Source organism: Camellia sinensis, chromosome 11 (assembly GCF_055761805.1).
Source record: "Camellia sinensis isolate YWXY chromosome 11, ASM5576180v1, whole genome shotgun sequence".
NCBI classification, from domain to species: domain Eukaryota; kingdom Viridiplantae; phylum Streptophyta; class Magnoliopsida; order Ericales; family Theaceae; genus Camellia; species Camellia sinensis.
The window spans coordinates 22,252,798-22,324,886 of record NC_138971.1 but is presented as its reverse complement, the minus strand read 5'-3'; the positions used below and the strand labels follow the sequence as shown (position 1 = coordinate 22,324,886).

General features: G+C 40.3%; 2 protein-coding genes across 3 annotated transcripts; both read left to right on the top strand.

Moving 5' to 3' along the window:
- Nucleotides 1-10,979: 10,979 nt before the first annotated feature.
- On the top strand, nt 10,980-11,723 carry LOC114273912 (uncharacterized). Its single transcript, XM_028215739.2, has one exon. It carries the CDS (start codon nt 10,980-10,982, stop codon nt 11,721-11,723), a length of 744 nt encoding a protein of 247 aa, XP_028071540.2.
- A 40,715-nt stretch (nt 11,724-52,438) lies between these two features.
- LOC145801878 (uncharacterized) lies at nt 52,439-64,406 on the top strand. Of its 2 annotated transcripts, none has more exons than XM_082893665.1 (4): nt 52,439-52,885; nt 53,047-53,178; nt 53,287-53,483; nt 64,156-64,406. In XM_082893665.1, exons 1-3 carry the CDS (start codon nt 52,607-52,609, stop codon nt 53,476-53,478), a joined length of 603 nt encoding a protein of 200 aa, XP_082749791.1. In that variant the 5' UTR covers nt 52,439-52,606; the 3' UTR covers nt 53,479-53,483; nt 64,156-64,406. The 2 variants fall into 2 exon arrangements, with proteins under 2 accessions (XP_082749791.1, XP_082749790.1); XM_082893664.1 differs by having other exon boundaries at nt 52,475-52,885; nt 61,857-64,406.
- The last annotated feature ends 7,683 nt before the right edge of the window (nt 64,407-72,089 follow it).

Here is a 72,089-nt window from a genome sequence, read left to right as displayed (position 1 = left end):
TCGCGCATCGCACTGTTTTGTGCACTTCACTTGCATCGGCATGCGTGCCTTATTCTTGCATTATTCTGCATATCACCCGGTCTGGCGAGACCTTAAACACGCACGGTCTGGCGAGACCTTAAACACGTACAGTCTAGGAGACCTTAAATCCTCTGAAGGTGCAATTCCTTCGGTGTTTGTCCTGCCTGAACGACTTTCGGTGGTCTGGTAAAGCCATCCGCCTATGTTTGCGATGAGTTCCTAGAAGACCAACTGGGACGGTGGAAACTAGAGTTCGAACGGCTTATGCCTAGAACGTAAAGGTTCGGGAGTTCCGAGACTAAAGTCTGGTTTAAATACCCAGGGGTTTACCCTCGGCTTGAAATCTGTATGGAAGTCCCATAGATTGAGGTAGCGTGTCGGCGCCTCAGTTCTGGATACTGAACTAACCTAGTATATCGCCCTGTTGGTAAGATAGGGAAAGTTGCAATCATAGCCGTTGCATCATAGTGCATTGTCATGCATTTCCATTGTAGCTTGCATTCATTGCATTTTCCCCAATAGATCGCATCATACTGCATTCTCATGCATTTTGTAAATATCCATTCCATTGCATATTTGTAAATATTGCATTGTAGATCGCATGCATTCATTGCATCGCCTTCCATCTATGGCTTGCGCCTTTCTATGTTGAGCTTGGTCTGGTATGTGCCCTTACTTTTCACGTAAAACACAGTTCTGCATGTGTATCGCGCCGATTCCACGCTGGTATGTTGGTTGAGGGTTGCGGCACCATTTCTGTGTTAGACATGGCTTGTATGTGCACATGCCTTTCCTAGGCAAGATTTGGTTTGGCCCACGTGCCATATCCGTTGCATTGTAGATTACATGCATTGCATCACCTTTCTATCTATGGTTTGCGCCTTTCCATGTTGAGCTTGGTCTGGTATGTGCCCTTACTTTTCACGTAAAACACAGTTCTGCATGTGTATCGCGCCGATGCCACGCTGGTATGTTGGTTGAGGGTTGCGGCACCTTTTCTGTGTTAGACATGGCTTGTATGTGTACATGCCTTTCCTAGGCAAGATTTGGTTTGGCCCGCGTGCCATATCCATTGCATTCTAGATTGCATGCATTGCATCATCTTTCATCTATGGCTTGCGCCTTTCCATGTTGAGCTTGGTCTGGTATGTGCCCATACTTTTCGTGTCAAAACATAGTTCAGTAGACCGTTCTATGTTAGACGTGGCTCGTATGCGTACATGCCCTACCTAGGCAAGATTTGGTTTGGCCCGCGTGCCATATTCATTTCCATTACATTGTAGTGTAATTTTTGCATCCGGCATTAGGATCATTCTCCTTTCTCCAGCGGGTTGTTTCCCCACTTATGTCATTCCACCCAATACTTGTTCTTGTGTCTGTCTACAATGCTCACAGTTCAGTTGGTCGTTCTGTGGTAGACAGACTTGTTACCTCCATCAATCTATTTGACATAGGTGTGGTTTCGAACCACTCGTGATTGGATCGTGATTCAATTGCTTTGCATTTAGTTTGCATTGTTTCAATCGCATTGCATCTTCATTTGCATTATTTATACATTGTTTTGTATATATTGCATATCATTTTGCATCCATTCTTGCATTGTCATGCATGTTGCTAACAATATTGTACCTGTTAAGTTTGTTTTCTTTTCAGGCACGATATTGTATGTACGGTTCATTTGAGGCTGGTGCAACCAGACGAGCCGCACAGGTATTGTATCCTCCGAGTGAGACGTATTGAGAATTGCATAATTCTCTTACATCCTTTCTGCATTGTAGTGTAGTTCGGTGTATACTAGCTTAAAACTGTCGCATGTGTGCTTCGTTACAGCTTTCTTTGCATGATCATAAGTTATGTCCGGCTCTGTGCATTGTCTTGCATATTGCCCTTGCCTTCGGGCGCATATCTTAATTGTCTTGCATGTTTGTCTAAGTCTTCGGCCTTGTCAAAAATGGGTCGTCTCTGGGCTTTGACATTTACTCCCGTCATTGTTATGACTTTCGAGTTCTGTCAAAGAGGGGCAACTGTAGACACCCCATTTTTGACCGTCCTCAAGACTTGGACGTCACCGTTTGAACACTCGGTGATTATCCATGTTTGTGTTCGTTTGGAGTTCCCGGAGGTCTCGGCTCGCGCGCCTTGCCTCAGGATCCCCGAACTCAACCGTTTAGTGTCTGGTTTCACACCAAACACTTGCATCTTGCCTTTGAGAGGCAGGGTAGGGCTTGTAGACCATCCCCACCCACCACCGGCAGTGGCTAGAGGCCATCGGCTGGTTTTTGCTGCCACCGGCAATGTTTATTGCCGGCCGACACTATTTGTTGCCGGTCAGCACTATTTAGTGCCGGCCGGCACTCTTTTTGGCCAAGATGGCATTTTTGGCCGGCCGATTACTGTGCATCTGCTTTTGCAGATATTTTAAGACAGCTGTCTTGCTTTTGCTCCCCTCCATACACGTGTATGGAGGGATCTCCCTCTTATGAAGCTTGTCTTGTAAGCTTTACAAGACAAGAAGTGCCATATAGAGAGAGGGATGGTCTCTTGGCTTGAAAAAGGAGACTTAGGGGAGAGAGTTTAGATATTTTGAGAGCAAAAACAGCCATTGTTAAGCTCTGGTTTTAGGGTTTAAGTTAGATACACTTCCTATATCTTTTTCCCTCTCTTTTGTGCACTAGGTGTTTTGTGTCTTACTATTGCACACAAACACCTAGTGTTTCACCTTCCTCTTGGAACTGAGATTCTAAGGGACTGATTTTGAAGTTTTGGTGTTGGATTCAAGCTAAAGGAGGCCATTGGAGCACCATTTGTGAAGGGGTCTTCAAGGGTGAGAACCTAGTCTCCTTTTTCCCCATTTTTGCATTGATTTTCTACCTATCTTAGAGCTGTTTTTGTGCTTATTGTATAATACAAAAAATTTCTGTTTTTAGGCCCTCTTTATTGTTTATTAAGAGTGTTTTGTTGTTTGAGGGTGGTTGACCCCCCTTAGGCCTTGAAAGGCCTCATTTCGTGCCCTTCTGTGCTAGCTCCGGGATTTTGGTGTTGGGGTCTCTTCACCACTGAAATCTTGAGGGATTTCAGTGGTGAAGATGATGCCTTGAAGTCCCAAGAAGGAGAGGGCCACCCCCTCTCCTTGTCCTTGAAAAGGGCATGTTTTGGCCTTTTGAGAGAGCATTATGCTTGAGTGTGTGTTGAGCATGTTTAGGCTGTTTTTCATGCTTATATATCCATAACATAACATGATTTTAAATTGGTTTTGGTACTCCATGCATGCTTAGCATAGTTGCCTTGTAATGCCTTGTTATGCCTTAACATGTCTTAGGTTGATTAGCCTTTGTTGGAGCATGTTTTAGGCTTAGTCTTGTGAAGATTTTGTGCATGTTTTGCCATGTTCTAGGTCTGTCCTAGGTTGTTTGGGTTGATTTTGGCATGCTTGATATAGCTCCTTTGTATTTGGGCTTGTTGGCCTTGAGTATGTGCATGTGTAGCATGACATCTTTGCATCGATTTGGTGATTTGGGGTCCCCCCACATGTTATTTCAGTCCCATTTCCATGCTTGTTTGATTGCCTTGCATGCCTCTTTAATGCTTTGGAAGCTTGTGTAGCAATGCTCCATGTTTTGGTGTTTGTGCATGCCTTTGTTTTTGAGCCATTTAGATGCCATCTAAGTGGTCTTTTGGGCCTTGTGTTATGTGCTAAAACTTTGTTTTTAGTCATTTAGTCTATGCCATGTTTGGTCTTGCTAAGTGTAGTTCAATGCCCTATTGGTTTGCTTTGAACACTTGGGCTATTTGTTGCATGTTTGGCTTGATTTTGTTGCTTGGTTTGGCACCATCCTAACATGCATTTTTAGAGCTCATGTTGCATATTAATTGCCCATGCTATCCCCCTTTCAAATGTGTTTGAGGTTTGTTCAACTTGTGCCCAAGTGTTGGACTCTCAACACGTGTATGTGTGCATGTGTATTTGGCCCCTCATTTTAGCATTTTGGCTACTGTTTTAGGCCTATTTTAGAGTTGCCCAATTCATGCATAAGTCCATCTTTGCATCCATTTGCATGCCCATATGTTTGCTTGTATGCTTGCATAAGTTAGTCGCCATGCCATGTTGCATCCTTAGCTTGCATGCTCAGGTTGCATTGCATCTTGCATGCATGCCTTGTTCCTTGACTTGATGATAGGAATTGGGCCTTGTTTGGTTTGATTTGGTTTGCATGCATTTGAAATCAAAGTTGCATACTTGGTTCTTTGGGCCATCATGCATGGAAATGCGTGATTGGTGGTCCGGGAATCGAGGCACGTGCCCCTTTGAGTCATTATCATGATAAGGGACATGGTTGGTGCATATATGCCTTGAATTGTGCTGCCATGATTTGCCTTGCCCTCTGTTGCTGTCATTTGCAGATTCTGCAGGAACACTCTGCCGACCGGCAGTGTAAGGTGCCGACCGGCAACAATTGCTCTGCCGACAGCTTCATTTTGTGCCGATGGCCACATACCACTGCCGGTGGTAATTCCACTCAGCCGGTGGCACTCCCCAGTGCCCAAGGACGCAGTCCTGAGGTTTTGACAGCCTCCAGAGGAGTGAAGGAAGGAAAACAGAGGCAGCCTATGCATGGCGGCGCGTTTCCCGAGGCGGGTTTATCTGTTTTCTTAGCTTAATTTAATTTGTTAATTAAATTAATTAATTTGTAATATTTAATTAGCTTGCGTAGTTAATTAATTTGTAATATTTATTTGGTCCCTCCGAGTGAGGGTAAATATGTAATAAGTGTGCGTGAGTGTGTGTATGTCTTCCAACCTCACGTCTTTCTTCCCTTTTATTTACCTGCTTACGATGGTAGATTAGGGCACGTTTAATTTAGCATACTTTATGCTATGCATGTGTGCATCCATGCATTTGTATTGCATGCATTAGGCTCGGTACATCACGCTAACTGCATTTGTACTTCAATTCAAAAAATTGAATATGTGATAGTTGATCGCATTTCATATACCATGCTTAGATTAGCCGAGCCTATCTAATTGAATCCTGTATGTGTTGCATTAGGCAATTTAACATGAACTAGGGCACGCATGTCTGCTAACTAGTTTACTGTTTCGGCACGGAGTACGATGTAAGTATTTATGTTTTAGCATTCCGCATGCGTGTGAATGTTAACATGACAGTATGCTTGCCATGCGGCTAAATGCTTATGTGTTAAACTGTTTGAATGCCTGTGGGTGAAGGTTGGATTGTTTGAGTTGGAAAAACTCATTGAAATCCGTGTTTTAGCCTACTTGCGAGTAGCAAATTCCAAAGCATTCTCAAAACAAACGGATATGCAATGCTTATTTCCAAATTAGGCAATCTAGTCTATACTTGTTTGCTGTGCGCATAACATAGTAATTCTAGGCTAACAATTGGTTTAAGAACACATAAACGTTTTCAAAATAGAATATCACGGTTAGTAGAGGCCGGTCTTCGGACCGGGCGAAAGGGGGTGCTCATAGCTGACCTTCCCCGATCGTACCCAAGCTCCCGAGCCGAGACAAACTCCGGTGATGACGGACATGTGGCCTTCGGCACCGAGTCAGGGTTTCCTAAATTTCCCCATTTTAAAAATATTTAGGTGGCGACTCTGTATCTGGCAAAGTAGTCCATGTTTGGCACTACTTTTTCAAAAATCTGTTTGTCAAAACGATTTGCCAGATTTGGACTCTTTGGTTCTGATTAAGAACCGTGACACAAAATCGCGAGTCCGAACTGTAGTAGCGAAGGCCCCTCCGCGGGCGCGTCTACAATATGGCAACACCAACGCACATGGCATATGCTAAAGCAAGAAATGCTCACCTAGTACTCAACCAAGGCAAGCCAAAAGAAATAAAATCATTAGAGAAATGCATGGTCTACTATGCAAGTGACTAATACAACACATACAAAAATGTAACTATGAGGTTCGGTTTTAATATGTCATGTGAATCAACTTAAAACATGCGGTAGCACATGTATTCAAGTATATAAGAAATGACAATATTTTTTAGAATGATGAACCGAACCCGATGCATGCAAAAATGGACATTTACACGTGGTAATGATATGAAATCAAAATATGGTACTACATGCAACCATCATAAGCGAGTAAATAAAAGGGAAAAAGAAATGGAGGTTGGAAGACATACACAACATTTACAAGTATTACAAATTGGCCCACACACAAGAGGGTCCAAATAAATGTCCTAATCAACTAATTATTACAACACCAAATTAATTAACTAGATTAACTAGCTATTACAAATTCAAAGGAATTTAAATAATTAATTACAATACATTAATTAATGTAAGAACTACAAGCTAATAAGTTCGAACGGGAGTCGAAACATCACACGTGCAACCGAGAACATCCTCTGGGAAACTCCTTTGTTTTGCTGCCAGATTCTATTCTGTTCATAGTCAAAGAATTATTCTATTTTTGCCCCAGCTTCTGCTTTGCTCTGTCATGAAAACGACATAATCTGTCCAAAATAAGGTGGCAGGCTGGCCTTGGAAAGTGGTCGGCCGACAACTGTTTTGAGGTGCTACCCTATTACAACAGAAGGGAAACAAAGCAAAAATAGAGTGTTTCCAGGGGATGCATATCCTCTCTATCTCTCCCTATAATGAAACTGATCAAGGGAGAGGTAGATTCGATTCGCAAACCACCAATTGACGCAAACTCGTTGTGTGATAATCTATGAACCGATGGGACAAAGGCTCAATGAATGGAAATAAAAGACTAACAAAACCTTCTCCCTTATCACAGAGTTACCTCAAGAGAAATGGTTGACATTGCTTCTTGAATCATTAGCATCACTAAAAAGTATGTAATGACTCGAGACACAATAGGTTCAATTAACGTCCGATTGAACCTAAACCAATTTTATTACTCTTGTTACCACTTTTAGTCCAATTTAATTAGCCCTTTTTATTACCTTTCCATTCTTTAATCATTTTGTCCAAAGTGATTGTTATGTCCACTAATGAAGAGAAGTGTCAAACAAAATGTTGTCTTTAGCATGAGAGAGATGTAATGCCTTGGTAATGAATCTCCGAAAAGATTAAACCATTAAGCATGAAAAGTCTCTTTCTCATGTCTTAAACAACAATCAATTGGTTGAAACAACTCTTAAACAAAGAAAGAAAACCAAGAAATGAGGGAGGTTGCAGAGATGATTATTATAAGTGTGAGCACATGTATGAAAGCTATGAAATAAACGCTATTAAGACAAATAGGTTGGTGTCTAAGGCTTAAACCACCAAACCTGTGAGGACTTACAACAATACAAGCATGATATTCAAAGCATAAGCTATCTAACAATTAAAAAACAGCCCCAAAAACACAAAAAACAGTGCTGAAATTGGTTTGAAAAAAAGCTAGAAAAAGTAAGCAAAATGTAAAAGAATTGAAGCTAGTAAGCAAGCCTAAGGAGAGGTGGCTAACCCCTCCACCTTTTGGACATTAAAATCACATATTTTAGCCTCTTAAAACTCTGAAAAACAATGGCCAAAAGTTACTAAACAAGTGGGAAACACAAGGATATAAGCTTATGGAACAAGGTTTAAGAAAGGGTGATTAACCCCTCCACATTTGGTAGCTTTAAATCACTAGTTTCTGCCCACCAAAACAGTCCAAAAACAGTATGAAAACAGCAAGATAAGAGAAAAAAAAGTAGTGTAAAGATGGAAAAAGTTATACCTCTTGAAGAGGAGTTACTCTTTTGTTCACAAACCACAAGATATTCACTCTCAAGGGCTGAGATTTTTGCTCAAAAACCTCAGCAAGGAGACTCAATTTTTTGGTTTAGAAGTGTATGTATAGTGTATGTATATTGCAAGAGAGAGAGGGAGCGTGTTTAGCTAGCTTTGGGCTCTTAGCAAAATTTTCTAACCTAAAATCAAGAGGTATGGACTTGTATTTATAGAAAAATAGTTTCTCCTGTCGGAAATATCCGTATAGAGATAGCTGGAGCGAGGCATGCACATGGGGGGCACAGCTAGCTGTAAATATCTGCCTACCGAGACACTTGGCTGGCCAACTAATGACTTGTATCGCCGGCCACAACAAGTTGTCGGGCAGTCCGAAAAAACTGCTCTCAAGCCTGATTTCAAATGGGCATATCTCCCTTATTCGGACTCGGTTTTAGGTGATTCTTCAATCTAAATTGAAGCCCCATAAGTTCACTTTCTAATGGTGGTGGCCTCATATCTAAATTCTAAGTGTACAAAGAGATATGCCTAGTTTAGTGAATCCTGCTCATTTCTTTCTTAAAGGTTTGATGCCCGATTTCAAATGGGATTATCTCCCTCATACAGACTCGATTTTAGGTGATTCTTGAGTCTAAATTGAAGCCCCAGAAGTATAATTTCTAATGGTGGTGACCTCACATCTAAATTCTAAGTGTACAAGGAGATATTTCTAATTTAGTGAAGGCTGCTCATTTCTTTCTTAACGGTTTGATGCTCAACCTTTTCCTAAACTAGTTTTCTTTCAACCCCTCCAATTTCCTTTAACTCCAAACCCATAAATAAGATGTTTTAAATATTTTTCAAAGAGTTCACCTCCCTTCCACTTTGTCCTTTCTCGGTTTACCGAAAAGTGCAATATTTTAGTCAAAATGCAAGAGTCTAAACATCGTAGAATCATTTGAAAAAATATTTTGGAAAAGAGGGTTTTATGGTCAAAATGGGGCGTAAGGTTGGGATTAGAAGCTCAAAAACTAAAACCTTCTTGCTAAAGAAATCAAACATTTGTACAGCATAACTTTTCATCATCGAGTGTTCAGAGTGTGAAGCCCAAGTCTTAAGGGCGATCAAAAATGAGGTGTCTACAGGTATGCTATGTGATAACATGTTTCTGTGACTAAATGGGTATGGGATTTAATTTCTAAGATGTTGGTTGGGCCTACGAATTTCTAGAAGTCCTGTTAGAAGAGCACTTGATCACTGGTATTTCTAATTAGAACTCTGGCAATGTCGCGGGACAGTCATTAACTAGAAAGGAAATTCAAATGTGTTTATGTGATTATGTTCTTATATGGAGTGAATTACTGTTGTCCATCGTATTAGGACTCGAGTGAGTTAGCTTCGGCACATTTGTAAATGTGATAATCTTTAGTGTTACCTTATTAAGATGTCAGGACGTGAGCGTGGTGGTACTAGGCATGGCAGGCCTAGATGGTAGGAGGTGCCATTATCGGATGTGTGGGAGCCGAAGAATTGGCAATGCCGGGAAGAGCGTACTCTGCAGAACAGACACTATTCGGCGTTATCCGGCACGCTCAGGAGACCGAATACAATAGATAAGCCAGATAAGCGTAAATCCATGGAGCCGAATATGAGAGAGGACAATGAGTAACGAGTAGGCCCTGGCCCCAAGGCCCAGTAAACGAGTATAAATACAGGAAGTACAGATAAAGAAAAGGACAGAAAGAAGTGTAAGAATCTCCTTGTTTAACTTAGAATACAAGTAACCTAGAGCTTGAGACTGACTTGTCCGTCGGAGTGCTAATTCCGGCACCCACGTCGGAGTGTTTATTTCCTTTCAAGTGACTATCTGAGGACCTCTAACGTCTCCCAGGATCGGAAGGGTATTTCCAAACCACCTCCCCACAATTAGCGCCGTCTGTGGGAATACTCGAATACATCCATAGAAGGCGTAACCAAAGATCCTCCGGTAGCCACTGACGAGATTACACAGAGAGATGACCTTACTCCAGCAAATATGCTCGGAAAGGAAAACATCGCTGCAAGACGCGCTTTGAACTTCGACTCACCAACGACTTCAGTGCAAGAGACAATGCAAGCAATTATGGAACAAGCAAAGCAGAATGAACAGAGGCTGGAGAATATGATCGCTGAAAATGAACGTCTCCGTCAAGATTTGGCCCTAGAAATAGCGAAATCCACAGAAGCCGCACGCCAAGATCCCGAACGACCTCCAAGGGCAGGTGAACAACAACCTCGAGCCCGACCAAGGGATACCGATAGTGACTCCAACTCATTATCCACGGAGCCTGACAAGAAGGGACGATCCGAAACCTCCAGCTCCTCCGAAAAAAGTCTACTAACAAGGAATAAGCGCAGGAGAAACACTTCGGATGAAGAAGATCAACACGATCCCTTTGTCCGATGGATTGCAAGGGCAATTCTGCCTAAGAAGTTCAAAGCTCCGTCATTTACCCTCTACGATGGAAAATCAAACCCCACCGATCAAATCCATCACTACAAGCAAGCTATGACATTGCATGCAGACAATGAGGTCCTCATGTGCCGAATATTCCCCAACAGCTTAGGACCTCTGGCAGTCAGGTGGTATCACAAACTGGACCCAGCTTCAGTCAAAAACTTCCATCAATTACAGAAGTCCTTCAGGTCCAGATTTATCACAAACAAGGTCCAGCCGAAACAAGCAGACTCTCTCTGGGCGATGCAAATTCAACCTAAAAAAACACTGAGAGCATATTCGGTGCACTATTGGGAATGCTTTAATCTTGTTGACGACGCTTGCAACGACTTCATGGCCATCACCGCCTTTAAAATGGGATTGCAACCAGACAGTGCCCTCCGCAGTTCCTTGACTAGAAGACCCCCCAAAACGGTCTGGGGGTTGATGAAGAAAGTTAAAGAATACTGCAAGGTAGAGGACGATGCCTTGCGGGTTAAAGCCGGACGCGTATCCAGTAAAACGGCCTCCCCTGAAATTGTTCAGCCAATAAGTTTCGTACCGCCTCAAAGCCCAGAACCACGGCAGCGGGGTAAACGAGATAAAAGGCGGGATTCTCGCCTATTGAACGATCAGTGCTCTCACCGAACGAATGAACAACTGCAAGTCGACAGCAGGCGCACGAGACGTACCGACAAAAAATATACGGAACTAACAGAGCTGATCAATGCGGTAATGTTCAAAATCCAACATCTCCTGTTCTTCAAATGGCCGTCGAAGATGGTAGGCCCTCCTGGCACACAAAGGCGGGATAAGCGCTGCGAGTATCATAAAGATCATGGCCACGAAATTGAAAGTTGCTATGCATTAAAGGATCACCTGGAGGAACTGGTGCAAGATGGCCGGCTGCAACAGTACGTAAGAAAAGGCAACCCAACCAAGGCACTAGCCTTAAGACAAGATTCACCTCCACTTGGCGTGATCCATATGATATACAGCCAGCCAGCAACTCTAACCGTGCACACAAATCAATCGCATCCACGAGAGCAACATACTCCAATCAAACGGCCCAAAAAAGCTCCGAGTATTGCCTTCAACGATTCTGATCTTGTCGGCATGGCAATTTCGCACATTGATCCGTTGATCATCAGATTACGCGTAAACCAGTTTACCGTCGAATGCATTCTCGTAGATCCAGGGAGTACGTCAGAGGTTATGTATTATGAGACCCTCATCAAACTCGGCTTCAACAAGCCAGATCTGTCTCCGGCGCCTTATCTGTTATTCGGCTTTAACACGAATCCAGAGTACCCGTTGGGAAAGATCACGTTACCCGTTCAGGCAGGCTCCAGAACAGTCAAGGTTGAATTCTTGGTCATAAAGCTTTCTTCGCCGTATAATGTCATCATGGGGCGAACCTGGTTGCATATCATGCAGGCCGTGCCAAGCACCTATCATCAGTTTATACGCTTCCCGACAGCCCGTGGCGTTGAAGAAATTCGTGGCTGCCAGCAGTCAACATGAACAGTTTTATGAAAGTTCTATCACTGACCCGACTTGTGGGCTTTGATACTTGTATTTAGCTGACTTCTGCAATGAAAAGTCTCATCTTTTTCCATCGTGCAATTCACTCCCCATTATAGTGTCAATAAGTCTCCGGATTCGGAGCGCCCTTCGTGGATATCACGATTGGCTCAAATAAGCCTCCGGATTCAGAGCACCCTTCGGTGCATGCCACCTTAGGGCCGATTAAGCCTCCAGATTCGGAGCTCCCTTCGGTGCTAAACACGTTGGGGCCGATTAAGTCTCCGGATTCGGAGCGCCCTTCGTGGATATCACGATTGGCTCAAATAAGCCTTCGGATTCGGAGCGCCCTTCAGTGCATGACACCTTAGGGCCAATTAAGCCTCCGAATTCGGAGCCCCCTTCGGTGCTAAACATGTTGGGGCCGATTAAGTCTCCGGATTCGGAGCGCCCTTCATGGATATAACGATTGGCTCAAATAAGCCTCCGGATTCAAAGCGCCCTTCGGTGCATGACACTTTAGGGCCGATTAAGCTTCCGGATTTGGAGCCCCCTTCGGTGCTAAACACGTTGGGGCCGATTAAGTCTCCGGATTCGGAGCGTCCTTCGGTGCATGACACCTTGGGGCTGATTAAGCTTCCGAATTCAGAGCCCCCTTCAGTGCTAAACACGTTGGGGCCGATTAAGTCTCCGGATTCAAAGCGCCCTTCGTGGATATCATGATTGGCTCAAATAAGCCTTCGGATTCGAAGCGCCCTTCGGTGCATGACACCTTAGGGCCGATTAAGCCTCCGGATTCGGAGCCCCCTTCGGTGCTAAACACGTTGGGGCCGATTAAGTCTCCGGATTCGGAGCGCCCTTCGTGGATATCACGATTGGCACAAATAAGCCTCCGAATTTAGAACGCCCTTCGGTGCATGACACCTCAAGGCCAATTAAGCCTCCGGATTCGGAGCCCCCTTCGGTGCAAAACACGTTGGGGCCAATTAAATCTCCGGATTCAAATAAGCCTCCGGATTCGGAGCCCCTTCTGTAAATCATATCCCCATTCGGCTCCTAAAGCTTGCACGCACAGGCTGACTCATCACGTCAGTCGGCTAAGTACCTAAGCGCAGCCGAATCAGACTGTAGTTGAACGCAATGCCATTCGTCAACTTAGCGAATTAGGCACATCTTATGGACCCCTTGTTACATACGAAAATTATTACACAAACTACAAGTCCGCATGAATGAAACAAAATATGCCAATATGCGAAATGAGGTGCCCAATTGAATATATAAAAACGCCCAGAATAAGGCGCAAACGTTCGAAATGAAACATTTTATTTGATTAAAACAGTAGTTACATAAACGCAACCCGCATTTGAACATTACAATATCCATTTTCAACCTCAAAAGTGAAAAAGGGGAAAAGACGCATTGGAAAAGCGGCAGGGCCAAATCAACGCCCGTCGCCCGAAAGTCCTCTACAGCTTGCAATGCCTTGAGCCAACTGTGCCCAAGCCCATGACTTGAACATTGCCAAACTTCCCCTAATACCATTGACAATGTCAAGGCAAAGATCCAGGACAAGGAAGGATAAACTCAACGGTCGTTGTCTCTCCTTTCGGGGCGATCTACTTCGATGACTTAAAGACTCATGCCATCTTTTGGACGCCCTACCTCCCATATAGGTGGGTTCTCCGCTGCGATCCATTGCAACACCAAGCTCGGCCGAACTTCGAGCTTCTCTAACTAATTTCCCCACTTATCTCACCCCACATAACAAGTGATGAAGAATCAAGCGTGTTTGTTTGCGCGAGGCGCCCACTCCTTTTATTTTCAATACTGGTAGCGATCTCGAGTCCCCAATCCCGAGGTGATTTCATTAACGCTAAACTCCATGAGACGAACGGTGGTCGACATTCACCACTGTCTAGTTATCCAAACTGCCTTTTGAAGCACATGCACTGGCTAGGCAGGGACAGAATTATCAAGCCAACCGGCCAAACATCCAGGCCCCGAGCCGGGACGAATTTGCCGCAGCCACTCCACTCACTGGTTTTTGGCTTCCTCAAGCTACAATGACCTAGTTATCAAGACGACGATCACAGATAAATGGCCTAGTTACAAATGGCCCAATTACAATGGCCTTATTCAAGACTAAACGGCTATCACGTATGGGCCGACCTTGTCTATAAACCGGCGTATCACTGGACGTTTAACAGATACTCGGGCCGATCAATGCTTATACATTCATTCAAACATTTATGCAATAAAACGAAACACGTATATGCCGAATACGAACTGCAGCGAAATATTTATAAATAGAACGTTTTTATTCAATCAAACAATAAATTACATAGTTTTGAACGTGATCTGTGTTTCAACCTTACAATGAGTATCCTTATACGGCGTCACCCTCATCCTCACTCTTCTCGACTTCAAAAGAAGAAAACGAAAAATGTTTACTCTGGTAGAGTGGCGATGCTGAATCAATGCCCGACGCTCGAAGAACTTCTGCGGCCTGAGATGCCTTGATCCAACAGTGCTTCAATCCACGATTTTCACATCGGCAAACCTCTTCGGCAAGCTTTTCCTTGGTCTTTTCGATTCCAAATTTTCGACCTTCATGAAAACCTTTTTCATAGGCCCTCCCCTTCGCAGACTCCATTGCGAACATACTCGCCGTCTTATGATCGGCGAGCGTGGTACTGATGAGCCGTTGGGTAACCCTTTCTTCCTCGATTGGGTTTCCCTGCCTGGCGGTTTGTGCCTGAGCCACCCTGGCCTTCCTTAACTCACGCTCAGCCGCCTCCATGCGAGCTTCCAAACTTTGAATATGTTCCTCCCTCCTCTCCATTTCTCGGTGGGCAGCGCGCAGCCGCATGCCAATTTCATAGGCAGTGTAAAGCCCCTTCACCGCCCCGTGAATGCCTTCACGAAATACTTCTATAGACGTCCCCCGAACGCACAGGGAGGGTGAGTCCCGTTCTGTTCATTTTGTGGGGTCACTACAGCTAGGACTCTCAAATTGTCACGGTTCTTAATCTGAACCAAAGAGTCCAAATCCGGCAAATCGTTTTGAGAAACAGATTTTTGAAAAGAAGTGCCAAACATGGACTGCTTTGCCAGATGCAGAGTCGCCACCTAAATATTTTTTTTATGGGGAAATTTAGGAAACCCTGACTCGGTGCCGAAGGCCACATGTCCGTCATCACCGGAGTTGTCTCGGCTCGGGAGCTAGGGTACGATTGGGGAAGGTCAGCTATGAGCACCCCCTCTCGCCCGATCCGAAGATCGGCCTCTACTAACCGTGATATCCATTTTGAAAACGTTATGTGTTCTTATTCCATTTATTAGCCTAGAATTACTATGTTATGCGTGCAGCAAACAAGTATAGACTAGATTGTCTAATTTGGAAATAAGCATTGCATATCCGTTTGTTTTGAAAAGCGCTTTAGAATTTGCTACTCGCAAGTAGGCTAAAATACGGATTTCAACGAGTTTTTTCCAACTTAAACAATCCAACCTCCATCCACGGGCATTCAAACAGTTTATCTCATATAAGCATTTAGCCACATGGTAAGCATACTGTTATGATAGCATTCACACGCATGCGATGATGCTAAAGCATAAATACTTACAATGTACTCCGTGCCAAAACAATAAACTAGTTAGCAAACATGCATGTCCTAGTTCGTGTTAAGAATGGCTAATGCATCGCATGCAAAAATGCAATTAGAGTAGGCTCGGCTAACCTAAACATGGCATGTGAAATGCAACCAATTAATGCAAGTATTCAATTCGGAATTGAAATACCAATGCAGTTAGAATGATGTACCGAGCCTGGTGCATGCAAAACAAATGTATGAATGCACGCATGCATAGCATAAGGTATGCTAATTTAAACATGCCCTAATCTACCATCATAAGCAGGTAAATAAAAGGGAAGAAAGCAGTGGGGGTTGGAAGACATGCACACCACTCACCCACACTTTTTACAGATTTGCCCTCGCTCGGAGGGACCAAATAAATATTACAAATTAATTAACTACGCAAGCTAATTAAATATTACAAATTGCCTAATTAATTAATAAACTAATTAAGCTAGGAAAAATAGTAAATCGCCTCGGGAGGAGGGCCAGATGTAGCGCATGCTCGGGTCCTACTCGAAAGTGCGCCGCCATGCATAGGCTGCCTCTGTTTTCCTTCCTTCACTCCTCTGGAGGCTGTCAAAACCTCAGTACTGCTTCCTTGGACATTGGGGAACACCACCGACTGAATGGGATTGCCACCGGCAGTAGCATGTGGCCACCGGCACGAAATGAATCCATCGGCAGGGAAATGATTGCCGGTCGGCACTAGAAATTGCCGGTCGGCAGAGTGTTCCTGCAGAATCTGCAATTGACAGCAACAGAGGGCAAGGCAAAGCATGGCAGCACAATTCAAGGCATGTATGCACTAATCATGCCCCCTATCATGTTTGTGACTCAAAGGGACATGTGTCTCGATTCTCGGACCACCAATCACGCATTTCCATGCATGATGGCCCAAAGAAGCAAGTATGCAACTTTCATGTCAAATGAAATGCAAACCAAATAAACAAACCAAGGCCCAATTCCTATCACCAAGTCAAGGAATAAGGCATGCATGCAAGATACAATGCAACCTAGGCATGCAAGCGAAGGGTGCAACATGGCATGGCAAGACACTTATGCAAGCATACAAGCAAACATGAGGTAATGCAAATCAATGGAAAGGTGGACTTACACATGATTTGGGCAGCTCTAAATAGGCCCAAAACAGTAGCCAAAGTGACCAAAACAAGGGACCAAAATACACATACACGTATGCACATGTTAAGGCCCAAATGCTTAAGCATCAAAGGGCTATTTCTAAGCACATTTGAATGAAGCAATCATGGACAAATAGCATGCAAGGTAAGCATTGTAAATCATGTTAGGATGATGTCAAACCAAGCAACAAGATAGGCTAAACATTAGCATGCAAATGGTCCAAGTACTTGAAGCAAGTCAAGGGGGGTTGAACCATGGCTACGCCAACCAAGCCTCACAAGGCTAAGAGGACTTAAAATAGGTTCAAGGCAGACCTAGACCATGTAAAGGGGACCCCCTAGATGGCATCTAAGTGGCTCAAATTCAAAGCATGCACAATGGCCAAAACATGGAACATGCTACACAAGCTTTCAAAGCATTAAAGAGGTATTCAAGGCAAACGTATAGGCATGCAAATGGGACTGAAATGACATGGTAGATGGTTCCAAATCACCAAATCAATACAAAAATGTCATGCTATACATTCACACGCTTAAGGCCAACAAGCCGGAATGCAAAGGGGCTATACTAAGCATGCCAAATCCGACCCAAACAACCATGGACAGACCTAAAACATGGCAAAATATGCACAAAACCTTCACAAGACTAAGCCTAAAACATGCTTGAACAAAGGCTAACAACCTAAGGCATATTAAGGCAATAACAAGGCATTACATGGTAGGTATGCTAAGCATGCATGGTGTACCAAAACCAACAATAAACAGAGGCATATTATGATATAATAGGCACAAAAAACAACCAAGGCATGGTCAACATGAAGCTCAGCTAAGTGCTCCCTCAAGAGGCCAAAAATGGTCCATTTCAAGGACAACAAGGAGAGGGGGTGGCCCTCTCCTTTTGGAGACTTCAAGGCACCATCTCCACCACTGAAATCCCTCAAGATTTCAGTGGTGAAGAGGCCCAAACACCAAAGTCTCGAAACTCACTCAAAATGGCTCAAAATGGGGCCTTTCAAGGCCTAAGAGGGGTCAAACACCCTCAAACCACAAAACACTCTAAACAAAAAATTTAGAGGGCCTAAAAACAGAACTTTTTGTATTATACACTAAGCACAAAAATAGTTCAAAGATAGGCAAAAACAAGATGCAAAAAAGGGGTAAAAAGGGGTAAGATTCTTACCCTTGAAGACCTCTTCAACAATGATGCTCCAATGGCCCTCCTTGGCTTGAATCCAACACCAAAACACCAAAATCAGCCCCTTAGAACCTCAGGAGGCAAAGGAAGGTGAAACACTAGGTGTTTGTGTGCAATAGTGTGAACTAAAACACCTAGAGCACTAAAGAGAGGGAAAGAGAGATAGGATATGTATCAAACCCTAACCTTAAAACCAGAGCTCTCCTCTGTCTTTTTATCTCTAAAAATGTCTAAAGTCTCTAACCCTAAAGCCAAGAGACAAGGCTTCTCTTTATAGAGGCTTTTGTCTTGTAAAGCTTACAAGACAAGCTTCCAAGAGAGAGATCCCTCCATACACATGTATGGAGGGGAGCCAAAAGCAAGACAGCTGTCTTAAAATATCTGCAAAAGCAGATGCACAGTAGTCGGCCGGCCAAAAATGCCATTTTGGCAAAAAAGAGTGCCGACCGGCAACAAAGAGTGCCGACTTGCAACAAAAAGTGCCGACCGGCAACAAATAGTGCCGATGGCAGCAAAAACCAGCCGGTGACCTCTAGCCACTGCCGGTGGTGTGTGGGGATGCCTCACAAGGCATTCCCTGCCCCTCCAAGGCAAAACACAAGTGTTTGGTGTGAAACCAGACACTAAACGGTTGAGTTCGGAGATCCTGAGGCAAGGCGCGCGAGCCGAGACCTCCGGGAACTCCAAACGAACACAAACATGGATAATCACTGAGTGTTCAAACAGTGACGTCCAAGTCTTGAGGACGGTCAAAAATAAGGTGTCTACAACTTCGTAGTCCTGTCGACCTACCATTGACTGCTGAACCTCATGAGGAAAAATTTGTCGAGCAAACTCAACCGCTACATTTGGGTCTCAAACGATCGAGTCCGCCTCTGTCATGGGTTTATTCCCCACAAATACCGCAAAGCTTAATGGGCACAGATTTGCGTCAGATCTCCTTTCGACTCGGGGTTGCGGAGATCTGCCCTGCGACTACTTGTCCCGCCTGGGCAACCTGCTTCGACGTCAGGGAGACTGACGCCTCTCTCGATCCCTAGAACTCCTACTTCCTATGCGTGAAGGTTCACCTCCTCGATTAATATCTCTGCGCAGCTCAGCTAGCGTCCTCGCTTCCCCTCTACTGTTAAAGAAGAGTCTGTTTGACATTCACACGATGAATCTTCCTCCAAGAGCTGGAGTCAGTTGTTCACTAAGCTCATAAAAGTTGTACCTTTGTTCCTTTATCCTTTACGGAGACAGCACTCTCGAGGAAATCTCATTAATTGTGAAAACCTCAATCGCCCGGCACCGACTGAGGCGACCCTCGTGGGGCAAGGGCAGAATCCATGCGCTCATCTGGCGTATCATGACCATGAGCCAACTACGACCGGGGCAGATTTATTAATCTAATCGGCTTAAGGGCAGATTCATCAATATATTCAGCTTATGCGCCCCAGCCGGCCCATGAATCGATTCTTTAGAACTCTTAAGTTCGTCTCTTTCGGTCCATGTGCCCATCCGGCGTATCATGTCCATGAGCCAACTACGGCAGGGGCAGATTTATTAATCTAATCGGCTTAAGGGCAGATTCATCAATATATTCGACTTATACGCTCCAGCCGGCCCATGAATCGATTCTTTAGAACTCTTAAGTTCGTCTCTTTCGGCGCCCGAATGATCATGAACCGCCTGGGGCAAGGGCAGAATCCATGCGCCCATCCGGCGTATCATGTCCATGAGCCAACTACAGCAGGGGCAGATTTATTAATCTAATCGGCTTAAGGGCAGATTCATCAAAATATTCGGCATATGAATGATAAGTCAATATTGCCAAGATATTCAATCTTAGAAAGCTCAACAGAATAATCATTTTATCTAAAGTAGTGAAAGGCAAAAATTCTTTACCAGCACAATATCACAAACTGCGCATAAGTAGTAGTGAAATGACAAGGTAATTTTCATTAATAAATTGAGCGTAGATAGTAACCAATTTATACATGAAAACTACTCGGAACCAACAAAAGTCCTTAAAACAAAAACATACATCAAAAGTGAAAGCATTTCATAAAATTTGAATGCCTCCCAGATCAATCCTCGGGGTCAGACTCAAGTGGCTCAACGTCCACCTGCTCATATGGAATTGCCAAGTTCGATGTAACCCCAGCGGCATCAAGGGCCTTGAGCCACCCATGTTTGAATCCCCGATTCTCAAACTTGGGGACTTTATCTACGTATTCCTCGAAGGCGATGCCTTTTCCTGCTTCAAATGCGGTAGAAGCCTCATATTCGGCTTTTTCCTTGGCCGCCTTCAACTCTGCTAACTCAGTCTCCACCTTGTTAAGCGCCTCCTTAGCTAGCCTAAGCAATTCTTCGCTCACGTTCGCCCTATCTTCAGCATCAGAACGGAGCCGATCGGCAGACCGAGCCCTTTCTAATTCGGCTTCGGCTCGCGCAGTCTCCATTGCGGCTCTCATAACCTCAAACTCGGCCCTGCTTTTTTGACCGTCCACTTCTGACTGCAAACGGTCAATCCTCTTAAGGGCATTATGTAGGCGGCGGCCCAAGTCGGTGATCCTGCCGACCGTCTGCAAAACAAGTTGGGATCGTCAGATACCATAGACAAGCAAAATCAAAACAAGTTAAGGTCACCTACCAAAAGGGCCGACTGCGCAGATAGGGCTACGGCCACCAAATCTGGCACGGCATGAAAGGATGCCTTATCGGCCGGTAGAAAGATTGAAGCCGCCAAGCTCAACGCTGCCTCTGGGTCGGTAATGATGGATGCGTCAGAGGAAATCGGTGTGTCTCTGATCTTTGGCTGAACAATGAAAGGAACAACCACGTCCGAATTTTCTAAGCGAGGCCTTTTGTCAGCAGGACTATCTTCTGAACCGACCTCTCCCTCGGCGCTACGCTTCTGGTCCCGCTCTTCCGGAATCAACCATTCTTCAATGACCGGTTGTTCAATCTCTTTCGCCGTTTCAGCCGCAACAATCTGAACCGGCTCTTCAATAATAGGTTTGAAAGACTCAATCAAGACGAGTTCAGAACGGGCGACCTCGGCCTTTTTCCGGGCGGCCATTCGCTTGGCATTTTTCTTTTGAACCATCTGCGTGAGGTTTTCCCCAGCCATACTTTCAAAAAAATCGCCGGGTAGGTCTCCCAAACTTGCAAAAATATCTCCAGAAGAAAACTCTGCCCGACCCGAAGTGGATGGTGAGGCAGGCTAATTGAGTCCAGCTACCTCAAATGCCGAGTTTATGTCCTCGTTGACCTCTTCAGACTCCTCAGCAAACTCTCTGGCTGGTTCGGCGACTACCTCTACCACCGGCTCCACATCTTGCCCCAAATCAGGAGCTTCGAGACCAACTTGCCAAAGGCTCTTGAAGCTAGGGAAGATAAGAGCCGCAAGGTGTTGATCGCCGGTTGGAATTGGAATGTTGTCCGCGGCCGAAAAAGTAGCATAAGTAGGCTCGTATCGAAGAAGTATGTGGGCCGCTCTCCCTTGCTTCTATACGTTTGGACGGCCGAAGTACCCGAGTGCAGTCATAATCTGCGCAAGGACTGCGTCGTCAGTAGAAGTCAGAATCTTCTTCAATTTACTTCCTACAAAGACAAAGGGTTAGACTTGGAGAGAAGGCCGAGTAAAAGAAAAGTTCAATAAACGCAAGGAGATATATGGCCACCTGGTTCGCCCTTCCGTCTGGGAATAGGGTCTAGGCGATCCTCACCTTCGCCAAATTCCCAGTTCCCTAGGACATTGACCATTACGTCATCCACTCGCTTGCCAGAACTGGCAAGCATGGATACCAAATGATGGTCAGTATCCTTGGCCCTAAGAAAGTACCGCCCAAGCCGACCGGAAGATTTGGCTAAAGCATAGCAATGTCGAATAGCCGAAATGCCAAGATTGATCCTGAGGCGCCGGTTCAACTCTACGATTCCCATTACGATTCAAAAAAAAATCACATTGGGCTGAGAAGGAATCAGACCCCAATGGCGAAGGACGGCCCTAAGGAATGGATGTAGAGGAAAACGGACTCCCCCCTCCGCAATGGATAGGAGAGGCAAGACGATTGTGTTGCAATCCTCTCTCTCCATATCCAGAGTATGGTCCGTCACTAGAGATAGATGAACATCATCAGGAACAGAAAAATGTCGTCGGAATCCCGAGATATGACCTTCGGAAAGGAGGTCTTTCAAGTGCTTAGCCATTTTAGCAAAGATTTGAGGGTATACCAAAGCTAAAGTAAGCACAGAAAATAGGATCGCAAAAAAAGACAAGAATAGACGGACGAAAGTTGCAGAGAAAAGCGTCAGAAGAGCGATACCGTCTGGAAATCCAAGAGGCCCAAGTATTCGAGAAAAGCATGCATTCGAAAGGACTGAAGTTTCAAATCGTATTAAATGCAAAAGGTGCACGAATGAGGCGGGAAAGCATAATGATGACCAAAAAGACGTGCGCGCTCTGACATATTGGGATAGGCAGAGCCGCCTAACTTATGTCTTGGCTTTTCAGAATCAAAACCAAACACGCCAATTAACTACTGTCAATGGCTAGTTTGGGGGGCAATTGTGGGAGCCGAATAATTGGCAATGCCGGGAAGAGCGTACTCTGCAGAACAGACACTATTCGGCATTATCCGGTGCGCTCAGGAGGCCGAATACAATAGATAGGCCAGATAAGCGTAAATCCATGGAGTCGAATATGAGAGAGGACAATGAGTAACAAGTAGGCCCTGGCCCCGAGGCCTAGTAAACGAGTATAAATACAGGAACTACAGATAAAGAAAAGGGCAGAAAGAAGGGTAAGAATCTCATTGTTTAACTTAGAATACAAGTAACCTAGAGCTTGAGACTGACTTGTCCGTCGGAGTGCTAATTCCGGCACCCACGTCGGAGTGTTTATTTCCTTTCAGGTGACTATCTGAGGACCTCTAGCGTCTCCCAGGATCGGAAGGGTATTTCCAAACCACCTCCCCACAGGATGATATTCCTAATGTGGCTGAACCGGTTGGTCAGCAGGCCATGGGCGCTTTGGCCCGAGAAATGGCCAGAGCCTGACAGGAATCCATGGACATTCTCAAGGCTGAGAATCAAGTCCAAGCCCATGTTGCTGAGACAGGGCTGTCATTCTTGAAGAGGTAGTTCTTCCGATCTAATCCGAATGAGTTTATAAGGGATCCGAAAGAGTCCTTGAAAGCAATTGAATGGCTCGAGCAGATGGTGAAGACGTTCAAGATGCTTGGCATCGAGAACGATGGGTTGAGAGTAACCCTGGCATCCTTCAAGCTGAAGAGAGATACGGGTCAGTGGAGGAAGTTCATGCGGGGACGTATTGGAGGGACTTGAGAGGCTTTTGTCAACGCCTTCCAGGACAAATTCTTACCTCCCACTGTTAGGAAGAAGTTAAGACAGTAATTCTTGAAGATCAAGCAGCTTAGTTTACCAGTAGCCAAGTTTAAGGCAGCTTTCATTATCCACTCAAGGTTTGCACTGGAGCTTATGGCGACGGAGGAATGCCATTGTTTGGAGTTTGAGAAGAGGTTGAGGACCAAACTCCTTTTCAAGGTGGCCGCATCGATGATTAGGGATTACGGACCCCTTGTAGAGGCGGCGGCTTATCTAGAGACCGTGATCCAGATGAAGAAGGAGCAGATGAGAGAATCCAAGAGGAGTCAGGAGGTTCAGGGAGAAACGTGGGACAATAAGAGGTAGAGGGGTTTTACTCCACAGTAGTCCCAGGAAGCATAGTTTAGATCCACATTTTCTATGTCGAGTTTGGGTTCAGGGAGAGGTAATCCGAGAGGCTTCTCTTGTTACAATTGTGGCTAGTTAGGTCACAAATCTCCAGTTTACCCGCAGAAAAGAGGAAGGTAACAGTCTGCTCCGTCGACAACTCATTCTCAAAGCCAGAGTCAAGGGAGAGGGAAGCCGCCTACCTATTATCAATGTGGGCAATCGGGGCACATGAAAGGTTTTACCCTCACTTGGGTAGCACAGCTGGTGTGTCTAGTTCGAAATAAACACAAAGTTATCAGAACCTAGTCAGTACAGGCCTCGAGGGCCAATCAAGGAGCCTATTGGGCTTAGTCAGTGCATCAAACTTATGCTCCGAGGGGTGAGCAGGTAGAGCAGAGACCTACAGGGCGTTTGTATGCTATTACCATACTAGACTTGGTACCAGCGCCTTCGGTAGTGAGAGGTACTTTCTTGTTATGCAATTCTATTGCCAATATGTTGATTGATATGGGTGCATCTCATTCTTTTATTTTGTCTTCATTTGCATTGGCATTGGGATTAGAATTGGCTCGGTTAGCATCCCCACTCAGTGTAGAGTCACCTGTTGGTGGTGAGATTGATTTGGAATAGAGGTGTCGAGGTTGTGAGATAAAGGTTGTCGATCGCTGGCTTCCTTTTGCATTTGTATTGATTGACATGTCGGGTTTTGATGCTATATCAGGTATGGACTAGTTGTCATCGTATCGAGTTGTCATAGATTGTTACCATTAGAGGGTTACTGTATGTACCTTGAGTGGCGATTGTTTTTATTTCATGGGGAATAGAGCCGATAGATGTAGTGGGTTTTTTGTGCTCTTTGGAGGGGTTTAGTCTACTCGGGTATGATAGCCCTATAGTTCAGACTCTCGTGGTTCTAAATCTGGTTTCACAAGTGCAATACGAAATAGAAAAAAACAAATGAGAGTCCAAATCCAGCAAATCTTAGAAAATCCATTTACCATCAGAGATGCCAAAAATGGACTACATTGCAAGATTTCAAAGTCTCCACCTAAATATTTTTTGGAAATTTAGGAAACCCGTGACTCGTGTCAAAGGCCACATGCCATCATAACCAAAGTGTCTCGGCTCAGAAACTTAGGTATGAGAGGGGAAGGCCATGAATTGAGCACCCCACTCACCCGATCAAAGATTGGCCTCTACTAATCATGATGTGAATTTTATGGACAGTATATGCTCATGTTCTGATTTTATTATGCTAACTTACTATGTGAGGCACACAAGTATAGACCACGTCGTTCACTATGGAATGCTTTGATTTCATGTTTGTTTTGAAAAGAGTTTTGAATATGTGCTACTTGAACAAAAAGTGAGCTCATATGTACATTTATCAAAGTCGTTCCAACTTAAGCGAAATGGCCTTCATCCACAAGCATTCAAAGAGGTATTTCAAATAAGCACTTAGCCTCATGGCAGTATGCTTGACATGGCAACATAAGCACACATGTAATATGCTAAAGCAAAAAAAATGCTCACCCAGTACTCCGAGGCAAGCCAAGAAAAAGCTAGTTAAAAATAATGCATGACCCTAACTATATACATGACTAATGCAACACATACATAATGCAACTATCGGATTTGGCTTCTTAACATGACATATGAATCAATTCAAGGTATGTGGTAGCACATGTATTCAAGCAAGAAATAATCGATGTTATCAAGTACAATGAGCCAAACCCTAACATATGCAAAAATGAATGCAAGTCATGGTAATGATATGACATGAAAACATGATACTACATGCAACCACGATAAGCAAGTAAATAAAAGAGAGAACGAAATGGGGGATGGAAGACATACAAATATTATAAGTTTGCCCTCATACAAGAGGGTCCGAATGAACGTCCTAATCAACTAATTATTACAAATCCAAATTAATGAACCAAACTAATTAATTATTACAAATTCAAATGAAAGCGACTAATTAATTACAACATATGAATCTAAAAGCTACTAAGCTAATGGACTTAAACGAGAGGTAACAAACCACATGTGCACAACCGAGAACACCCTCCGAAAACCTCTCTGTTTGCTGCCAGAATCTGCCCTATTTACAGTCTAAAAATTGTTCTATTTCGGCCTCAGGATCTGTTCTGTTTTGCTATAAAATTACCACTGCCGTACAAAATGTGTGGCCGGCCGGCCTAATGAGATGGTCGGCAGGGCAATGGCTAGCTAGCCACTGTTTCTTGGGAATACCCTGCTGCAACAGAGCTGAAACAGAGCAAGGCAGAGTGTTTCCAAGAGATGTTTATCCTCTCTGCGCTTCCTTTTCATGAAGATGATCAAGGGAGGAGTAGATTTGATTCTCAAATCAGCAATCATTGCAAATTTGTTGCATGATGATCTTAGAAGCAATAGGAAAAAAGCTTAATTAACGAAAGACAAACAATACCTCCTCCCTATCATGGAGTTACCTCATGGGAGGGGTTAGACTCACCTCATGAATAATCAAACATCACTAAAAAGTATGCGATGTTTTTTGAAGCAGTAGGTTTAGTATAACGTCCAACTAAACCTAACCAAATTTTATTATCTTTTTAACTTTTTTTTACTCCAATTTTATTAGCCTTTTTACTTTACCTTTCCATTTTCTTATCTTTTCTTCCTTTTTGTCCAAAGGTAATGATTACGTCCACTAAATCCAAAGCAATAAAGAATAACAAGCATGATTTGACCCAAGAAATGAGCTTTTCAAGCTCTTTTCTACGGGGGAAATTATAAAGGAAGAATCAAATTCATTTACAAGTGATAATGAATTCGGAGTCAAACTTGAAATCAACGATAATGACTCCAAATCCAAACCTGATAATGAACTATAATGACTATTTCTTTTATGATTTCCAAGGGTATAACTAGAAAATTAGCCCATTAGAAGTAATGCACCAGCAATAAAGGGAAGTGTTAAACAAAAGATCATGCTTAGCATAAGAGAGATGTAATGCCCTGGTAATGAACCTCCGAAAAGATTAAGCCATTTAGCATAAGGGATCTTTTTCTTATGTCTTGAGCGGCAATCTTTTGTTTGATACAACTCTTAATCAAAAGAAATAACGAAAGGAGGGAGATTGTAGAGTGCTAATGAAAAGGTGGATGATTACAATGACATGAATATATATGAAAGCTATAAACAAAATAAAGGAAAAGGGCTATCAACTCAAATGGATTGAAATCTATGGCCTATACACCAAATCTATGAGGACTCACAACAACATAAGTGTAATATTCAAAGAATAAATTAAATAAACACATTAAACATCCCCTAAACTCCAAAAAAATAGTGGCCAAGACCAAAAGAAACAAAGTGGAAAAAGGCAAAGCAACAAACTATGGAACAAGGCCTAAGGAAGGGTGTCTGACCCCTCCTCTTTTTGTGACTTTAAATCATATTTTAAGCTTAAAAACAACTCCGAAATTAGTATGAAAATACAAGAAATAGAGGGAGAAAATATGGTTAAAGAGTTCAAAGATAACCTATTTAAAGAGAGGGTGTTCTTTTTAATTGACAAAGCACAAGCTTAACACTCTCTAGGATCTTAAATTATCTTCAAGAACCTCAGCAAAGCCTCAAGTTTTAGCTTAGAAGGTGTATGTATAATGCAAGAGAGAAGGGAAGTGTTTTGGACAAGTTATGGCTCTTGGCAAAATTTTCTAATCCCAAACCATGACAGGGAGGTCTTGTATTTATAGAAAAACAATATCTCATGTCGGAAATATCTATGAAGAGACAGTTGGTGCAAAGCATGCACATAGGGACAGCTGGCTACTATAAAATATCTGTTGTCGGCAAACAGGGTCGGCCGGCTATGAAGAGGCACGACTGGCCACCTAAAAATGGCCTGTCGACCACTTGTTGGCCAACTCTTCTTTGAGTGGTTAGGCTAGAAAAAATAAGGTTGTGGTGCAAAGGGGGTGCAAGGTTTAGGTTTTAAAGTTTGAAACCGAATCATTTTACTGAAGACTTGAACGATTGCACAGCGTAACATTTCATCATCGAGTGTTTAGCATGAGGTGCCCAGGTCTTAAGGGTGGTCAAAATGGGGTGCCTACAGTTACCTTTCTTTGACAAAGCTCAAAGTCATTTCATAACGTAAGTGAATGTCAAAGCCCGAAGATGACCCATTTGACAATGCTGTAAGACTTTGGCAAACAAACAAAATGTAAATGCAATTGGTTAAACATGAGAGTTGCCTACGTATCCCTTTGCAAGGAATCAAACCAGTATAGTTCAAGGGCAAAATGCAAATGATATGCACAAGACTACACTTGAAAGCTGGACTTACATGCTTCATGAAGCCGGTTATTTTGAAAATCCATGATCATGCAAGACAATGCAATGAGTAATAAATATAGCAAGATGATAGCATATGAATGAAACAAACCTTAAGCTTAAATCAAAATGAGTCCAGTCGTGTTTCAAACGGAAGGGAGTAAGCAAACAGCAATTCCAAACACGTTTCCCGTGAAAGAAGAAAAGACGGTGTAACCAACAAGCGTATCTAACCGTATTTCATACGGAGAGAAGGAAGGTTTCAACCAGGTAAAAGAACAACCTAATGCATTTCACGTGAAAATGGTACAAGGGTAGTGTAACCAACAGGCGTATCTCACCATATTTCATACAGAGAAAGGGAAGGTTTTAACCAAGTAAAATAACATCCTAATGCATTTCACACAAAATGAGGGAAGGATAGTGTAACCAATAGACGTATCTCATTGTATTTCATATAGAGAGATGGAAGGTGTTAGCTAGGTAAAACAATATCCTAACGTGTTTCACGTGAAATGAGAGAAGGGTGGTGTAACCAACAGGCATATCTCACCGTATTTCATACGGAGAGAGGGAAAGTTTTAACTAGGTGAAAACAACATCCTAACGCGTTTCACGCGAAAGGAGGAAATGGTGGTGTAACCAATAGGCATATCTCACCGTATTTCATACGAAGAGAGTGAAGGTTTTAACTGGGTAAAAGATGGGAGCCAAACCATGTTTCACATAGAGTAGGTATGAGAAATGCAAGCCTAACTTCATTTCACATAGAAAGGGTAAAAGATACATGCTAAGCTACGCTTCGTGCAAAATGGTAGAGGGTGAAGGCCAAACTACGCTTCGTGCAAAAAGGGTAAGGGATATAAGCCAAATCACACTCGTGTGATGAAAGTGGATACATTAACATGAAAAACATGATGTCCATGGATCCAACATAATTGCGATATAATGGTTGTAGTTGATGCGAAATACAATGTGATGCATGTTCCATGCAACATAATTGAAAAGACAAATAGAAAGCAGTGGTTTTGAAAACACCTCACGGGGGGAGCTGATGATTGAGGAGGAGGACGGGGCGGCAAAAGACATTGCCACTGACATTGCTGCAAAGGAGATCTACCCTCCAGAGCTTGAGCGCTAGCTACCGCCACTGAGGGTGAGGCCTTTCAATCCTGCCATCTACCACCTGCATACACATACGATGGCTCTTGGCGGTATTGGCAGTGCTTCCACCTGTTGTGGGTGTGGAGGAGCCGATGATTGAGGAAGAGGACGGGGCGGCAAACGACATTGCCACTGATATTGCTGCAGAGGAGATCTACCCTTCAGAGCCTGAGCTCGAGCTACCACCACTGAGGGTGAGGCTTTTCGATCCAGCTATCTACCACCCGCATACACGTACGATGGCTCCTAGCGGCATGTTGGGGTTTGAAGACTTTGCTCGGGGTGCGCCCGAGGATTTTTTCTTGAGGGAGCTTGTATCACACCTCTCCCACGATGTCTTTGAGGTAAGAACCTTTGCTCATTTTTATGCACATTTCTTGCTTTGACATTCATTATAATCTTTCATCTATCATGCATTTTAACAAATTCCTTTTTCAACACAAGGTGATGCTCTTGCCTAAAGAGGCTATGGGACAATGACGGCGAGGGACTGGTACTAGGAGCTCCTTGCCTAAGTCCGAGAGTTGGTTGATGAGGTGGACCTCGGCTTATTTTGCTGAAGGCTCTCACGGTTACAGGTGAGTCGGCCCTTGTTTGGCACTCTAGTAGAGAGGTAGTAGGACACTACCAACTCCTTCCACTTCTCCTCTACAAGGGAGATGATGATGACACCATATGACTTCTCTTTGATTACAGGGATGTAAGTAGGGGGTGATCCAATCCCCTTCGATATTGACATCGGCCAGTGGGAGGTCACCTAGGTCCATTTGCTTGGAACACACCCTCCCTTGGACAGACCAGCCGTGGTAAGATATAACTGGTTCTATGACCACTTCCATGGGAGTCAGCCAGAGACTCAGGAGTAGATCAAGCAGTACACCTGAAGCTTCTTGATCTATCTCATCGGTGCCATCTTGTTTGCGAATAGATGGAACACCACGGGTCTATATATGCTTAGTGCCTTGGTGGTGTTGCAACGGGTGCATTTCTATGAATGGGGTAATACTGGCCTTGCCACTCTATATGGCTATATGAGGTGTGGTTCCCGGAAGAAAGGAAACAATGTAGGAGGCTACTGGAGAGCTTAGGAGGTACATACTGCGCTTTTTGTACTTCCCACGAAATTCAAGACTTAATTGACAAAAAGGTCATCACCCTACCTGAAAGTCCCAAAGTTGCCAATAAACCTTTCCCTGACTGCACTAGATTGTCATTCCATAGCATAAATCCCATCCACAGCTTGCCAACAACCAACCTTGACCCTAGCCAGCACGGTCAAGAAGATATGTGGGGACTACCCGGGTAATTGTGAGGCTCAATCTGTGACACTCAGTTTGAAAGTCTGAAATCAGTCCTACTGGGTGTGGATGTTAGTATTGCTGAATGGAAGGCAGGTTCGGGCCCTCCTGTGGGCTACTTGAAGTTATTTTTGAAATCTGCAGACAGACTTGGAGCGTGAAAACCCCTTTTGTCTGAAGGATATTGATTTTGTTTTGAGTCGTGTCCTGTAAATAATTGAGTTGTGAGTTTTATTACCTTTGTCTTTTCCTGCATTGTGAGTTCTTCCTTTTGTGTTTGTAACCTGTTACTCACAAACTGTTCTCTTCCTACAGCTCTGGGTATATACTTACTTCCTCACGCTCGCTCATGTTCCGAGAGATAAGATGGACGCAGCTGTACCTTACTCTAGGCGATATGACAACAGGTGTTATCCCCAGCGCCGCAGCGTCACTATCTTCACTTACTACTGTCATTTCTTTGATATAGTGATGGTGTACGATGTAATCTAAAACTCATGCCTATTTCATTCCATTTCTATTGCTTTCATTCCATACTCTAACAACTAAGATGACTGATAACAACTAACAACTGTAAATTCTCTATTTGCAGGTTACCTGGTAGCCATGACCGGCCATGTCGGCAGGGACGAGGAACGAGTATGCTAGGTCTTGGGATACCTTCAGGTTACGTATCTTGCTGGAGGGTCCTTTTTGCTGAACCTGGTACTTGGAAAAGAGGTTTGTATGCCAGACCCTGGGCCTACCAGACCCTGTTGTTCCTGCTCCTCCCCCTATATCCATGAGGGTTACTGATAGCCTACCAGTCGAGGTTATTGTACAATTCGTGGTGGGGTAGGACGCCGATATCTTCCGTAGGGTTAGGGACTACACCGATTTCATCCAAAGCCACCTCATGCCGGTTCTGACCAGAGCTCACGCGGAAGGCGTTGCACAAGTTTCTGCTGCTGGAGGTACCGCTCCCGTGGCCGAGCTTGATATTGGAGGGGCTACCCCTACTGTATATGTTGCTGGTTTTCCTGTGATCCCGGCCATGATCACATACTGGCGGCCTAGTGAAACAGCTCACCAGACTCTGGTTGAGTACCCGAAGGAGCATGAGTACGTGAGGGACCCCGACATACAGCAGATATGCACTTTGTCTTGCAGTTTGTGTTTCATATTCCCTTTTCTGTATACTGATGTTCAAATTCACTTGTAGGTGCTAGTGGAGTACGTGGACGACCTCCTTCAGTTTGTTGACTCCTTGGTCCAGATAGTACGGAGGAGGGATGCCTTACTCGCCTACCACGGCCATCAGGTACCCTAGTTTTCTCATTCATCTAATTATTCTAATTTTTTTTCTTGACATACTCATACCGATCCTACAATAAATTGTACTGATACTCTGTTTCTTACTTTCAGTCTCTGCCTATACCTGCAGCACAGGTGGCACCAATGGCATCTCCTCTAGTTGTGGGAAGAATAGGCAGACAGGCTCCTGTACGCAGTAGGGGCGAGGGTAGGGGTCGGGGCTGAGGTAGATGTGCCTAGAATCAGAGTGAAGAGTCTCAAGCACAGGAGACTTCTTCATCTTCAGAGCCGACTTTCAATAGATGATGAGCGATTGCTCCGGGTCTGAGAGCAGAGAGAATGAGGCTGGTTCTGAGTCACATTCCTCTAATGACAACAATGTTGACAGTGACAACGATCCTAAGTCCCCTCCTCGGAAGAGGATGAAGAGGGCCTCTCGACGCACCTGATGCGACTAACAATGATTTTTGCACTCTTTTTACTCTTTTCTTTTGTTTTGGTAGTTCAAAACTTTGTATAGCTTCTGATAGGTCTTTACTTTTCTGTTTTGAAAACTTGTATTTTCTCTTTTGTAAAAACCATGATTGGGGTCGAACCCTGCAGTTTTATAAAAGAAAGAATTTTCGCTTTACGTAGCATCTTGAGCATGGCACAACACTTGCATAAAAATGATTGTATTTGAAATTGAAACTGCTTGTATTCTAATGAGTTCTTAATCGGTTATTGAACCTATAACTAACCAAAATATAAAATACAACTCAACAAAGGAAAAACAAAGTTAAAAAAAAAAAAAAAAAAAAAAAAAAAAAAAAACCTAGGCACACCTATTTACACTTACTAGAAACAAAAGACTCAAAACAAGACTTAAAAACAAAGACAGCAAACATAACACTACTACCAAAACTGTTTGGTTTGCATGCTTGGCCGGCCAGCCAAGACAATGGACAGTTGTCTAGAAAAGTGGTCGGCTGGCCAAGACTTGCAGCTAGAAAGCTGGCAACAGCTGTCAGCCACTCACACAGCCTTATCTTCTATAAAGGTATTCTCTTGCTATTTCTTCGATAAAACATCATCTTTTCTAGTTTTCTCTAAAAATGGAGATTTTCCTTGTTGAGAAGCTCAAAGATTGGACGGCCACTTGGACAGCACAGAAAAGGTAAATCTCAACGGTTTCTACATAAATGCCCTTTTTTCTTTGAACCACACACCGCTTTGTTTTCCGTTCCTCCATGCTACTGCCCACTGTTGGGACCTGGTTACTCATGTGTTTCATTTTGGATCACAAGAGATATGTCCTACTCTCAAAGAGTTTCAAACGTTAATGGAGTCCCGAGGCAACAAAAAAGTTATTCCTTTAACCGCTTTTTGGCCATGCACGGGCTCTTGAACAGATATGAGGCCTCTCTTTCAACGAGGCTAAATCTTTGGCCCATGGTGGAGAGTTGAACATTCTTCGCCTGATTCACCATTTTGCCGACATCAGAGATAGACGCGACCTTCTTTGGCGAGGTTACCGCCAACATGCTCTCTGCATATGCATGCTCGCCCAGTATCTTCTTGCCCCTAGTGGCAATGGAGTCAACATCCGACTGATTGAAGTGGCCTAGCACCTCAAGGAGGGTCAAAGCTGTATAGGCTTGGCACTGGCCGAAACCATAATAGGTTTGGATGCTTTCCATCGACGAGAGACTTCTTGGTTTGTGGGGAGTCCACTGCTTCTTTAGGTACTGTTTGCCATCCTTTCTCATTTATGACTTCTCTCATCACTTTGGCACACTCTTTATTTTTCTCTCAAAAGCCCTTTCCTTACTTTTTCTCTCAACGCATATCTTTCTTTCTTGAATCTCTCTTCTTTTTATCTCTTCCCAGTTGTGTTTGATGGATAAGCTAAAGGTCGTGGACCCTTACCTAGAGTATTTGGCCAGATCTTACTTCTTTCGCCTGCGACTAGTGTACTTTTCCATAGAGGGATTGTGGTGTGATTGGATATGCAGCAAATCCACAGCTGACATCGCTTGGCATTGCCCCTGGCTTAACTTGACCGAGATAAGCCACAACATGTCTCTCTAGCCGAGTATACAGTTGATTGCCCTCACACACTTTGTCTTCTACTTCCCATTCTAGTTCAGACGCCAATTTGGTCATGATTAGACCCGTCCAGATGAGGGGATGGAATTCCCTGCTCTATTTCTAGTTCGTGCTTGGCTTGGCTTGGCTTGAGGATGAGACACAAGTCGGGCCATCCTTGGCTGCAGAGACTTCCGAGAGCGCGGGCAAGAGGTAGAGGACCACTACTTGACTTATTTGTGCCCCTAGTTTATTGCTTTGACTTTTCTTTTCAAGTTTTATGATGTAAAAACAACTTTGATTTAACCTAAGAATTAAAGGGTATACTTGTGTTGAAATCATGAAATTAAAGTTGTAAACACTGAAAAATTTCCTTCTTGGTCCAAAGAAAGGTTTATGTTGCAAAAAGTAAAATTTTAAGAAAATCAACTTCATTAAAACCGTTCAAAACAATTTTCGCAAACGATCATTACCTGACATACACGGAATCAATCCTCAAGACGTAAACCCTGAATCAAAAAGATCATAACTGCCCACAACTGCATTCGCCTTCACTATGGTTCTACCCCTTACTTCGTCTTACAACTGGACCCTTCTACCAAATAGAGGTAAAACAACTCAAATCAACCGATGGTGAGATAGACCGAGCAACAATGGATAGGACAGTTGAGTTAAAAATGTTTAGAGCCAAACTTCGAGATGAAGTTGCCTACGTATTCCAAAGATGGGAATCAGGCCTTACATAGTTCACTGTTACAGTTCACTCAAGTATTAACTTTCTCCTTTTGCGCTCTAACTTTTGCCAAAGTCGCCCTTTCGGGTTTTCAACCTTGCGAGCTCTATTTTTCTTTATTTCCAATTTTTCATGCTCTAACTTTTGCTAAGGTCGCCCTTATGGGTTTTTGGCCTAGCGAGCCTCTCAAGGATAGTATTTCTTCAACTTGTCGATATTGATCGGTTGCGAGAACTCCAAACCATGTAGATCCATAAGGATGATTGCTCATCCCGACTAGATAGATTTGATAATGTAAGGACCGGTCCAATTAGGTCAGAACTTGCCCCTAGGGTCATGGATGGGAGCTTAGTTGTCTTTAAGCACCATATCTCATTCTTTAAGGTTTTTAGATTTGACTTTCTTGTTGAAGGCCCTGGCAATTCTGCACTAATATCCCTAGATGTGACACAATGCCTTCAACCTTCTTTCGTCGAACAACATCAATTCTTTGAATATGTTCTGCTGCCAATATGCCTCTGTTCGGCCATAATTCTCAACGACGGTACCTCGATCTCGATCGGCAAAACAGCTTCCATCCCATATACCAGAGAGTAGGGGGTTGCCCCTGTAGATGTTCGAATTGACGTTCTATAACCCCAGAGTGCAAAAGTCAATTTATCAGCCCAGTCCTTGAAGGTTTCCACCATCTTTCACAGAATGTTCTTGATATTCTTGTTTATGGCCTCAACAGCTTCATTGGTCTGTGGTCTTTATGTTGATGACTTACAAAAAGCCACGTTGTATTTCTCCAGCAAATCCACCACCTCTTTCTTGAAGTGTGAGCCATTGTCCGATATAATCTCATTTGGCACCCCACATCTGCAGATGATGTTATTCCTGATGAACTTGGCCACATGTGATGCTTTTAACACAGAATACGACTGAGCCTCCACATATTTGGTAAAATAGTCAATCGCCACTAAAATGAACTCATGTCCATTCGAGCCCTTTGGTGAGACCGCTCTGATGACGTCGATTCCTCAGACTAAGAAAAGCCATGGTGAATTCATGTTGTAGAGTTTTGACAGCGAGGTATTCATGTAGTTAGCATGGATTTGACATTTGTGGCATCGCCAAACAAAGTTGATACAATCATCCTCCATGATTAACCAATAATAGCCTTGCTTGAGGATCTTCGTGGCCAACATTACACCATTCATGTGTGCTCCACACTCTCCTCCGTGAATGGCCTCCATGAGATTTTTTGACTCATCTTCTTCGACACAAAGCTTGTGCATTCCCAGGTGACCTCTCTTGTACAACTTACATTCGTATATGATTAACTGAAATAGCCAGACGTTGTATTCCCCATTTCTCCTTGGCATTTGCCCCTTGTGGGTACATGTCCTTTTCCAAGAAGTTCTAAATGTCATGATACCAAGGGTTCTTATCCTGAACTTCGTCTATTGTGGCTATTGTCTCGTAAGCAGGCGCATACTTCTGTTCAATGATAATCGAATGCATCTTAACCTCGGGCGGTGTGTCCATCATAGAGGATAGAGTTGCTAATGCATCAGCAAACTGATTGTTCTCTCTTAATAAGTGCGTAAATGTCAATTTTTGAAACCTTGGAATCAGAATGTCTAGGGTCTGGTGATAAACTTTCATTTTCTCTTCTTTGACCTTCCAGTCTCCATTGGCTTGAGAAACAACCAGGTTTGAGTCTCCGATGATGTCCAACCTTATTGGCCCTAGTTTTAGGGTAGCTTCTAATCCAATGATACATGCCTCGTACTCTGCTTCGCTGTTGGATACTTTTAACCGGAGTTTGAAAGCTAAGGGTATATGAGAATCATTGGGCGCTATAAGCAACGCGCCTACCCCATAATCAGATTGGTTAGCTGCTCCATCGAAGTACATTTTCCACGTCTCCTCTTCGACCTGTAGGATCTCCTTATCTAGGAATAGGTACTCTATTGCTTCATCTCCTTCCACTAGGTGGTCTACCAGAAATTCCGCTATTGTTCTTCCTTTGACCGACTTGCGAGTGACGTACTTGAGGTCAAACTTGAATAGAAGAAGCAACCAACGAGCTAGCCTACCCGTAAGCATCGATTTCTCAAAGAGATATTTGATGGGATCCAATTTCGAAACCAGAAGTAGGGAATGAGCTAATAGATAGTGTCTTAACTTCCTAGTGGCCCAAACCAAAGCTAAGCAAGCCTTCTCTAGAGAAGTGTAGCGATTCTCGTAATCCAATATCTTTTTACTCAGGTAGTAAATGGCCTTTTCCACCTTAGCTTTTGATTCTTGTGCTAATATGCACCCCATAGTTAACTCTATCATAGACATATACATGATTAATGGCTTCCCGAATTCTAGTGGTGATAATACAAGTAGATTCTGAAGATATTGCTTGACTTGCTCGAAAGTGAACTAACATCGATCATCCCAGCGGAACTTCTTCCCCTTTTTCAAGAGACCAAATAGTGGTTCACAAGTCAAGGTTAATTTAGAGATAAATCGTCTTATGAATTGCACTTTTCCCAAAAAGTCACGCACCTTCTTTTCGGTCCACGGTGGTGGCATTTCTAAGATGACTTTGATTTTGGAGGGATCTACTTCAATTCCCCTCTACATAATTAGAAAACCCAGTATTTTCTCTGCAATCACCCTAAAAGTGCATTTCTGTGGATTCAACCTTAGCCTATACTCCCTGATCCGTTCAAAGAATTTTTGTAGCTCGATGTAATGGCCTCTCGCTCTTTGGATTTTACAATCATATCATCTACATACACTTCAACTTCCTTATGGATCATGTCGTGCAAGATTGTGGTTGCAACCCTCTGATATATAGCCCCGGCGTTCTTCAACCCGAATGGCATAACCCTGTAACAGTAGGTACCCCATGGAGTAGTGAACGCAGTCTTCCCTATGTCCTCAAGCGCCATCAAGATTTGGTTGTACCCTGAAAACCCATCCATGAACGATAGTAAGGCATGACTGGTGGTGAAGTCAACCAACTCATCAATGTGTGGCAATGGAAAGTCGTCTGTAGGACTAGCCTTGTTCAAATCCCTAAAGTCAATGCAAACTCTGATTCTACCATCCTTCTTCAGAACCGAAACAATGTTGGCCAACCAAGTCGGATATTTAGATGCCGTTAAGAATCCTGCATCGATCTGCTTGGTGACTTCCTCTTTAATTTTTAGTGCCCAATCTGGACGGATTCTGTGGAGTTTCTGCTTGACTGGCCAGGCCTCGGGGTCAAGAGGGATTAGGTACTATATAATTTCAGGATCAATTCCAAGCATGTCTTTGTAGGATCACACAAAAACATCTTTGAAATCTTTTAATAAAGCAATTAAACGCTCGCATTCCTCCGAAGACAACGTGGATCCGATCTGGACTAAGCGTGGATCTTTCTCAGTACCCATGCTAATTGCAATGATCTCATATGTGCAAGGCTTATCACGCCTGTCCTCCTCTTGGTCAATCAAGTTTTTCAAAGCTTGAGAAATTTGTTCCTCTTCGTTTAAGTCAAAATTTTGAAAATCAATATCAGTGCAACAAACTAAAGGCACAAATAAGTAGGTAAAGTCCACTGCATTCTCGTTGATAAAGTCTGGGTCCTCTATTACAGTTGACTCAAAAGAAAAACTAATAAAAGACCTCGACAGGACTTTGGCACCCGGGTTACCACCCCTAGAAATGCCAGACTCAAACTCCTTAGACTGACTCGAATCTAACTCCGACTCAACAGACTCGATAGAATCAGACTCAGGCTCATCATCCGATTCAGAACTTGCAATAAAGCCCTTTTTTAATTGCCCAGTAGGCGCCCTTGACGCATCCAAAATGCAACTGGTGGAGTCTATAACTGGTTCCTCTCTGATCATAGAAACAGTAAAGGTATCCTCCAACTTCTCTGTACTGTTCTCAAGATCTATCAAGAGATTAGCCAATGATGTCCCTACTCTAGCCTCACTGCTGTCTGAATTCGTCATCTTTACTATGGCCAGCATTGATACTTGGATCAATCCCCCCATCGTCACTATCTTCAAGTTGGTGGTCGAAGAAGATTTCGAATCCGAGGAAACGATTTTTTGTTGAGAATCCACCCAAGGCTCAAGAAACCTACAGAAAGGGGAAATCCTTATCTTCTCTAATGAAGCGCCCATTCAACGTTCCCTGGATTGGCCTATGAACCAGCTCGTAGTGTTTCCCGACTCTCTTGGCCATGGCCTTTTCTGTCATTTCTTCTCCTTTTTTTCTCCAGTCTTCTTTGGTGGGTACATAGTGTAGACACCCCATTTTTGACCGACCTTAAGACTCAGACATCACCAATTGAGCGCTTGGTGATGTTGCATATTGTGCTCGTTCAGAAGTTTCAGAGTCTCGGCTGCGAGCCTTGCCTCCAGACTTCCAGACTCTTTCATGCTTTGCTCGGTTTGCGAACCAGGCTTTGTTTTCTCTATTTTATCTTCCCAAAGGGAGGGAGAGGTCTCGTAGATCATCTCTCGGTGGCCGTAGGCTACGTTTCGCGGTCGTAGGCCATTTCGCCCGTTTGGAGTCCGGTTTCTGGTTTTTCGGAGCCGTTAGCCGTGTGTCTCGGTTCGGGACCACTTAACCACCTCTGTTTGCTCCTGTTTTTGGCATGCATATTATTTGCTCCCTTTTGAGGGACACTGTGGCTCGAAAAACCAACTTCGTGGTCGAACACCACTTCCGGTGCCTAACAGTCAGTTTTCGGGGCCTCGGGCTGCGCGTTTCGGCCCCCAAACCTTCATTTTGCATCAGTTTGGGTTCATTTTTGGCAGGGACCTCTGTTTCATTGTTAAGAAGGTCGTAGAAGGGTGGAAGGCCAGTAATTGTTCTGACAACCAGTTTTATTCCTCCATCGCCCTCCGTCGCCCGTTTTTCTCACTTGAAAGCCAATGTTGACCACCTTAAGGCCACTTTTTCTTGCCCCAAACCACATATTTGTGTTGTACACACCTAGGAGGCCACCAATATCATATGGCCGGCTAGTAATTGTGTGTGACCCTTTTGAACCCCTCCTAAAAGTGGCCTTTTCTCTCTCCTGGTTCATCATCTCCAGTTTTTGACCGCATGGTTGTGTTGTGCACACACGAGAGGCCCTCTTTTTGGTATGGCCGGCCATTAATCTTCATTGAGCCTTTTGACCCTTGGCCGGCCAGCCATGGGGAGAGCCAGCCGGCCACCTAAACCCTAGCAAACCAGCCGGCCTTGATCCTCTCTCCAGGTACAATACAGATATGTATTTTGTTTCCTCCCAGATTGTGTAACCGGGGGGGTGCACTTTTGGGGAGAAACTTGAATTCATTTCCCCCCCATTTTTCCCCCATTTTCTCCCCTCTTTTGCCTATATATCAGGCCCTCCAGCTCCCATTACAGGGTTACAAATTTTGCTCTAAGCCTCATATGTTGTATCTCTCCCTCTCTACACTCTAACCCTCAAAATCTCCCAAACCCTACACCATTTCTACACCACCACCTAGCACCATACCACCACCATCTATTCCAGCCACTTGGAGCTGTTTTACAGAGGCAAGGAGCACCTTTTCTCAAGCCAAGAGGCTGTTGAAGTTTGGTCTACAAGGGTGAGCAATACTTTTCCTCTTTTTGAGCTTCTTTTGCATGCTTTCTAAGCCATACTTGCTCCCATTTTTGGGCTCTGACCCTAACTGAAAATAGTTATGTTTTGATGTATTTTTCATGATTGATTAAGGGTCCTTCCATGTTTAATGTCTCTAGCTACCACTTGCTTCTTTACCTCTCTTGTATGTCTCTTTCTTGCATAGTATTTTAGGCCTATTTTTAAATTGTTTTGAGCTTGGTTCTAAACTATAAAGTAGCTTATTTTGAGCCCTTCTTCAATATTGTTGAAGGGATATTCATTGTTTGAGGCTTCCTTTTGTCACTTGCTTCTTTATCCCTCTTTTGGCCTTATTTTTGCATGTTTTGTTAGCCCCTTGTGCTTGTATTTTTGGGCTCTAGTCCGAACTATAAATAGCCTTATTTTGACTCCCTCTTCATGTTTTATCAAGAGACTTTTTCTGTTTGGGGCTCCCTTTTTGCTCTTTGTGTTTAAACCTCTTTTTAGGCCTTATTTTGCATAGTATTTTAAGCTTGCATGTGCACTGTTTTGGGTTTGGTCACTAACTGTAAAACACCATGTTTTGGGCCCCTCTTCAACTTTGTTGAAGGGCCCTCCTATGTTTGAAGCCAGAAACCATCACTTGTTTCTTTGTCTCCCTTTTGGCTCATTTCTTGCACAATATTTTAGGCCTGTTTGTGTTTAGATCCGTGGCTTGTTGTAAACTGTAAAGTACTTCATTTTGAGCCCCTCTTCAACTTTGTTGAAGGGATATTGGCCATTTAGGGCCAGAAGCTACTACTTGCTTCTTTATCTCTCTTTTGGGGCCGTTTTTGCATGTTAACTTAGCCCTATTTGTGTTCACCTTTTGGCCTTTCTTAAAACTGTAAATATGCTTGTTTTGGTACTGTCTTGGTTCTGTCTTCACACTTCATGTTCAAATAATGCATGCTTTGCATAGCCATAGGTCATTCCATATACCTAATTTCATGTTTCGGGTCTCATTCCATGCATCAGGTGCCATGTTTCCATGTTTTGGGATCATTTTGCATCACACTTCAGTGCTGAAACTTGCATTTTTGTATACCACATTTCGTGCTTTGCCATGCCTTGTTAGAGTGGCATTTGTGCCTTAGGGTCGGTCCTCGGTTTGCGTGCATGTGTGCACGCATTTCGAGTGTCTCATTTTTCATCCTATGGCCTCTTATGTGAGTGTGGCTGAGGTCCACTCATGTTGGTGTAAGTCCATTATGCATTGTGTATGCCATTTCATTTCATAGCATTGCGTATGCTAGGTTGTATGTTAGAGCATTGTGTATGCCATGTTACCTCGTGCATCGTGTATGCCATCTCATAGCATTGTGCATGCTAGGTTGTATATTAGTTGCATTCATGCATGTCATGCATATTGCATTGTGCTTGGGATAGGAGTTAGCCTGAGCACGGGAAACGAGGGACGTTTCGTACTTCGAGTGACGGAACGTGTCTCAATTCCCTGTCACCGACACTCTGGATTGCCCATGATGGAGTTAGGTCTTGTTGTGTTTTCATATGCATTCATTCTATATTGAGTTGCACAATTCGACTCCTCGGCCATCATGCATCGAGATGCGTGATTGGATCGAGGCATGTATACATTTGTGAAAATACATTGCCATGCCCTTTTCCTGCTCTCTGTTGCAGCAAATCAAGAATCAGTAGCCTTTCAAAGGCCTTGCACAGCATTCCGGCATCAATCGCAAACAGAGGCTAATTGGGGCATCGCAGTGGATTTCCACACAAAGCAACCCGGACATGCATCATTCATCATCCGAAGCAGCGTTGAGGCAGTCCCTAGCTTGCATGCTAGTTTACAGCTTACCTAGTTTAATTTGTTAATCAATTAGGATTTTGTAATTATTTGGACTGTAATATTTATTCGGGACTGTATATTATTTATTCGGACCCTCTGCGCGAGGGCAATGTTGTAATAAGTGTGCGTGTGTATGATGTATGTCTTCCAACCCCACGTCTTTCTCCCTTTTATTTACCCGCTTATGATGGTTAGATTAGGGCATGTTTCAATTAGCATACAGTATGATAGCATGTTTGCATTCATTCATCTGTTTTGCATGCACCGGGCTCAGCGCATCATACTAACTGCATTGTATTTTCAATTCCAAGTTGAATACATGTTAGCTGTAGCATTTCATATGCCATGTTTAGAATAGCTGAGCCTGCTATAGTTGCATTTTGCATGTGTTGCATTAGGCATTTCCGTATAATTAGGATCATGTATGGATTTCTAATTAGCTTCTGTTTTGGCTTGGAGTACTCGGTAAGTTTTATGCTTTAGCATCCTTGCATGCGTGTGAGTGACTGCCATGAATAACATGCTTACCATGAGGCTATATGCTTATGTGATATAACTGTCTGAATGCCTATGGGTGAAGGTTGGGTTATTTGGATTGGAACAATTCATTCACTGTGTGTTTTAAGCCCACTAGATAGTGGCAAAATCATGTTTTTCTAAGCCCACCCGAGGGTGGCAAATCCACGTCTTAGCCTACTTGCGGGTAGCACCATCAAACCATTTTCAAGTAAACAAACATGAAATGTTTTGTTCCAATTCAGGCGACCCAGTCTATACTTGTATGCTGTGCGTATCACATAGTAAATCTAGGCTAATAACCAGAATAAGAACGCATAATGTTTTCAAAAATAGATATCATGGTTAGTAGAGGTCGATCTTTGATCGGGCGAGCGGGGGTGCTCACGAAGTGACCTTCCCCAATCGTACCCAAGTTCCCGAGCCGAGGCAACTTTGGTGATGACGGACACGTGGCCTTAGGCAAACGAGTCAAGGTTTCCTAAATTTCTCCAAAATAAAACATTTAGGTGGCGACTCTGTATCTGGCAAAGCAGTCCATGTTTGGCACTTCTTTCAAAATCTGTTTTCTCAAAATGATTTGCCGGATTTGGACTCTTTGGTTCAGATTTAGAACCGTGACAATTTGAGAGTCCGAACTGTAGTGAACCCCAAATGAACAGAACGGGGGACTCGTTCCTCCCGGGGCGTTCGGGGACGTCTATACATAGCCAAATCCAAAAGCATGTGGATTGTATGGCATATCAGTTAGCACTGCAACACTTTTTTTCCCGCTCCTTTTGAGCCCCTTCCCGGGAATATGCCGCAATTTGTTCATGAAATAAATGGGCTAAGCACTAACATACATGCCTTTATCCTCGGCTAAGATCGTCTATACCACTTGGGTTTCTGCTAGAGTGAAACACGAAAAGAACACATCCTCCTCACCGTGATTGATTTCCAATAAAGGTGTAGTAACCTCTAGCAGTAGATGAATAGATGAGTTCCCAAAAACGGTAGCAACTCCTCCCTCATGAGGGTATTTCAGCATTTGATATAGGGTGTAGGACACAACCTTCATGTAATGCAACCAGGGCCTCTCCAGAAGTAGGTTGAAGTTGGACGGTACATCGACTACATGGAACTCAATCTCATGCTTAGAAGGGCCCACTTGGATCTGCACTTTCACCATCTCCATAACTTATCTGCTTATATTGTTGTATGCTTGGATCACCTGAGTTCTGGGAATAAAATCTACTGGCTTCATGCCTATTGTATAAGCGGCATGAGAAGGACAAACATTGTAGCAGAACCAATGTCTACTAGAACCACTGGAACCCATTTCCTCTACACTTAATAGATATGTACAGTGGCTTGTTGTGAGCCGATCCTTTCAGTGGCAGCTCCTTATCAGAAAATGTGAGCATAGGCTTAGTGCTACTTGGGAAGATCAGGCTGACGAGTACTCTGGTGTAATATTGATAGATAACTTGGCTTTATTCATCGCTGACAAAACCGCATGTCAGTGTACTCGCAAAGCCATAAGAAGGCCCCAAATGGAAATGTCAGCCTGGATCTTTTTTAATTGTTTCAAAACTAACTCTTTTTCCAACTTCTTCTCCTCCTCCTTCTCAATCTCCCTGTCTTTTCCTGAGGGTTCAGCCTGATCCAAATGTGAAGGTTTAAAATACCGTCCACTCTTGGTCAGGTGGTCTATTTCTTCTGCATACCAAATACTATCCAGGATATGGTGTCCCCAGTTTTCATTTGTGTGGGCAAGATGCAGATCACTGTCTTCCCACCATTCACCTTCACCTTTCATTGCCGACAGACAGTTGTCTAGCTCCACTCGAATCACTCCCACAGGACAATTATCCCCTTCATGGTGGCAAGGTGTTGCAACCTTCTAATTCTCTTTAATCCAATTCTGTTCAAACTGCCTCAGTACTGCTTCTAGTTTAGTACTTTCAATTATATCAAAACCCGGTTATGGGGTTTGTTTTTCTATACCACTGTTCTCTGGCACTTTTGCTTTGTCTTTGGCTTCCTCAGCTACCACAGATACCACGACTTTCTTTCCCTCAGATTTAACTCTGGTTTCCTCTTCTTTGTCAGATTCATCACTCAGCCATCCCTGATTATCAATCGATAGGCTCAAATCAAACGAACCAATCTGTACATTGTCTGGTCCTGTTCGTTAAAGAATTAGAGGTTATCCAAATCTTCCTCGAGATCTGCAAGATCATCCAACCCTTGGCTTAGGCCGTCTTCCCTTACCACATTAACGTCAACTGAGGTCGGCAGTACTACCTTAGGCTTGGGTTGAGCAACAGGAACGGTGTATTGGCCCCGGGTCATATTCTTTCTCAAATAACTCCCCAGGAATTTCCAGTGACAGACTAACGCTTCCTTCCAAGGTTAAAACCTCATCTTCTTCAAGCATTGTCACCACAGATTTATGAGGTTCAGATTGTGGGTTGGATGTGTTCATCATGCACGAGTTTGTGCCATCAGATATGAACAACACTGGCTTTGGTAGATGGGAGAGGGTGATATAGACGCTTGGGTCATAGGAAAGGGGCAGTGTATGGATGTAGTTAGTGCGTGGTAGGGGTGGTACGTGGTTATGGTTGGGTAATGGGTTGGTTATGGTGTTTGGCTTTTGTGGTGGAGCTATAACTTTGTTGTCGATGAGATCCTGGATCTCATGACGTAGGCGGAAGGACCTATCTGTTCTGTGGCCATGTTGTTGATGGAAGACACAGTACTTAGTGGGATCGTGTTTGGGGGGAAGAAGGTCTGGAAGTGGTCGAGGGTCCAAGGGTTTCATGCATGGCTCAAGATAGACTCATGTAAAGCTGGTTGATAGTCCTACTTGGAGATCGAGTAGGATTGGAAGTTCATGAGCTTATATTGGCAAAGGGGTCAGCAGTTTTGGTAGTGGTGACAACACTCACCTCTAAAGGCCTCGCAGTTGTGCTACCCCCAGTAGCATTGGAACTGCGAATAAAATACCTCTTGGCCGTCTCCTTGTCATCTACGATGATACCCTGCTTTATCGCGTCTTCAATCTGAACTCCTATTTCCTAAAGTTCCTTGAATGTGAATAAGGGGAGAACGATCATTTTCTACAGCAGCTTGACGTGAAGATTCCTGACAACCATTCGGATTTGGTCCTTTTTTGAGGGTCAGGTGGTCATCATCGATGCCTTGAGCCTCCATCTAGTTACAAACTCTGAGAAACCCTCCTTCGATTCCTGGCACGTTGCCTCAAGATCATGAGTTATGACCTCGATTTACGTGTTATAGGAGTATTGGGCAACGAAAGACTAGGCCAACTCCTCCCAGCTCTATTTCACAGAGTCCTCCAATTTGGCATACCAGATGGCAACTATATCTGACATGGTTCGGCTGAAGAGTAACAACTTCTAAAGTCTGGTCAAACCCATTGGTTGCAGGATATCAGAAAACAAACGTAGATGTACCATTAGATCTCCAGAGCCATCGAAGAAGTCAATGTGCGGCATTTTGAACCACTCTGGTAAAGTAATGGTGGATTCAGTATACCCATCCTCTATATCCAGAATAGAGTTAACCCCCTGCGCCTTCTTGAACAGTTTTTCAAGTTTGTTGACTTTGAGCATGGTCGGGTTATCCTCGAATTCAAAAGGTGCCCCAATTTGGTAAACTAGAGCTCTAGACATCTATACTGGGATTGGATCTACCTGGACAGGAAAAATTTGTGGATCCTAAATGGTATCAGTATTGGCGATGGTACCGGGTATATGGATAACTACGTTAGGTGTATGCAAAGCAGAAGCCGCAACTAGCTGCTGCTGCTGTTTTTGTTGTTGTTGTTATAACCTATTCGTGACCTCAGCTTGACGGGCCATGTCGTGCCGGAGCAAGTCGACTGATTACTGAAAGCAAATTAGTAATTCCTGAAGATTTGATAATGGATACTGAGCCATTCTAGGAGTAGGTGACTATGTTTAAGGTAAACTGAGTGTAGGTGAGCTGAGGGGTGATTGTTGAAATAACTGAACTGGCGAACCCTATCTGACCTTTCTTCGTCTTGCAACTAGTAACAGTGAGGCAAACACTAGCTATCCCTGAACAAGATCTCCGACCTTACAAAGTCTTCCGACACGGGTCCAGAGTACTTGAGGGATATTAGGTGAGCTGAGGGGTGATTGTTGAAATAACTGAACTGGCGAACCCTATCTGACCTTTCTTCGTCTTGCAGCTAGTAACAGTGAGGCAAACACTAGCTGTCCCTGAACAAGATCTCCGACCTTACAAAGTCTTCCGACACGGGTCCAGAGTACTTGGGGGATATTAGAATTTTCTGAAGCTATGGTTTTAGACTACCTAGCAAAAGAAATAAAGAAAAAGCAACAATCAGAAATCGGATAGCACCTCAGCCAAGATTTCATCAAAACATATGTGATCATAGCTGTAGAACTGTACTCCCCACTGAATTCTGCCCCACAAACTGATATCATCTGTACCATTGATATGAAGCACCCCTATACAATTTCACTATAAAGCACATACCAGGTAAAGAGAGCCAAAACAGTAGGGTTACCCTGTCCTAGCTTTGGTATGATCTAGGGTTTCATTACTTCAAGCAAGTAGTTTCACAAAATCCTGCATATGGACGACCATCATGTCCTATGTTAGAATAGTCACCAGAGCTTTGCTATATGCACTAGGCCAATTAGACAAAAGGGTACCTCAAAAACGTTACATAATATACCTCTCACACCTAACACCGAAAAGTGAAAGCAGAATCAAGTGGTACAGCGATAACCCATATCCAAGGGTTGTGTTCCCAACGTAACATTGCCTACATCCGACTAGCCTTTTGGCATGTCTTCGGCAAATCATCCAGGATATTAGATAGTAAACACAGTGACTTAAGACCACCATGCAAATGCAATGCAATGAACATATATCTGTAAATAAAATGTCACATTATGAAGTTCAAGTCAAATTCTCTAAATTCCCCAACAGAGTCACGAGAAACTGTAGCTAGTTTTTCGTTCTCCATAGAGGGGGTTTAGTTTTTTCGGATATGATAGCCCTACAGTTCAGACTCCCGTGGTTCTAAATCTGGTTTCACAAGTGCAATGTGAAACAGAGAAACACAAATGAGAGTCTAAATCCAACAAATCTTCAAAAAATCCATTTATAATTAGAGATGCCAAAAATGAACTGCATTACCAAATTTCAGAGTCGCCACCTAAATATTTTTGAAAAATTTAGGAAACCTATGACTCGTGCCAAAGGCCACTAGTTCGTCATAACCAAAGTGTCCCGGCTCGAGAACTTAGGTATGAGAGAGGAAGGTCATGCAATGAGCACCCCACTCACCCGATCAAAGATTGGCCTCTACTAATCATGATGTGAATTTTATGGACAGTATACGCTCATGTTCTGATTTTATTATGCTAACTTACTATGTGAGGCATACAAGTATAGACCACGTTGCTCACTTTAGAATGCTTTGATTTCATGTTTATTTTGAAAAGAGTTTTGAATATGTGCTACTTGAACAAAAAGTGAGCCCATATGTACATTTATCAAAGTCGTTCCAACTTAAGTGAAATGGCCTTCATCTACAAGCATTCAAAGAGGTAATTCAAATAAGCACGTAGCCTCATGATAGTATGCTTGACATGGAAACATAAACGCACATGTAATATGCTAAAGCAAAAAAAATTCTCACCTAGTACTCCGAGGCAAGCCAAGAAGAAGTTAGTTAAAAATAATGCATGACCCTAACTATGTACATGACTAATGCAACACATACACAATGCAATTATTAGATTTGGCTTCTTAACATGACATATGAATCAATTCAAGGTACGCAGTGGCGCATGTGTTCAAGCAAGAAATAATTGATGTTATCAAGTATGATGAGCCCAACCCTAATGTATGCAAAAATGAATGCAAGTCATGGTAATGATATGAAATGAAAACATGATACTACATGCAACCACGATAAGCAAGTAAATAAAAGAGAGAAAGAAATGAGGGTTGGAAGACATACAAATATTACAAGTTTGTCCTCACACAAGAGGGTCCGAATGAACGTCCTAATCAACTAATTATTACAAATCCAAATTAATGAACCAAACTAATTAATTATTACAAATTCAAAGGCAAGCGATTAATTAATTACAACATATGAATCTAAAAGCTACTAAGCTAATGGACTTGAACGGGAGGCGAGGAACCGCATATGCACAACTGAGAACACCCTCCGGAAAGCTCTCTATTTATTGCCAGAATATGCCTTGCTTACAATCAGAAAATTGTTCTGTTTTGGCCTCAAGATCAGTTCTGTTCTGCTACAAAATTACCACTGCCATACAAAATGGATGGTCGGCCGGCCTGATGAGATGGTCGGTCGTATAGAGTAATGGCCAGCTGGCCACTGTTTTTGGGGAATACCCTATTGCAACAGAGCTGAAACAGAGCAAGGTAGAGTGTTTGCAGGAGATGTTATCCTCTCTGTCTCTCCCTATCATGAAGATAATCAAGGGAAAAGTAGATTCGATTCTCAAATCATCAATCATTGCAAATTTGTTGCATGATCATCTTAGAAGCGATAGGAAAAAAGCTTAATAGACACAACGAAAGACAAACAATACCTCCTCCCTATCATGGAGTTACCTCAAGGGAGGGGGTAGACTTGCTTCATAAATCATCGAACATTACTAAAAAGTATGCGATGATTCTAGGAGCAATAGGTTCAGTATAACGCTTGACTAAACCTAACCAAATTTTATTATCTTTTTATCTCTTTTTTACTCCAATTTTATTAGCCTTTTTACTTTACCTATCCATTTTCTTATATTTTCTTCCTTTTTGTCCAAATGCGATGATTACGTCTACTAAGTCCATAACAATAAAGAATAACAAGCATGACTTGACCCGAGAAATGAGCTTTCAAGCCCTTTTCTATAGGGAAAATTACAAAGTAAGAATCAAACTCATTTACAAGCCATAATGAATTCGAAGTCAAACCCGAAATAAACGATAATGACTCCAAATCCAAACCCGATAATGAACTATATTGACTCTTTCCTTTATGATTTCCAAGAGTCTAACTAGAAAATTAGTCTCTTAGAAGTAATGCACCAACGATAAAGGGAAGTGTCAAACAAATGATCATGCTTAGCATAAGAGAGATGTAATGCCCTGGTAATGAACTTCTGAAGAGATTAAGCCATTTAGCATGAGGGGTCCATTTTTTATGCCTTGAGTGGCAATCTTTTGTTTGATACAACTCTTAATCAAAAGAAATAAAGAAATGAGGGAGATTGTAGAGTGCTAATGAAAAGGTGGATGATTACAACGTCATGAATATATATGAAAGCTACAAAAAATAAATAAATAAATAAAGGAAAAGGGCTATCAACTCAAATGGATTGAAATCTATGGCCTATACACCAAATCCATGAGATTGCCCGTATATGCTACCCTTTTGTAAGCTCAATTAGACTTAATGGAAGATAATTACTTTATCATTATTGTCACTTATTGATACTGTAGATGGGTTGTTGTATTTATTTTGAGATGTTACAGGTGCCGAGCCTTCCAGCTAGTATCGGTAAAAATGGCATTGGTAATGCTTGTATAGCCTACTTGCAGACACGTACCTAGAGATTTGCAGAGCTTGTAATCACTACCCTGTTTTCTGTTGTAAAGGAAATATTTTCATGAATTGTGATATAACTTGGCATTGTATGTTTTTGGAAAGAGATATAAAATGTTTTTGCACAAGTATTGCGCATATATTCACCTTATAGCTTTCTTAAGATTAATACACTGTGCTAGAGTATCTCTATTAGGTTTTAGCTCACTCTATATGCCTTCGCCAAGAACATAACTTGGGAGGAACTTCGAGCTGAATGCTTCTTTTTTTTTATTTGTTATATTTACTTTTGTACAAGCCTAGGGCTTTAACTGTATTGAGTTTAGACCCACCTTTTTTTGTAACCAAGTACCGCCTTGGAAAGTTGTAGTCGTTAGGGTATAAAGATATCTGTTTAATCTTTATTGCATATCTCTTGCTTATGGCAAATGCTATAGATTCAGGGTTAGAGGTTATGAATGTATAGTTGCATGTGTCATCTTTTGTACAATTGAGTCATGTGAATGTAAATATATCATATTTAGAAATGTATTGCCATTTATTAATATTGTGAATAGTTTTATTGTTAATTATTTCGAGGCGTTACAAAGTATAATTTAACACAAAACGAAAGTGTATGAAAATAACATGCGAACTTTTGAGATGCAGCACAAATCTCTATTTTAAAAATTTATGTCCTTTCCTCTGTTTAAACTCGAATGAAAGCATATAACTTTAAGATTCAACCAAAATATTCACAGTGATTTGATCAATGATGGACAATTATAAATATTATGTCTATCAATATAGAAGCAGACACAGAAAATAAAAAAAATAATTATTTTTTAGTAAGAGAAGATATATAAATCTACTTCTCATGAGAATTGATCTTGAAACATCCAAAGCGGAATGCCTTTACAAGAACAAGCCTAGTACTCGAAAAAAAAAGGATCCAATTGACATAACTCCGTTGGAAAGAAACAAACCCATAGTTCATCATAGACGAGCAAATGTCTTGCTCAATTACAAAACATACGAAAAGAGAATAGCAGAACATGTCATTGGTTTGTTGTTCAATCATCATCAATATAAAAAATCATCAATATAAAAAATACGAACCTTTTTTTTTTTTTTTTTGATAAGAAGGGAGGCAGATTGTTTATATTTATATAGGACTCTCGAAATGAGATATATCGGGTGTGTTTGGTTTGGTTTTGGGAGATAAATTTTCAAAAAAAAAAATTTGGAAGAGAGTTAAATTTTTTTTTTTTTTGGTTTGTTTGGTTGTATATTTTGGAAATAGTTTTGGAGTATTAGAGTTTGGGATGATTTGATATTTTGTTGTAATTGAGTAGATTGCGTGAGAGAAAAAGTGATTGAGAAGGAGAGAGAGGAGAGAAAAAAAGATTGATTGACGTGTAGGAGAGAGAAAGTGATTTTGTAAATTATTTTCTAAGATCACTAAACCAAATAAAATTTAAAAAAAATTTCTCTAAAATTACTCTATCAAAAGCAAACTAAACAAGGCCGTAGTTTTTAAGTGTTTACCTCTAAAAATAAAGAAAAAGAAAGTTTATATAGACTCTTTATAACTTAAAAAAAAAAAAAATAGATTTGAGGGGTAAATTATAAATACACCCTTGAGATTTGATTAAAATACAAATCGCTCCTATAGTTTTGGAAATTACATTTCACCCCACGAGGTTACTAATTTCATAACAAATTGCCTATTTTATTAATAAATCATCAAGTCAATTAACAGTTTTTAATGATGCTATAAATATGTTTCAATTAATAATTTAGGTAATTTTATTATTGTATACAAGAACAATTATGAATTTCTTTTTTTTTAGTTAATTATGTTAAATAAAAATTTTTAACAAGGAATATTTGTAATTTTTCAAACTATAAGGGACAATCTGTACTTTAAACAAATTTCAAAGAATATATTTGTAGTTTACCCTAGATTTGAGAATATAAAATTGAAATTTAAAAGAAATAGAAAATAAGACAAATCTTTCATACTTTTATAATAAAATAATAATATACTTTTTGAAAAAAAAATAGCGTTTTTCCGACTTCTAAAATAACCTAACACTATGTTTGGATTGAGTGATCTGGAGAGAAAAGAAAATAAGTGGAAAGATATGCATTTCTGTTACTTGTTTAGATAACTTAAGTGGAGAAAAATAGGAAGAAATTGAGAAAAATTGAGATAAACTCATTTTTCTTATAAGTTTCATTTTCAATCTTTCCTAAAGTGAAGAGATTGGGAGAGAAAAGAAATCACTATTTTCATGATACCAATTTTATTTCTACAAAAATAAAAGAAATAAAATGATTGAAAATATAAGAAGATTATTTTGATAATATAACATAAAATATTTTTTTTTTCTCTTAATAAAATCTAACCAAAAAAAATAAAAGAAATTACAACCATTTGTTTTCTTTATTCCTTCTGTTTCCAAAAAAAAAAAAAAAAAAAAAAAAAAAAAAATACAACCATTTTATTTTTTTTATTTTCTTTTATAACTTAACTAATCCTATCCTTTCTTTTCTTTTCTTTTCTTTTTTCTTTTCTTTTCACCTCCCAGTGTAAATACGCTATAATTACCTCTTAGGTTAGGTTTAGGTTAGGTTAGGTTAGGTTACGTTACTTGTGTCTGCTGTCTAGGTTTTCATTGTTGTATTGTCTCTCTCTGCGGGAAGGTATGGCTTCCGATCTCTGCATCCAAAGGAACGATTCCAAATGGGAGATTAGAGATTCACCGGCGAAGAAGCAAAGGTGCGATGGTTACGCTTCCCCGCCACCTCCACCATCACCATCAGCGCTTTGTTCATCAGCAGAAGAAGAAAAAGAAGACCCTAGATCTAAAATCGTATTCTATAACTACGATGATGATTCAGATGTGGAAGATGATAGTGATGGAATGCATGAGTTTACTGATAAGGAATTCCAAGAGTACGATAGACAGTTAACCCAAAGTGATGTATGTATATCTTATCTAGCTTCTCTTAATACTTCCCTCTTTCATTTGTCTGTATTTTCTTCAAAATCCTATATATATATATGTTTTATATTATTGTTGTTGTAATGTAATAGAATTTGTGGGCTTACAATACATGTATACATATGCATATACATATACAGGGCTTTGATGTCATGTGCTTCCCACGCTCGTTTGGGTGTGGTGGAACATCGCCGGTTTTTAACCTGGATGAGATTGCCGACGATCTCAAAACTTTTGCGGAATTGGCGCTCAAGCAATACAATGACAAAGAGGTGTATTTCTTTATTCAATTAAAGTTTTTTTTCATTGTTTTGTTTGTTTGTTTGGTTTGAGAATTAGCCTTTGTTGTTCATAATATATGTTGGAAAATATGTGTGCAGCTTAAGAATCTGGAGTTTGTGAAGGTTGTGAAGGCAAACAGGGGTTTATGTGCTGGGTTTATGTATTATATTACCTTCGATGTTAAGGATGCTGATGCTGTTGATGGTGGTACTATGGAATTTCAGGCTTGTGTTTGGGATGGGATTGGCCATACTGACGTACTAATTAGTAGGCTGAAAATTAGCACTTAGTCAAGGTAAATTAACTACATAGTGTATGCTTAGTACCTATGTATTGATGCTTATCGGTGTGGCAGCTTTCTATGCCTTCTCTATTGGCATTTATTTTTTGATTTTATATGAAGTATTTTTTGTGTTCATATCAAGTTTTGTTTGCTTTAGTGGCATATTATTCCTATGCTTATTTGATGATGTTTAGTAAGTACTTATAGAAGACAGATAACAATTTGCAGCTTACAAGGTTTTCATTTCTTGAAACATTCTTATATCTATACATTCTAATTACTGGTTTTGTTTTCATTTTTTTGAAAATGGGAAATGGGAAATTTATTTGGTATACTGTGTTCGTTTCCAAAAAAATTGAATTGATTTCAAAATTTCAAAAATTGTAATAAAAAAAAGGGTGTTTTCATTTGTCTTGAAAATGAGTTTTCATTCTCTCCTCTCCTATGAAGCACAGATACTTCAAAAAGGGAGACGTATACACTTTTCAAAAAATTCCACTTTCTTGTTTTCTGTGTTTTTTTTGTTTTTATTGAATTTTTTTAATATTTTAAGCAAATTTTTTTTTTTACTTTTTAGACATACCTAAAATAATTATACCTAAAAAGTAAAAAAATTGTGAAGAAAACCTTTTAAAAATTCACTAAATACCAAAAATACACAAAAAATACATAAAAAAAAATGAGAATTCAGTACATTTTTTTGTATTTTTATGTATTTATTAATTTTTTAAAATATTTTTTCACAAATTTTTTACTTTTAAGGTACATCTAAGTAAGGTGCATCTAAAAAAGTAAAAAAATGTTTAAAATGGTTAAAAATATACACTAAAAACTCATTTTTCAAAAAACTTAACCTAAAAAACTCAAATCAAACACACTGAATACTCCTTGGATACTCGCGGATACGTATCAGATATTTCTTAATTAATTTTTTTTATTAATTTTGGAGTATCGGATACTCAATTTTGAAGTATCGGATACTTAATTTTGAAGTATCGGATACTCGAAGACACATATTACTTCTAATGCTTTGTTTAGTTCTTTGATAAGAGAAATATAGTGAGAGTTAAAGTAATAGAATTTGTCAAATTGATGTATCCTTATTGTTTCTCTCACTTCTCTCTCTCTCACGTTTCTTTTCTCAGCGTTCGTTCATTTTTTAGTGTTGGCATGTAAAGATAATGGCACTGTTTGGTAGAGCTTATTTCTAGCTTATTTCAGCTTTTAGCTTAATTTAAGCTATTTTGATGTGTTTGATTCAGTTTAACAATACAGCTTATAGCTTTTTGTAAGTCAAAAATCAACTTATTCTTTGAGTGGGGGAGGAGAAGCTTAATTTATAAGTCAAAAATCTGCTTATGTTCACAGCTATAAACTATAAGCTGTTAGGCTATAAGTTATAATCACTTTCCCACAGCTCTACCAAACGAGGCCAATGTTTAATTTGCATTTGCATTTGCATTTGCTTTTAGTTTTGGATGTTTTATGATTGTTTGAAGACTTTTAGCTTAATATGAATCCCTCTCTTTAATTATTAATTTGCTTTAGGTTTCATATTCATGCATATTACATTTAAAATTATAAAAAATGGTTTTTTTTTTTTGTTTTACGAACGTATCTCTGCTGTATCCGTATCCTACTTTTTTAGATTTTGGCATATCAGCGTATCCATATTGTCGTATCATGTATCCGTATCCGTATTCGTGCTTCCTAGCCTCTCTCCCTTGCCACCCCCATTATCCACCACTTCTAGGGACTGGCCATTCTCCCGTTGAGACCCCCGGCCACTGTCCGTCTCCCCTTCTGACCTCTAGCCACCTTTTGGCAACCCCCTGTGATCTCTAACGGCACTTTTGCATCCACCTCTGGCCACCCTCCACCAGCGGCCTTCACCTTCAGTAACTCATCAAGCATGTGTCTTTGCTTTTGTTTTTATTTGTTTTCAAAGTATTTGTGCACACCTTTCTATGTTTTTTACAAAAAAATAAAAAAAAATGGTTCCTATGTTATGTTAATAGGAAACAGAAAATTGACAACATCATCAAATGATCTATTTGCCACCAGAATTAGTTCTCTATATGTATAGGTTTGGACTAAGCATTATTTGACTGTAGGATGATATAATATGACTTTAGGATCATAAAGGGTATGTTAATTTTAAATATGGTGGGATTTTTAATTTTTTTTTGAATTTTATTGATAAAGACAATGGCTTTACTTTTGTATCAGAAGCATTATTAATTTATTTATACTAATATTTAAAGGGAGAACAATATTTGGTGTTCCCCTCAATTTGAAGTTGTATAGAATTTTATTTTCCCCAAATTATCCAAAAAAATCAGTATGTTAAACAATTCCATTTTTATCACACGACTACTTAAAAGTTTAAACTATGAAGCAATTATTAAAACTCCCCCTTATAGTTAGCGATTTATCACCCTTAACCAAGGTCGTGAATCTTGTATCGTGCCAGCCTATATTGTTCGAAATGTATTGTTACACTAGAAAAACGGTATAGAAGACCTTCGATCCAGTGCCGGTTAAGTTATTGGATTGTTTTCAGCTATCTTAGCAATTTTTAGCATAGTCCAGCTGTGCCATTTTGTACCAGTTCCGTTTGGGGCATACATGTTATATTCGTAGTTCTTACAAAGAAGCCCTAAGAATTGAGAAGTGTTGGTGATGCCAGTAGCTATCCATCACCAACGACTGCGAATTTGTATTGTAAGGTCAAGCTGTAACATGCCCCACCATCTTTGTCAAAGGTTACATTGGTTTTTTATGTTTGTCTTCTCAATATACTTTAGACACATGTAGATAGATAGAGAATGAATGCCATTTAGGTTTGAAGCTGCTTTAACATCTTAGGAAGAACTTTAGGACCGGGAAAACTAGTGGAAAGTATCAAGACTTGTTTAATTTAAGTGTGTTGTACCGGTTAAAATGTGTTAAACAAAAGGTTTAATTTTGTTGCATGATCATCTCTTGCAGGTGTATGCATGCTCAACAATACAAAAGATTAAAAAAAAATTATGTAGTGTGTTTGCTTTGAGTTTTCTGAATTAAGTTTTTTGAAAACTGAGTTTTTTTGTTTTTAGTGAATATTTTTAAAATTTTAAACATTTTTTTTTTACTTTTTTAGATGCACCTTACTTAGATGTATCTAAAAAGTAAAAAATTTGTGAAAAAATATTTTTAAAAATTAATAAATACATAAAAATACAAAAAAATGTACTGAATTCTCGTATTTTTTTTTGGTATTTTTGGTATTTAGTGAATTTTTAAAAGGTTTTTTTCAATTTTTTTTTATTTTTTAAGTATATTTATGTTAGGTATGTCTAAAAATTAAAAAAAATTGCTCAAAATATTAAAAAAATTCAGTAAAAACAAAAAAATACGGAAAATAAGAAAGTAGAATTTTCTAAAAAGTGTTTTGGAAAAGTGGTAACCAAGCATAGTGAGAATTTCTAAAATAATGATTAGAATAAGAATGATTAGATGGTAAAAATGTTACATGTTCTTCAGCATACAAATTACATTGAAAAAAATGCCACATTTATAAATAAATAAATACGGTTTTTACATGATAAATTTTAGAAGTTATGGTGATAAATCCAAAAATGGTAATCAAGAAAACATAATGGTAGCGATATGCATGGTACCAATAGTAAAAACAATACTACAGGCTACAAGATTCATAGCCTTGGCCTCAATTGATGTCATTGCTATTTTTTGGAAAATTTTGTGAATTTGCCTCCATTAAATTTAAAACTTCCCCTTCTTCTTTGAGTATGCAGAGAGCCACCTTACCATAGAAAGGTAGTTTCTTTATATACATACACAAATACTCTCAACATAGAGAACATATATTAGAGTGAGAGAAGAGAGAGACAATGGATAACACATAACGCTAACACAAACGGTAGTACATTGCTGGACTTGTCAGCTGTTTTGACTCACTGTTGCCATTTCATTGAATGATTGCATACAACATATTCAGTTAGCACTGAAAGGGTTTTGATCCCTGAACTTTGGAGGGAGCACGCCTCAAAGACTCAAGGCCTTGCCACCAAACCAACCCGTTGGGGTTCACCGATTATGCCAATTGGTTGTGGTGCTAATGGAACTATGTTGTAATTGATCAATTCATTACATTTCTGTGATGGAAAATATGTGTGTAGAATATGAATTGAGCTCGAATGTTGTCCACAATTCTAATTCCAAAAACCAAGGCTGATTGGGCTGGATTGATAACCAAAGGGAGATGGGACTTCAATTTGTTAGCCAAGATCTTGAAGATACACTTTTAGAGGGTAGGATTAGGGACTATGAAGCATGTGTACGGGGTATATGTATAATATGGGTATGTTTATATGATAAAAATTAAAAAAAGTAAGGTATGGGTACGTATGGGTACGTTCGTAAAAAAATAGTTATTTTTAATTTGAATTAATGCAAAAATTAGTTAAATGGTGTAGTTTGTTAAGATCTACCCTACAATTCATCTTTAATGCCAAAAGTGAAGTCTAAACTGAAACTAAGTCTTACTATATTTATTAAATAATTTATAAGCTAATGTTTAATTTTAAAATCATGCTGAGCATAAAAAAGTAAGTCCAATGAGACTAACTTTACCTTTGTATAGAAGAAAATACTATTCCAGCTTATGGCGTGGGAATATACTTGGTGTCTAGGGTAAGCCAAAAATTAAGAAGAAAAAAATTTGCATACGTGTTTCGTATACCTTGTGCGTATGCAGAAATACCATGCAAAGTATCAGTACCCATTACCAGTACGACATGTTCGTCGAAGTATCCATGCTTCATAGAGTAGGGACCTCAAGAACCAAGCGGTGAGAGTAGAGTTCATTTCTTTCAAGAGAGCACCAGAATTAAGAAAAAGAAAAGAAAGATGTAATAGAGGAAAGCAGATCCTTAAATTGACAGGCCAAGCTTTCTTGAAGAACATGGCATTTTATGGTCATCGAGGCCAGGAGCTTTCCCATCTTTGAGAGAACAAGGTTTCTCTAATCCCTTCAACAGTAACGTCCTTGTTTCGTTTCTGAGCATCATTTAATTGATCACTATAGCACAAGTTCATGTCTACTATGCATCCCGTAGTACCACCTCCCTTATGGCCTAGCAAGTTCTGAAAATAAGTAATGATCATCTTAGCATTTCCTTGGCATCAGTAATAGACACTCAAGACTTTAGGGTTACTGTCAAGACTTTTCTTGACTGCTTCCAATTGAGATCTTACTTCCTCCAGTCCACCTTTTTTGTGATGTCACTATAGTTAGATTGGCACAGCTTCTTCAACTCAACTTTGCATTTTCAACTTCGGGCAGGCAGAACATGGGAGTGCCCTGAACATGATTTCTCCAAACCCTGGCAACAAGATTCAAGAATTCAGGGTGGTCAGCCCAACAATAAAAAAATTTGAAGGGCTTATTTTGCTTAATAGGGGCAGACAGCACTTTAACCAAGATAGGGCTGTGGTCAGATATTCCTGCAGTTAGAAATTCTGCCTCATTTCATGGTCCAAGCCTCATTGATGAGAGGTTTATCAATCTCTCGAAGCACCTGACCATTTGTCAGTCATTGCAGTCGTGCATGTACCTGGTCCATTTAACAGAGCCCCACAGACCATGGCTGCTGGTTGAATAGCCCAGCCATAGCTTCAATGTCCAGTCTGTTTTGGGGAGCGTTATCACCATACATGGCAGAAACTTCGCAGTCCATTTTCTTCTGGCACTAACATGAATAGCCTGGTCATTTGTACTAATGCACATTACATTCAGCATATCTTGATTCCATAGGATCCATATCCTTTACAAAGTGGATCATTGTAATTGGACAACATTCCCCAGCTTCCATTCATAGATTCGAAGACCATATCCTTATTAACACTTCTGACTTTATTTCCCAAGAGCCCGAAATAAAGATACATTTTATTCCCTTGAATAATATGATCCTTGATTTCCTTCTAATGTATAGGGAAATTAAGGAAGCCCCCTTTCATTTTAAGCCTTCCCCACTTTTTATTTTTTATCTGGATTAGATGGGCTTGGGGTCCTGTTCTTAGCTTCCTCTATCTCCAGGTTGTCAAAAGTATTTGATGAACTCCATAGCTGTTTGAGTTGCCCCCCATAAAGGATGGTATCACCTGTATGGTACATATAGGTCGGTCTTGATCAACGCCTACCTCATGATAATGTTCCCCATTTAACGAATTGCCCATATCCTGCGTAATTTTTGTCCTTGCTCCGACGGTTGCTCTTTATTCTGGAAAATAGGTCAACTTTGCCCACATTTTGGGCATTAAGATCATCAATGGCTGTGGGCACCCATTGGTACATTTTTATCCCTTTCCGTTGTCCAGGTCCAAATTGATGTTATTACCATTTTTTTTAAAAATTTTGTGAATTTACTTCCATTATTAAATTCGAAACATTCCTTTTCTTGAGATATGCAGGGAGCCACTTTACCATAGAAAGGTAGTTCATGTATATATACATACTAAAATATTCACAGCATAGAGAATTTAGTGAGAGTTTGTAGAAGCCTCACTTCTTCAGCTTTGGAAGAGAAAGACAATGGCTAACGCTAACACAAACAGCGGTACATTACTGGATTTTTCGGCTGTTTCGACCAATGTTACATGGACTCGCCGGTTTAGGGCAGAGTACCCGTGTTGACACGACATGGGTGCAGGTACGGGTGTGAGATATGTGTTGGATTAGGCATGGTTTTCTCAAGCACGGCTGACATGAGAGGAGAAAGAAGGGTTGTTGAGAGAGAGAGAGAGAGAGAGGGAGAGAGAGGGCTGAAACTCACCTTGGCGAAGCAAGTCGAGTCACGAAGCAAGATCGAAGTGCGAACCCTAGTCGCGAACTAGACCGAATCAAAGGAGATCTGAAAACCAACTTCTCAAAGTCGATTCCACCCTAGGGCTTCGATTCCCCTTTGGTCTCTCTCTCTCTCTGTCTCTTCTATCTTCTTCTTCTCCTCTCTCTCTCTTTTCTTCTTTGACCGTCTTCTGTTCCTTTCTGTTCTTTTTCTCTGCTTTCTATTTATAAATGATATTAATATAATAATATATAATAGTATTCATATTATATAATATTCCCTCAAAAAAATATTGTATATTATAATTTTTATGTCTAAAATAAAAATAATTTATTTTATCATATATAATATAATTTATTTTATGTCTAAAACAATTTTTATTTATTATTTATATTTTATTTGTTATTTTTTTAACAAAATTTGTTATTCTTTAACTTTTTTTTAATTCATCTTCATATAATAAATATATTTAAAAAAATAACAATTTAAGATATCTCCGTACCCGTATCCAAATTTAGATCCATATCCACGTATCCTCAATTTTTAATTTTGAAGTGTCATATCCAAATTTAGATCCATATCCACGTATCCCCAATTTTTAATTTTGAAGTGTCTAACCGTTAGATACACACCCACACCTGACACCCGCACATGAGTCCGTGTAACATAGGTTTCGACTCACTGTGGCCATTTTATTGAATGATTGCATACACCATATTTGGGTAATCTCTTCTAGTTCATGGCAAAGTGCTGGCCACTGATTATGCCTAGTGGTTGTGGTGCTAATGGACTTGTGTGGTAATTGATCGTTTCAATATCAATACATTCTGTGACAGAAATATGTGTGTAGAATATGAATCGAGTTGAAATATTGACCGCAATTCTTTTTCCAGAACAATGTCTGATTGGGCTAGATCAATAACAGAAGGGAAGGAGGAACATCAATCTATTAGGGAAGATACACTTATAGAGGGTATGATTAGGGACCTTAGGAACCAAGTGATGAGAGTAGAGTTCACGTCTTTGAAGATAGCACCAGAACTGAGAAAAAGAAAAGAAAGATGTAATAGAAGAAATCACGTCCTTATAAATGATAGGCAAAGCTTTCTTGAAGAACATGGAATTATAGCCATTGAGGCCAGGAGCTTTCCCATCTTTGAGAGAGAATGAGCTAAGTGTGTGAATGGCTAATTCATGTGCTACTATAAGCACATTGTTTTTTTTGTTGACAAATAATTTATAGTTTTCTAGCACTAATGATACTTTTTTGTCTTTTTTCTTCGGCACATCCATATTATTTATGGTTTCAAATGGATCATTTTTTATTTTTTTTGGGGATAAATATGGATCATTGTTTCATGTTAATGCAATGCCCTGCATTGCCTTTTTGATCTTATGCTTCAGATTCTTAACATGTATGCATTTTATTTACACAATGCAACTTCAAATTGTTTTTTGTCTTCCTTTTCGTTGGTTTCAACAATGCTGAGTTTAGTTGAAGCTTCTAATATTTTTCTTTTAATTTCATTTTTGGCAGGATACACAGATTATCATTAATTCTATACCTCCTTGGATATGCATCCGAATCACAAAATTGCAAATGATTACATCAACAGTTTTTTGAGATGTTAAGTGAACAGTCCCAGCCTCACAGGGCAATTATTTTTATTTTATCTATCCATAGTTGATCAAGCAAATAGGGATGTTTTATATTTCTACTAGTGTAGTATTTGAAGTTTTATTGTTCTTGACCGTGTGTCCCATATAGAAAGAAGAAAAGTAGATGACCACCGCATGTTGAACAATATCCTGAACTGATATTAGGAAACCAAAGGAAGAAAGTATTAAAAACAAAAATAAATAAGCTGAGTCATTATGTAATCAGAAGATAAAACTTTAGATCTGAGTAGCTTTAAGTGCAATTAGAAAGAGTTCATTATGAGTATTTTAATTTTCATTTTCAGTCTTTCTTGCATGCTTGTATGTATGTATGTGTCTATATATATTGTGGTGAAGAACTATTGTATACTATAACTTCAATGCAGAACATTTACACAATTTCTCGAGTGTAACTTGTTTTAATAACGTAATGTTTACTTCATTCTTAAAAATCATTTGTTTGTATTACTTGTTAATAAGTATCTCTAGTTGGTGTTCCATTTATACCAACCAGGAATTCAAGTTTATTTGTGGTGTATGTATCTACTGATGTTATGCTACTGTCAGCTTTCCTTCCCATTCTTACTCTTATTGTTATAAGTTGAAGATAAAACCTTCCTCATTTATTTTTATTTGGAACAGATAGACCTGGGGTCTTGTTATTAGCTTCCTACATCTCCAGGTTGTCAAAAGTATTTGCTAGACTTCATAGTTGTTTGAATCGCCTGGTATCACCTGTATGGTATAGATAGGTTGGTCTTGATCAAAACCTACCTTATGATAATGTTCCCCATTTAACTAATTGGCCACATCCTAGGTTGAGTTTTGATGTTGCTCCAATGGTTGCTCTTTATTCTTGGAATTAGATCATCTTTGCCCACATTTTGGGCATTATGATCATCAATGGCTGTGGCCTCCCCTGTGGCTTCTGTACGTGCCTCCAGTTTACTTTTGGTTTCTTTCCCCAGTCATTCCTGAGTACAGCATAAACGAAAGACTGGTTGAGCACCCGTTGGTACACTTAAACCCCTTCAAAATTCTCAATCCTGTTGTCGAGGTGAAAGTTTTCCACCAGTTCGCTACCCACTTCAATCTCAACACAGATTTTGGTAAAAGTAATTCTCTTTTTTGATTCAGCTAGAATTTGCATAATGCTTGCAATGTGGCATAACCCTTGCTCATTCCAATATTAGAAGACGACGTTGAAGAATTTAGCCCAGCGAGGAAATTTTATTTGACTTTCCTTCCACAAGTCAAGTCTCTAGTCCCACCGCTTTAGGACCATTAGCTTGCCTCCAAAATGCTATGGCTTCCCTTCCAAAACTGAATCAAAAGAAGAAGAATTTCATTAGACATAACATGAATCAGTCCACTCTTCCCCCATAGTTTTTGGCAATAGAGTTAACAACAAAAAGATAACTTCTTATCAATAAAGTAACCACTCGTCCCCCATAGTTTTTCAGTAATAGAGTCAACAACAAAAGCATAACTTCTTATTAACAAAGTAACCCACTAGGCAACCAGTCCATCCATCTACCTAGACACATGGGGGTGGAGTAACCTTATTTTCCCCATACTCCATGGATGCAAAATATTCTAGATTTATCTTAACCACCCATCCTCTGACATGGTTTCAGACCTGAAAATGTTGAGATGGGTGCATAAAAGTTGATACAACTTCAAATGATTAAATTTTGAAAGAGACAACAATTTGTATGCTAAATGTGAAAATTGTCTGAATTGTATAATGGGTTACCTATAGGGCCATAGTCTAAACAAACGACTGCACTATGTTGTACCATATGTTGAATAAAATCAAGACTAATAACTTGCAACTTTAGAGTAGGTTGAAGCAATAACTGAACACTAACACTGTGTTTGGATCATCGATTTAGGTTGGGATTTGGAAAGAAAAAAGAAAATGCGAGGGAAATGAACAAAAAATTTACTTATATTTTATTCACATTTCCCTCACATTTTTGTTCTCCTTTCCAAATTCTTATGCAAATTCATGATCCAAACACAACATAAGACGTTGCAAGTACTCGCATATTTGTTTTGATCACATAGAAAACAAAACAGCCATAAAAGTGTTTTCTGTAATCAACATTGGTGAACAAGTGATTGCTTTAGATGCTTCTATTGGAGTACTGATCGTATATTTTGGTTATTCATAGGTGTGGTTGAAGATTTCATGGAGGTAGTATGCACATGGAGGCCCAGTGCGCCGTTGGAAGTGTGTTACTATGAACAAAATGAATCTAATATTAGAATCTTTGTGCATTTGGTGGATATTGACAATTATGTTACTTGATTTAGTATATGTCTAGACTAATATTCTTAACTGATATCTAAACTAATATTTATAGAACAATGTCATCGTATGATTTGTTCTATTATTGAAATGAATGACATAACAACTAAAGCAGATTGCATGTCTAAGTTATATTTTACTTTAAACATGTAAAAGAACGTAAGTTGAAAGCACCCTAGATGTTGGAGATGCCGGATATGCATGTTGTTGAATTGGAAAGTGTGCGAGGTGTCTAGAAATTGTTTTCATGTGATGGAAGGCTGGTGTCAAACTGATTGACGTCTATTTATTGTGTCTATGACTTGTTTGGTGTTTTGTTTCTCACATGAATTTAAAGTGGGGTTTCTGCTTGAATGACATTAACAAAATCATTGATTCATTTGTGTATTTTGTTTGATATAGTGCATTGATTGAGAATCAGACCCTAGGCTGAGTTGGTGGTAGTGTAACTATTATGTGCATAGTGCTATCCTGTCTTCAATAGTCAATACCACCACCACGTAGGACTAGGCATAGGATTATTTGACCCATGAAATTGCCCAAAAAGAATATTTAAAAAATGTGGAAAAGAAACTCGAAAATAAATTTTTAAAGGAAAAATCCAATCTGCAAACAGAGCGCACATTCGCAAATCTTATACGCATAAATTGCAATATGAACTGCGGGTGGTTGGGGTTTTAATTTTTTCCAAATTGTAAATATGCAGGCGGGTTTAAATAGCAAATTGAACTGTCGTGAACACTCCTACCACCAAGCAGTTTACTACACTTCCTGATACCCATCTTGCTTTGCCTTGAGGGCCCAAGTTTACCTTTTGATCCATCAAGTTGTCCTCATGAAAAAGGTTTTTAGTGTTTGGAGCACTTGGAGGCTCATGAGAGGAGTCCTATGACACCAGGTCCTAGAGGGATTCTGGTGAATCTGTTGGAATGGTGGAAACCATTCGGTAGAATTTGCTTTGTGTTTACATGCCTCGCATATCATCACATTCCACAGCCAATGTCTTGGTGGCCCATCATACAAACTAGGTGATTTTGCGAACCATGTCACTTACTAGTTGTAACCCTCCCCAAGTTACAAAAATAACTTTGTTCACTTATTGTTTTAGTGTGTGAACAATACATAAAATATGAGTGGCCCAAATATGTGGATTTCTTACTCAAAATATGTAATGACGTCACCTAAAATGGTAGGCCTAATTATTCTATATCAATTAAAATGTGTGAACATAATGGGAATTACAAGTCACCATCTCTTCAGTTAGATACTTGGATAAATTTTGTTCGATCTCATACTCCACATGATGGTTGTTTCTATGTCAAATGATGTACAATCATTGGGTAAAACTAATTGAGACTCAGGCATATAGTATACTTTCCATTGTATGGGTAGAAAATGAAGAGGAATCATAATTGAGACTCAAGCATACAGTATACTGGGTAGAAAATGATGAGGAATCATCTTTGGTGATAGTGCCCCAAAATGTTGCAGCTCCTTCTGCAATATGGTTTTCTGCTCTTTGCTTGGCTTAGTAAACTCTTCGCCGATCCGTGGAATAGAGTGCTAGTACATCAACATGCATATGCCAACTGATCATTTCTTTGAAATTCAGTATTGGGTTAATTGACGGACGATGGGAAATAGTGGGATTATGAGAATGGAATCTATCTTTGAAAATATGGAATGGGAACATAGCGGTTATAAAATGGATCTTTCTAACCTTATCAGAGAGGGGGCCCTAGGAGCGGGGCTTATATATAAAATAGGAGCGCAAAAGCGGGCCTGCACGTAGTAGTGGGGAAGGTCATTTTAGTTGCAGAAAAGTTAGACAAGAGCTTCTAAACCATATACTTCTCGTGGGTTGCTACTCACTACATTGAATTGATACTCTTGTGTTTGACAATGATTGTTCCTTAATTAATTGTATTAGCTTGCACAAAATAATTAATAGGTGAATGTGAAATTGATTCTAAAAAACATCATTTGAACATGATTGCAAGACAAGATTTATTTAAATTAAAAATAAATTTGTTATTGTTTTGTTTACTTGGGTCAAAACCAAATTGGATGCAATCCAGATTTGAACACGTTTTGAGAAAAATAATGTCTGTTACTGTTCTATTGTAGCTTTTCCATGGAAGAAGTCTCTTGCATTTAAACAGTCACAATGGCCATTCGAAGAACCATGGATTCGTCTATAAATACAACCTTCCATTTCATTCATTTGGCATCAAAATCATCTCGGCTTCTCTTTTTTGCACGAAGTTCTTCTCTCAAAGAGAATACCGCACTACATTGGTTTGCCAAACTCGCAAATTGAAATGTTGCTTCTGCGAGATTCTTGATTGTTGTATCATGGCTGATAGATGTCTACTCAAACTCGTGAGGATTGCAGTGAGAGGGAAATTTCGTCTTAAGCATATTGTATCAAACACAAAACTCGATCACCATCTGTTAGATTTTGAATTTCCATAATATTAATTTTTACTATTCACAATTTTTGTGAGTATTTTTCTAATCATGTTGTTATATTTGATTTATGATATACACTAACACATTGATACACATAAAATTATCAAACAATTTCTTAGCAATAATGTGATTATAGAAACCAAGCAATATTTCAGACATGCTCTTGTTTGGGTCTGAGGCCAAGCTTGCTCTTGTTTTGCTTTGTTTTTTTTTTGGTTTTATTTGTTTTTTGGAGTTCTTTGGTGCTTAATTGTAGCCTATACACTCTGTTGTTGTTATCTATGATTTTTTTCAGACATGCTCTAATGTCGATTTGATCGGTTTTGCTTCGCAGTATGAGCACAACCACTGATGTGCGTCTGGATAATTTTCATAGTTTTGCACCTTTGCTCTTATTGTAATATTATTACTTTATTTAGTGTTTTCTCTTGGTGGTTGGACTCTGTAAGTGCCATTTGGCTATTCCTCAATGGAAATTTCTTCAGATAAAAAAAAAACAAAAAAAAAAAACAAACAATACATTAATATTTCTACTATCAGTTTTAGATATCACTTGTATTGATTTTATTTCTTTCATTTTTTAATTTCTGAGTTTTGAGTTAACTAGAGTAGGAATGATCTAGTTTCTTTTTATTTTATTTTTAAATTTTCATTCTTTGCTACAATTGAGTTGTGTCATGGTATTCTAGAATATTTCTTTGAAGGTAAGGCTTCTCTTCAGTTCAATTTGAACTAGAGAGAATTGTCCTAACTTGCCGGGCTTACTGTTAGAAAAATGTTATGCACTAATATAATATGATTAATAAAATGATTAAGAGATTTATAATAAATAAAATATGAAAATAAGTAAATTCATATAGAGTAAGAAAGAGTTGGCCTATGAGATTGAGAGGCGTATAGTCACTACCCTAAAACCGTTGTTCCTCCTCACGTGAAGGTACATTAACGGCTCTAAGATACAACCCAAGCGCTCACAGCCTTCCTCATCTGATGTTTACGTCTACTAAGAGGATATGAACGAGTCGCGAACCATAATTGTCCAAAAATATAAAAGATAGATCAAATTATACTCTTTAACAAAATCTCAATATATATTATACTCATATATATCCTTGTGGGTCTCTTATGTACCCTTAATCTTTAGAAAACATAAGAATATATGTAAGTGAAAATCTTATAAGAATTAAAATTTACATTTAATCATTACATAATTATAATAATAAAACTTAATAATAACTTTTTAACCGAAATATTTAAAAACCAAAATTAATATTAATAACAGTCAAATAAATTAAATAGAAATAATTAATTTTATTTTTATTAAAATTCCAACTTCCCCAACTTTTGATATAAAAAAAATAATAAAAGTTTTAATAATACCATAAAGTTTATATAACAGCCCCACAATTTTAAAACTTTATATTCAAAATAAAATAAATATATATATATATATATATATATAAGGTGTCACGACCCAGACTCGCCCCTATGAGTTTAGCATCATAACCGGCCAGTAATCTGTGATTACCAAAGGCCTGCTTAATAGTAATGACAATAATACAGAGTAAAGGGGCTGGCAGAAGCCAAAACAGAAAATAAAAGGTGTCCAATGAGCTGTGACGGTCTGAATGCAAAAAGACTTTTATAAACAAGTCACATTCGTAACCAAAACACATTTACATACCAGATATACATACATACAAGTTAGGGATTCAATCCCTATGCCATAACTGTACAGTAGGAGTCTATAACATCTATTACAAAACAGAAACAGGAGGGTGAATCCGAACACCCCAAAACAGCCGTAGCTTGAATGGACTTGGAACCTTGAGGCGAGGCACAGAGGTTGGCTTGACAAAACAAGAGCTAACCCGACGCTCCTAGCTTCGGTCTGGTGCCTGGACACCTACATATATATATATATATATATATATAACTAGTGAGCCAAAGCCCAGTGAATAACAGTTATGTCAAGAGGTTAAGAATGAATGTCCTTTCAATAATTAAACAGTCATATCAGTCACTTAGAAACCATAACAGTTATATGTGGTGCATCCCATAGCAAAACAGTACAGTAGGTCTTAACAGACCGAACAGTCAGTTGATGGCCATCATAACAGTAACAGGAGTGGTTCCAAACATGGGAACCGACAAAGATCTCTATGTCAGTAGCAGTAACAGTACGGTAACAGTAAATTGCTATGGATGCTACGAATACAGTTTACAAATAGGACAAACATTCATTCATTAAACAATAACGTTTCAGTAAGCAGAACAGTTGATCATTCAGAAAATAATCATAATTGAACATATCTTTACAACATTGTTACTCACAGAGCACTGGGCTATAAGCAGCTAGTGGGCGTCCTCGGGTGCCAACCCTACACAGTCACAGAACGAACACACACTAAGTTACACACTCGGGAATCAACAACTTAGTCCCTATCTTGACTCGGTGTGGTTCTACATCAATATCCTCATTAAGATGCCTTAAACATGGCCTAAGAATGCCTAGGATGGAAAGAGGATGCAAGGATGCACTTTAAAACATTTTTCAAAATTTGTTAAAACAGGGGTCCACGCTCGAGCGTGGCTTCTACGCTCGAGCGGACATGCAGACAAAGGAGCCCCACTCGAGCGTGACTTCTTACGCTCGAGCGGACTGCAAACTTCATGAAAAGTACTGGATGTGTGCAATTCACGCTCGACGGACGCTCGACCCTCGCTCGAGCGTGAGACTCAGGTCCTCGCTCGAGCGTGAGATTCAGGTCCTCGCACGAGCGTGAACTTTCTCGCTCGAGCGGACTGTAAAATACATGAACTTCTGGGCATATGCATTTTACGCTCGAGCGTGACTTTCCACGCTCGAGCAAAGGTGCATGACTCAGAGTGTACGCTCGAGCGTAAAGTCCTACGCTCAAGCGTGGGTCCAAAATCTGGAATTTCCAAATTGAACCTCAAGCATGAAATTCAACTTTTAAAGCTTCAAATTCGATCCCCTTGGGCTAATTTTCTAGAAAACTCTTGGAAACTCATAGTATAACATGTTTTTGAAGATCATTTGTAAAATCAAGTCCAAAGGTAAGCCAATTGAACACAAAAATTAAGTGTAAGCACGAAAAACATTGCAAGATCATACATGCATGAGTTCTTATGAACTCTAGTGTTTCAAAACAAGATCAAATGCAATGTTGAGCTCAAAATCATGATGAATTCATGAACTACAACTAGAAAATGAACATACATGTGGGCTTTTTATGAAAACAACCTCAAATTCAAGGATATGAACATGCATGCATGGATTCACACTCAAATTCAACTCTTTACTTTAATTCTTGACTTAGATCACCAATTTACCATGGGCCATGCAAGTAACAACTTAAATACACAATTGAGAGGATGAATTCCTTACCTAGGTTTTGAATTTCAAGTATTGAAGCTTCAATTACACAATCTCTCTTCAATTTCTCCTAAGTTCCAAGCCAAACTTTGTTGAGTCAATTCTTTCCTTCCAATTCTCTCTCTCTCACACGTTTGCTCTCAAAGATGAAATGGATGGCATATCAAACATGAGTGAAGTAGAAAAAGAATGGTCTTGAATCAAGCCACTAAGTGGCAATTGTGTAAATATTGCAACTAATGTAATTTAACTTTATTTAATCTAATTTAATCGTCCCAAATCAAATTTTAATTAAACCTACCATAAAATCACATAAATCCTAATTAGCATATAACACAAATCAATTTCTGATTCGGTCGCTGATAAGACTTTCAATTCGCAATTCAAAGTTAAAACGTGAACAGATCAATCAATGGCTAACAGATAGAAAATGCAATTAAGGTAGCATACTCATGCAATCAGTTCAGAATTTCGGTCTGATCAATTACTTATCATGCTTAATCAGAGATTAGCACTAATCAGAGGTGAGGGTTATCACATAAGGGAAATTGTATACTGTATAATAGGTGTGGGAGCCTTCCAGGCTTGAACCACACTTAGTGTTGACAATTTTCCTTTGAAGGATCATAGTGAAATATATCTTGAACTAAACCCTTTGAGCCAGAGTTCAATTTGTCACACACAGCATTGATGCTGGACATCAGTTTGTAGGTTAGTGCTCTTAAGGCCATGCACTAGATCTTAATTCCCATGGGATTACTAGAGACTAGCCCAAGTCTCCAAGTCACGGCCTCATGACAACTCCCACTTAGTAGAACCCTCTAAAGCTACAGTGACAGAATGCACCTTGCAGGAGATTGCCTGCCTTGGATTCATTCAGGGTAAAACCCTTCCTAACTAGTCACTTATTTAGCACTACTATCTTAGGGATGAGTAGGAGATCAACCTTAATATGATGTCTCCTAAAAAATCAGTGCTAGAATCAAGTCATGCTATATGAATTGTTTTTACTCAAGAACATCCAATCTAATATATAACATTCTGGCAAACACATCATGAAAATCTTTTTATGAGCATGCAAAAGTGGGCTCACTTTTATTTTAAATAAACTCTAACTAAAAATTATAAAACCAAGATTAATGGTGTAATAATTCAAATCCATTTCTCACACATAGAATTAACTTCTTAACATTATGAAAGTTTCATGTAATTCAATAAGACATAATTAAAAGAAATTGTTTGGATATTGAACAAAATAATTTTTACCACTACATTCCAACCCAAAATATTTTCCACCAATAAGGGCAAAGACAATTAATTTGAGCAATAGGCATATTAAATGGCTAAATGTTATAATGAATTAAAACCCATGAATACACAATCACACTATCATGACCCAAACCTGCCCCTATAGGTTTAGCTTCGTAACTAGCCAGTAATCCTTGGATTACCAAAGGCCTCTTAACAGAATGACATAAAATAAGGGGCTGCGAAAGCAAATATAGAAAATATGCATTGTCCATAGAGCTGTGTTAATGTATATGAGACAGAAATCTTTAAAACAAACTAACATACATATAAGTGATGTCATATTTACATTAGTCTTATGTCACCAAAGCTACATATACAGAACTTCCAAAACATGTTCCGACAAGATATAAACATTAGAAAGTACAAAAGTCCCAAAGGCACAAAAACTTGAAGAGCTCTCAAAAGGGAACCTCCACAAGAGGCACGATGGTTGGTTGACACCAAAACTCCAGGCGGCAACTTAGGCCTGGTCGTGCGCCTGCTCACCTACATACATAATATAAATAGTGAGCGGAAGCCCAATGAATAATAATAGAGTAAATGATTTAAATGAATGTTGTCCCTCACAGATTCAGAAATCGGAATTCATATCAAAACAGACTTATATTCATGTC

Coding starts and splice junctions, on each gene's coding strand:
- LOC114273912 (XM_028215739.2), top strand. CDS start 10,980: ATGGTAGGCCCTCCTGGCACACAAAGGCGGGATAAGCGCTGCGAGTAT.
- LOC145801878 (XM_082893665.1), top strand. CDS start 52,607: ATGGCTTCCGATCTCTGCATCCAAAGGAACGATTCCAAATGGGAGATT. Junction 52,886..53,046: donor GACAGTTAACCCAAAGTGAT/GTATGTATATCT, acceptor ATACATATACAG/GGCTTTGATGTCATGTGCTT. Junction 53,179..53,286: donor AGCAATACAATGACAAAGAG/GTGTATTTCTTT, acceptor ATATGTGTGCAG/CTTAAGAATCTGGAGTTTGT.